Genomic DNA, 72,089 nt, shown 5'->3' on the forward strand with positions numbered 1-72,089 from the left:
GTCCATATTCATTAAAGATATCCACACCTCCAGGCTAGTTGCTCAGCATAATGCATCTGAGATTATCCAAGTGCAACTAACTCTGGTCGAGACCACAATTCAAATTGTAGCTTGCCACAGATCCCCCACATGCCCCAGGATTCCCACTTCCTGATACACTGGAAAATATTAGGGTACAACCTAACAGCCTTATAATGGGCAATTTCAACCACCCCACCATTAACTGGGAAAACTACTCATGTACCAACTCTTGAGCTCAAAGTTTTATGGAATTCATAAATTCCAATGTCTTGGATCAACTTAGCCACACCCCCACCAGGGGCAGCAGTATCCTGAACCTGGACATTACCAACATGGGCAACCAGTGTTCCACACCAGAGGACTATTCCTCGTTGGTAGATTCAACCACAAGCAAATCACCACCCTAGACATCCACATCCCATCCCCAACTCCCATTATGGAAACCACCGTAAAAAATTTCTCCAAAGCCAACTTCACGCTTAAGACAGAAATGGCAAACTTCACGACACCCACACTGATGGACAGTAGAGATACGACTGCTGAATCCTATACAATTCACTTTATAAGCACTTACACAAGTGCATGGATCATGCAATCCCTACAGGAACCAAGATGCCATCCTCCAAAAAAAGGAAGCCAATCTGGTGGTCTCCGGCTAAAAAGAAACTCTACAACAAAAGAAATAAACTGTTGCAAAAAAGAGTAAAATTCCATGACTGAAGAAACTCCATGGTCAGCCTCAGTAAGAAGCTGAGATCCCTCATAAAATCCCCCAAAGCTAGTTGCGAAAACAACATCGCCACTGATTCTAAAGACAACCACAAAACATTCTATAGCTATGTCAAGAATCTCAATGGCAACACACAGATCTGTTCTGAGTTACAGAACAATGGCACTAAATATACAGAACCAACTGATATTGCCAACATCCTGGCAGATAGGTTCAGTGCTAACTTTACCCCTCTCTCATCCCCTAAAGAACCCATCTCTATACCCGACAAATGCAAAGTACCTGTAATCATGGCTGCACAGGTAAAAAACACACTCTCCAAAGCCAAGAACATGGGACCTAACAACATCCCAGGCTGCATTTTACATGAACTACAGAACGAACTGGAACCCAACCTAAGTACCATGTTCAATCATACCCTCACCTCAGGCTTTGTGCCCACTGAATAGCGCACAGCAACAGTTATCCCACTCCACAAAGGGGAGCCACCACAGCCCCCTGGGAACTACCACCCCATTAACCTGATGGACCTGGTCTGCAAGGCTATGGAGCATATCATCATGGAACTTATAAACAATGACATTGGAACTTATAAACAATGACATTGGTAATCTCCATACTCTGGACCCTACCCAGTTCATGTTTTTAAAAGGTAGATCATGTCTCCTAAAACTGGTAGACTTCTTTGAAGCGGTCACCAAAGCCATAGATGAAGGTAAGGTGGTTCACACAGCCTATCTAGATCTTGCCAAGGCTTTCGACACCATCCCCCACTTTGGAATTATAGACAAACTCACTAAACTTGGTATAAATCCCTATGTCAAAAGATGGGTTGCCAACTGGCTCACTGACAGAACCCACACTGTGAAAGTAGCAGACACTAAATCCGACTTGAGACCAGTGACAAGTGGGTGGAGTACCACAGGGTTCAGTCCTAGGTCCTCTCCTGTTTGGTATCTACTTCTTTGAAGTGCAGGCTAACACAGAAGGTCTTTGGCTAATAAAGTTTGCAGATGACTGCAAACTAGGAACCATAATCAAAACTCCTAACGATTTGGACATCCTACAAAAGGGCCTCACTGAGACAGATGCCTGGTGTCAAAACCATGGCCTCAAGCTCAATGCCAAAAAGTGCATTGTCATCCCCTTTGGTAAAAACTCTATACCCATGAACAACCACATAGATGGTAGTCTACATAACACTGAAAGTGTGTTAAGAGACCTTGGGACACAAGTGGACAGTAGTCTCTCCTTAGATAATCACATCACCACAGTAGTCAGGAAATCCTTCTATGTGGCACACCTCATCACAATAGGTTTCTCATCCAGTAAAAAAGAGGGCATTGTTCCCCTCTGCTCATCAGTCATTAGACCCATTATAGAGTACAATGCCCCTTTTGGTATGTACCTCACAAGACATCTACATCAACTGGAAAGGCCACAGAAATACCTCACCAAGAGGATTACCGGCTTCAAACAGATGCCCTACACAGACTGTCTCAAAAAACTTCAGCTTTACTCTGTTGCATATCACCTGCTCAGAGGTGATCTCTGCCTAACATACAAAGCTATGTCAAACACAGAGCTGTTGGACATGCTCCACATAAAGAAATCCCAATCCCTCCAAGCTACACGCTCTAGGGACCTAAACCTTGTCACCACATTAAACAGAACATGCTGGAGGGATAGATTCCTGTCCCAGAGACTTCCCATACTCTGGAACAAACTACCTATCTATATCAAACAAAGCTCCTCATTAGCACTCTTCAAGAAAAATCTTGATGATTGGATGGGAGATAGGAAATTCACCCCAGGGATCACTTCTGTGGCTCTGCTTGACAGGGGCACAGGAAAATAATTTTCTTGGGTGGCAAAAGCCAGGATACCATTTGGCTAGGCTTATATAGGCCTTAGGGCCAATAGCCTAGTACCTACCTATGAACACTTTTTTCTTTTCTTTTAAAGAAATGAGTGTGGGGGTAAGTGGGAATAAGTGGCGGTAAATGAAATTAAAACAGATTAACCATAGCTTGGCATCAGTTACCGTTATGCAAACCTGTTTACAACTGCTTAAAAGTGCCTTAATCACTCTGTATCCATCAGACCTTGTTCTGCCCAAAAACAAAATAGTCAGGGCTGTCAAGTCTCAAAACCGGGATGCTAAGATCTACAATCATAGCAACATACCACTACACTATTTGAATTGTGAGAATCTGCAATGCTTTAACAAACATATACTGAATTCTGGCCTTTTAACATTAAGGAAAAAAACCTTCAGTTCCCACTCTCAAAACCATGACGCTGCACACTATAATCAGAATAATGTACCACTACTACACCATTTGAGCTGTAGAAATGAATGCTGCTTTTTCAAACACATCATGCAATAGAGGTATACAACATTCGGGAGAAAGCTTGGTGGAATCATTCATGTGTTGTATATATATATATATATATATATATATATATATATATATATATATATATATATATATATGTATTTATGGGTCTACTTTCATAGACCGAAGTGCCACGTCACCGACACCCGGAAGACCGAGACGGAACGACCGAACAGGTAGGTTACCGAAAACGCGATATCCCGACGGCTGAGAGACCGACAACGGCAGCGTGTGAGCGATACGGTAAGTGTCGAAGTGAAAGATGTAGTATTGGGGAGCGGACAGGTAAGTGTACGATAGTGAGGGATATTAGGATAGGGTGTGGGAGAGGTGAGTGTGCGGTGGTGTCGGACTACGGGTTCCGTGAGGTAAGTGTGGAAGTGACGAGAGCAGTGTAGGGTAGTGTTAAGTGTGTAAGGGTTAGAATGCGGGTGGAGTGTGTGTGCGTTAGTGACGGGCTGAATGTTTTAGGGTGGGTTAAGTGAGTTAGGGTTATGGTGCAGGTAGGGTAAGTGTGCGGTAGTGACTGTGTTGAGGTTTAGGGGTGGGTTAAGTGAGTTAGGGTTAGGGTGCAGGTAGAGTGAGTGTGCGATGGTGACTGTGTTGAGGTTTAGGGGTGTGTTAAGTGAGTTAGGGTTAGGGTGCGGGTTGGGTAAGTGTGCGGTAGTGTCGGACGTTAGGGTTAGGGTTTAGGTTAAGGTTGTGGATATGTTGTTGTGTGCAATGTGTACTTGGCGTTTTTTGTGTCGGTGTTGTGGTGTTCGGTATGTTGAGTTGTTGGTGTGTTTTCGGTTGTTTGGGGTCGGGAACATGTGTGTCGGCGATTAAACGCTCGGTCTATGAAAGTAGACCCATATATATATATATATATATATATATATATATATATATATATATATATATATATATATATATATATATATATATATATATATATATATATATATATATATATATATATATATAAATGTATCTATATAACATGCAGTGCACTAAGACCTCAGAACCATTCGTCTCAACCTCTTAAGGCAAGAAACCTGTACAAAGGCTGTAAAATGGGGGGTGGGACACATATAGGGACATATTTCAAATATCGCTGTTAGAAACAAAGGCATTTGCTATAGCAACATGGAGCATTTCAGCAGACAATTACTGAAGGATATGAGGATGGAAACTGAAATGTTATGTCATTATTTACTGACATAAATCCTTGGATCACTGTGGTTTACCAGACAGATACAAATAAATTGGGGAAGAGAACAAAAGTATGGGCCAAACATCTGGACATTCTGTGAAAATCTTGGCAGTGGAGAGGTATGCTCAGAGCCCATTATGCAATGAATCTCGACCAAGCCTAACAAAGTGGGTGACAAATTCATGAAAACAGAGACATATCCAAAATACATGAGTAGATAAGCTGAGAAAGTTGATGTATTAACACTGTATGTCCTAACATATATTGACTGAAATATCAGAAGTCTGGGACTCAATTGCTTCTCATTAGTTAGTGACCTCAATCCCCACATCATCCCACTGATGTGTTGGGAATACATAGCATTTACGGAGTCCAGACCAAAGATACTGGCCAGACAACTGGACATCCTATGAATGTCTGAACATACAACATTAGGGAAACTACACTCAGCTAACAAGCAACATCCAAACTACAATCACACTGACATAACACTACACAAATCCAGCTCTGGGGCTATATGCATGCATTTGCAAATATAGCAGGCACTTCAGGGATGTTATACTAGTGGAAAGCAGACACTGGTGTGAAAGTGCATTCCCACAACTAATTGCAACACAGTTACAGCAATATACCAGTAAGCAAACTGAACACTACAGTATAATGATTGTGTGAGCAACAATATCCTGTTTGCCATTCACACATTACCCCTACATATACTGCCCCAAGTCCCAGTGTAGTGGGAATCTTAAGGTGTTACGGGACATGTCAAAGTCTGCCCGTACAAACATATACAGGTGATAGGGAACCAGAAACATCAGCATGCACAGTCAGATAGAAAGGGCCCATGACACTGACATGGACCACCCTCCCTACAGAGCCCAAATAACATGCACACACTACACAATCCTGACAGTCTGTTAACAATGACCAGACATACACATACTTCTCAAATGTACAGTTTCCCACAGAATGTACAGGCACAGGACTCAAATCTATGGTCGCTTCCTTGTTACATGTCTGGGGATCTATGGCATCACTGGGATGGTAGCAGGAATGGAGGCAATAAATAATGATACCAAATACCTCTGAACCTCTTAGTGCATGACATCTGGACAAAGCTTGACATAATTGGAGGATAGAACACAGGGGTATAGTGGACATATTACTGTTATAAATTTAGACAGTTGCTGGTGTTACTGGGTTTGTGGTCACATATTTTTTCTGAGGGATATGAAGTCAGTAACACCAAAAGATGTTAGCATTTACTGACTGCATTCCATATAACATGAAGTGCACTCAGACCTCAGAACCATCCGTCTCAACCTCTTAAGGCAAGAAACCTGTACAAAGGCTCTAAAATGAGGGGGGGGGTGGGACACATATAGGGACATATTTCAAATATCGCTGTTAGAAACAAAGGCATTTGCTATAGCAACATGGAGCATTTCAGCAGACAATTACTGAAGGATATGAGGATGGAAACTGAAATGTTATGTCATTATTTACTGACATAAATCCTTGGATCACTGTGGTTTACCAGACAGATACAAATAAATTGGGGAAGAGAACAAAAGTATGGGCCAAACATCTGGACATTCTGTGAAAATCCTGGCAGTGGAGAAGTATGCTCAGAGCCCATTATGCAATGAATCTCGACCAAGCCTAACAAAGTGGGGGGACAAATTCATGAAAACAGAGACATATCCAAAATACATGAGTAGATAAGCTGAGAAAGTTGATGTATTAACACTGTACGTCCTAACATATATTGACTGAAATATCAGAAGTCTGGGACTCAATTGCTTCTCATTAGTTAGTGACCTCAATCCCCACATCATCCCACTGATGTGTCAGGAATACACAGCAGTTATGGGGTCCAGAACAAAGATACTGGCCAGACAACTGGACATCCTGCGAATGCGTGAACATAACACAACATTAGGGAAACTACACTCAGCTGTCAAGCAACTTCCAAACTACAATCACACTGACATAACACTACACAAATCCAGCTCTGGGGCTGTACACATGCATTTGCAAATATAACAGGCACTTCAGGGATGTAACACTAGTGAAAAGCAAACTCTGGTGTGAAAGTGCATCCCCACAACTAATTGCAACACAGTCACAGCAATATACCAGTAAGCAAACTGAACACTACAGTATAATGATTGTGTGAGCAAAAATATCCTGTTTGCCATTCACACATTACCCCTACATATACTGCCCCAAGTCCCAGTGTAGTTGGAATCTTGAGGTGTTACGGGACATGTCACAGTCTGCCTGTACAGACATATACAGGTGATAGGGAACCAGAAACATCAGCATGCACAGTCAGATAGAAAGGGCCCATGACACTGACATGTGCCACCCTCCCTACACAGCCCAAATAACATGTACACACTACACAATCCTAACAATCTGTTAACAATAACCAGACATACACAGACTTCTCAAATGTGCAGTTTCCCACAGAATGGATAGGCACAGGACTCAAATCAATTGTCGCTTCCTTGTTACATAGGTTCATAGGTTCATAGATTAGTACTAGGCTACCTGCCCTTGTGGGCCATTTTCAGCCTAGCCAATTACCCCATGTGAGAATCAAACCCTGTACCTTATGTTTGTAAGGTAAACACCTTAACCATTATGCCAACATCACTGGGATGGTAGCAGGAATGAAGGCAATAAATACTGATACCACATATCTCTGAACCTCTTAGTGCATGACATCTGGACAAAGCATGACATAACTGGAGGATAGAGGACCAACACAGGGTTATAGTGGACATATTGTTGTTATAAATTTAGACAGTTGCTGGTGTTACTGGGTTTGTTGTCACATATTTTTTCTGAGGGATATGAAGTCAGTAACACCAACAGATGTTAGCATTTACTGACTGCATTCACCAGAGTATCCTACTGATTAGCCAAGGTCAACAACTGTCTGGGGAACAGACCAAAATATGAGACATGCATCTAGACAGTGTCTAGGCCTATGGACAGTGTAGAGGTATGACTGCAGTAATATAACAGAATGGAAATCCCCTGACAGTTGCCAAACATGTCACCCAGCACCATATTAAGCACAGTAGACCAACACAACACTCCCCCACATCAGCTCTGGGCAATGACCCATTTATATTCAAATATAGCATGCACTACAGGGATGGAACTGCAGTGAAAAGCAGATAGTAGTGCAAAAATGTCCACCCAAAAACATTTGTACCACAGTCACACCAGCATACCAGCATCCAAAATAAACTCCAGAGTAGAACGACTGTCTGAACAAACATATCCTGATTGCCAGTCACACACTACACTGACATATAATGGCAAAAATCACAGTGTAGTGGGAATCCTGAGGTGTTACAGGACATTTAACAGTCTGCTCCTACAAGCATGCAGACCTGATAGAACACCAACAGCCGTAGCAGCATGCACAGTCAGATAAGTAAAGGATGTATGGCACTCACATCTGCTACTCTCCCTACCCAACCCAACAAACATCTACACACAACACTGTTACATAGTCTTGGTAATCTGTTCACAATGGCTAGACATACATTAACTGTCATATGTACAAATTTTCACAGAATGTCCGGGGTGTGGAACCATAATCCTGGCCACTACTGCATACCACAGCCAGGAGTCTACTAGGTCACTGGGATGCTAACTGGAGTGGAATCTGTAATTGGTAATATACCATACCTCTGGGATGATAACTGGAGTGGAATCTGTAATTGGTGATATACCATACCTCTGCACTTAGTAGTGCAGGACATCTGGACAACACATGACATACTTGGGGGACAAGAGGCCGGAAAGAGGGACATATCACACATAATGGTGTTACAAACTGAACAGTAGCTGGTGTTACACATGTTGTTGTAAGATAACATCCCTGAAGGATATGATGTCTGGAACAGCAATGGATGTCAACAGTGAATGACTACAATCCTCACATTATCCTACTCACCTGACAAAAACAGACATTGTTCGAGGAACTGACAAAACATAACAGGCAAACCTCTGACCACTCTGTAGACAACATGTCAGTTGAGAGGTATGTCAGAGGCAATTCACTCTCAGATGTCATCACTCATTAAATGCATGTCCAGATGAACCCTGTCAATCTAGCAACTCTCCATGTGTACAACAGCAGTAATGACATACAATCTATTCCCAATTCTGGAGCTTTCTCTCCAATGTATTTGGGCTGTCTCCAAATGTCCTGTTCTGTGAGGTATTCCCACCTACTGTCTATGAAGCTGTAGCTCTCACACCTCCGTAATATCTCCAGCACAGGCAAACAAAAGGAGCAAGGCTCACATAAAGGATGTCCCATATGTTGGAACTAGCAGCAGTATCCAGGCCCTCACCAGAATACTATGTGGGCACCTACATAGCTGTATGGCCTCAGTAATACCTGACAGGACAACATCAACCCCGTCAATGTAGGCTGAATGCCTGTGGTGGATAGCAGGAATACACAACTATCATCATAGGTGGAAATAATCAAAGGATGGGCCAAGAAGGAAATGGTGCCTTATTGGCAGCCATGTCACCTTGTTCTGCACAAGCAAATAAGGTCATAGGTAATGTACACTAAGGCTGTATTTGAGTGCAAACTGGATACATCTACCAAGACCAATCAATGGCCTTCCAGACATGTGTCTGCAATTCCAGAGACATCACACATATCTATTTTGTAGTGGTGGTCAATAACATCACATACACATATGACATGGATATAGGCAACTGACTGCAGACAGTTGAAGTGTAAACTTCACCCCCTGTCCCCTCATAGGCAAATATGTGCATGTACAGCACCTGCATCCATCCCCTCATGATCAGGAAGCAGGTCTGTAATGCCCTCTCAAAGACAACATATAGAGGTCTCCATTAGCCCTGATACCATTCCTGGCTGCATCCTACATGAACACAGGCATGGGCACTCATACCCATTCTGCAGTGTAGTCAACCACAGCCTGAGCACCGGCATCATCTCATCTGCCCAGAGGACAGACAGAAAGTTGATATAAAACAGGTTATGCATTAGCATGAATGTTCTGAAGAATACAAGTCTGAAACTGAAATGTATGCCATTATGTCACGACCGCAGTCCTCAATAACATGGCTGAAAACCTCAATACTCTCCATTAAATATAAAAATATAATATTAATATGCAATCAGAGATAAATAAAAATATTCAGCTCAAATCCCCAAACCAAGGTAGTGTAGTAGTCAGAGTTCTAGCTTTGCATACAGGTGTACATGGTTTGAGTACTACAACAGACAATCCAATTTTACATGAGAAAGCAGTGTTAAAAGTACTATTTTCATATTAAAATATGCATTAAGATATGTTTGCCTAGGGTAGTGTAGCTGGTGTAAAATGGAAGTGTGAGTGCATATAACACGTGAAACCACTCATGTATACACGGTCACATACAGTATAGTTACACCCCCTGCCACTGTAATGAAAGCACATTCATTATTTTATGAGAAATATATACAAAAATATACATGAAAACATAACATAATATAATATAATATAATATAATATAATATAATATAATATAATATAATATAATATAATATAATATAATATGATATAATGTTATAACTATGATAATATTCAAATATACTATAATAATAATAATAATATAATATTATTATAACAATAATATAATATAATATAATATAATATATATAGAAATATATATAAAATATATTTTATAAGAATGAATTGTGAGCAATGGTTAGCAATGAATGCTCAGCTATGCATAGCAGGTTTAAGCATTGCTCATACGTGAATGCTAAGCAGCAAGTAGCTCAGCTAAGTGAATTTGAGCACTGGTAAACGTCAATAAGAGAAGCCTACAAAATTAAGCATCTATATGTTTAACTGTGTGTTGGCATCACTTAGAGTCACAAAAACCCAAACAAACCTGCTTACAATTGCTTAAAATTGCTTTAATCACACTGTTTCCATCAGCCACTGTTCTGCCTAGCAGCAAAATAATCCACCCTGCCAAATCTCAAACCCAGAGCCTTGTACACCACAGTTAGAACAATGTACCAGTACACCGTTTAAGCTGTAAAAATTTCACATGCTTTATCAAGCATATCATGCAGCAGAGTCATTCAACAGTAGGGAAAAGATTCCGTAGAATCAGTCAGGTTTTGTATTTATACATACGCACATGTATATATGTATAGAGATGCATATATATGGAAAAAAGTATACATAATATAAATAGAGCTATACATATAAAATATAAATATATATATATATATATATATATATATATATATATATATATATATATATATATATATATATATATATATATATATATATATATATATAGATATAGATATAGATATGTATGGATTCACATCATAATCTCAAAATTCCGAACATCGAATTTCATATGATCGAGACCATATAATTGATGTTTTGGAATATCAAAATTCCGAAATAAATCCAAAAAAAAAAAAAAACAAGAATTTAAATATTTCTAAAAGAGAGCAAGCCCCCCTGCACACCCCCATTATTTAAATATTCCAACTCCAAGATCGCACTACAGAGAGGAAAAGTGAAATCTCTCATTCCGCACTGTATGGAGGTCTCCATTCAAAATGCCGGGTTTTGCAAAGTTTGATCATATGGTCTCAGCCATATGAAATTCAATCTTTCAGGATTTCGGCATTGTGAAGTGTTCCCATATATATATATATATATAGATATATATATATATATATATATATATATATATATATATATATATATATATATATGTATATATATATATATGTATATATGTGTGTATATATATATATATATATATATATATATATATATATATATATCTATATATATATATATATATATATATATATATATATATATAGCTATATATATATATATATATATATATATATACATATATATATATATATATATATATATATATATGTATATCTATATATATATATATATATATGTGCTCATAACATGTAGTGGAGTCATACCTCACAACCATACCTCTCAACCTCTTAGTGCAAGAAATCTGGCCAAAGGCTGTTCAAATGGGGGGACAATGGGCCCAAACTAGGGACATATTTTAAATATTGCTTTTATAAATGTAGAATGTTGCCAAAGTGACAGGGTTTGTTTTAGCATACATGTTCTGAAGGATGTGGGTTTGGAAACTGAAATGTATGTCATCATTTACTGTCAGAACTCCTCAGATCATAGGTTTATTGGCAGGTACTAAGCTATCAAACCAAGGGCCTAAGAAAGCCTAGACAACAAGGTTCTCTGGATTAAGCCACCCAAGAAAGCTAATTTATTGTGCCCCTGTCAAACAGAGCCACAGAAGTGATCCCAGGGGTGTATTTTCTATTTCTCATCCACTCACCAAGATTTTTCTTGAAGAGTGCTAATGAGGAACTTGGCTTGACATAGATGGGTAGCCTGTTACAGAGAATAAGAAGTCTCTGGGACAGGAATCTATCCCTCCAACATGTCCTGTTTATTGTGGTGACAATGTTTAGGTCCCTATAGTGTGTAGCTTGGACGGATTGCAATTTCTTTAGGTGTAGCATGTCCAACAGCTCTGGGTTTAACATAGCTTTATGTTAGGCAGAAATCTCCTCGGAGTAGACGATATGCTACAGAGTAAAGCTAGAGTTTTTTGAGATGATCAGTGTAGGGCATCTGTTTGAGGCCAGTAATCCTCTTTCTGAGGTCCTTCTGTGGCCTTTCCAGCTGCTGCAGATGTCTTGTGAGGTACATTCCAAAAGGGGCATTTTAGTCTTTAATGGGGTCTAATGAGTGCAGAGTAGAGGGGAACAACAACCTCTTTTTTCCTGGATGAGAACCCTTTTGTGATGAGGTGTGCCACATAGAAGGATTTCCTGACTACTGTGGTGATGTGATTATCAGAGGAGAGACTACTGTCAACCTGGGTCCCAAGGTCTCTTATCACACATTTGGCATTAAGTAGACTGCCGTTTATGTGATAGTTCATGGGTACAAAGTTTTTAACAAAGGGGATGACAATGCACTTTTTGGCACTGAGCTTGAAGCCATGCCTCTGACACCAGGCATCTGTCTCAGTGAGGCCCTTCTGCAGGATGTCCACATCATTTGTGGACTCGACTATGGATCCTAGTTTGCAGTCTTCTGTGAACTTCATTACCCAGAGGCCTTCTGTGTTAGCCTGTACTTCAGAGAAGTAGATACCAAATAGGAGAGGTCCCAGAACTGAACCCTGTGGTACTCCACTTGTTACTATCTCGAAGTACCATGTTCAGTCATAGCTTCACCTCAGGCTTTGTGGCCATTGAGTGGCACACTGTGACAGTTATCCTACTCCACAAAGGGGGGGGGCACAACAGACCCTGGCAACTACCACCCCATTAGCCTGATGAGCCTAGTCTGCAAGGCCATGGAACATATCATCATGGAACTCATAAACAAAGACATTGGAGATCTCCAAACTTTGGACCCCACACAGTTTGGGTTTGTAAAAGGCAGATCATGTCTCCTAAACCTGATACACTTCTTTGAAGTAGTCAACAAAGCCATAGATGAGGGTAAGGTTGTTCACACAGCCTATCTAGATCTCACCAAGGCATTTGACACCACCCCCCACTCTGGAATTATAGATAAACTCACTAAACTAGGTATAAATCCCTATGTCACAAGATGTTTTGCCAACTGGCTTACTGACAGAACCCACACTGTGAAAGTAGCAGACTCCAAATCAGACTTCAGACCAGTGACAAGTGGAGTACCACAGGGTTCAGTCCTGGGTCCTCTCCTGTTTGGTATCTACTTCTCTGAAGTACAGGCTAACACAGAATGTCTTTGGCTAACTAAATTCACAGATGACTGCAAACTAGGAGCCATAATTGAAACTCCTAATGATGTGGACATCCTACAAAAGGGCCTCACTGAGACAGATGCCTGGTGTCAAAGACATGGTCTCAAGCTCAATGCCAAAGAGTGCATTGTCATCCCCTTTTGTAAAAACTCTGTACCCTTGAACTGCCACATAGGCAGTAGTCTACTTAACACCGAAAGTGTGATAAGAGACATTGGGACACAGGTGGACAGTACTCACTCCTTTGATAATCACATTGCCACAGTGGTCAGGAAATCCTTCTATGTGGCACACCTCATCACAAAAGGTTTCTCATGTAGAAAAAAAGAGGTCATTGTTCCCCTCTACTCATCAGTCATTAGACCCATTATAGAGCACAATGCCACTTTTGGTATGTACCTCATACGACATCTACAACAACTGGAAAGGCCACAAAAATACCTCACAAAGAGGATTACTGACCTCAAACAGATGCCTTATGCAGACCGTCTCAAAAAACTCCAGCTTTACTCCATCGCATATCACCTACTCAAAGGTGATCTCTGCCTAACATACAAAGCTATGTCAAACCCAGAGCTGCTGGACATGCTCCACTTAAAGAAATCCCAATCCCTCCGAGCTACACACTCTAGGGATTAAAACCTTGTCACCACAATAAACAGAACATGCTGGAGGGATAGATTCCTTTCCCAGAGACTTCCCATACTCTGGAACAGACTACCTATCTATGTCAAACAAAGCTCCTCATTAGCACTTTTCAAGAAAAATCTTGATGATTGGATGGATAATAAGAAATTCACCCCGGGGATCAATTATGTGGTTCTGCTTAACGGGGACACAGGAAAATAATTTTCTTTGGTGGCTAAAGCCAGGGTACCTTTTTGACAAGGCTTGTACAGGCCCTAGGTCCAATAGCCTAGTACCTACCTATGAACCTACATATGAACCTATGAAGTCAGATTTGTAGTCTGCAACTTTTACTGTGTGGTTTTTGTCAGGAAGCCAGTTGGCAACCCATCTTGTGATTTAATAATTTATACCTAGTTTAGTGAGTTTAGTTGTAATTACAGAATGGGGGATGGTGTCGAAAGCCTTGGCAAGATCAATATAGGCTACGTGAAGCATCTTACTCTCGTCTACGCCTTTGGTGACTGCCTCAAAGAAGTTGATCAGGTTCAGAAGGCACCTGCCTTTCACAAATATGAACTCGGTGGGATCCAGAGTTTGGAGGTTACCAATGTCTTTGTTTATGAGTTCCATGATGATTTGTTCCATGGCCTTGCAGACCAGGCATGTCAGGCTAATAGGGCGATCATTCACAGGATAAGTAATGGCCCCCCTTTGTGGAGTGGGATAACTGTTGCTGTGCACCATTCAGTGGGCAAAAAGCCTGATGTGAAACTATGATTGAACATGGTGCTTAGGTGGGGAGCCAGTAATTTACCAGGGATATAAAAATAATGAATCTGTGGAACAGACCAGAAATATGAGCAATAAACCTGGACATACTGCAACACTCAGGACAGTCAAGTGGTAAGCCCAGAACGTCTTAGTGCAACAAATCTGTACCAAGCCTGACAAAGTGGGGGGAGAAAGCCATGAAAATAGGGACATATGTGAAATACTGGAGAATATAAGCTGACACTGTTGCTGCAGTAACACCCTCATGTCTGTCCTAACATATATTGACTGAAATAGCACAAGTCCAACACTCAATTACTTCTCACTAGTTAGTGACTAAAATCCTCACATCATCCCACTGATGTGTCAGAAATGCACAACACTTATGGGGCCAGGCAACAGTGCATCCTACAAATATCTGGACATAACATCACATTAGGAAAACTACACTCAGCTGCTAAACATGTCACAAGCACTGTCCAAACTACAGTCAGACTGACACAACACTATGCCAAATCCACTATTGGGAATTACACATATATTGGCAAATATATCAGGCACTACAGGGATGTAACAGCACTGAAAAACAGACACCAGTGTGAAAGTGCATACCCACAACCAAATCCACCACAGTCACAGTGACATACTGGTAAGCCAAAGGAACAGTATAATATAAGGACTGTGTGAACAAAAATTGTTTGCCACTCACACACTATCCCTACATATACTGGCACAGTTCACAGTGTAGTGTATGATGTCTGACAGTGGTATTGGACATGTCTCAGTCTGCCTCTAGAAACATATACAGCTGATAGACCATGAGAAACAGGAGCAGCATGAAGAGGCAGATAGAAAAGGAGCCATAACACATATACCCCCTCCCTACACAGGCCAAATAATATTGATGCACTACACTGCTACACGATCCTGACAGTCTGTCAACAATTGTCAGAAATCATACAGCTCTCAACTGTACAGAGTCCCACAGAATGTCTAGGCCTTCTTCTCATATATAAGGCCTCTTCCACATAACATGTCATGGACATTCCAAATGGTCAACGGGAAGCAGAGATAAGTGCATCGAACACTCGACAAGCGTCGCTGGAAATTCTTCCTACGGAGGACAAATTCGTTCTGTCCCCCGATAAGGATTTTACGTTTGACTTCAGCTTGCTGCACAATCGTGCTGATTTGGAAAGCCGAGGAGCTAAACCTAAGACATATCCTATTTTTAAAACATATTCGACAGTGGGCAAAAAGGACATATGCTCAAATAAAGGTATTGTGAAAAACAAAATAATAAGCCCTACAAAGGACACTTGTTTTGTTAAAGATACACAATGTAAACGGAAAAAAGATAGTAAGATAGACTATCATAATAATGATGTATTTAATCAATTTATAAATGATGAATGCAATTTTGATAAAGTATATCAAGTGCCCTTATCTAACTCAAAGAATATGAATAAGAATAGTATAAAAGATATGATATTTAACTTTGGCAAAAAACTTTCTTCTATTAAAAATATTAAAGTGGACAATGCTTATCTATCGAAATGTATTGATATACAAGTAGTACCTAAGGGCCTTAGGTTTTTTAAACTGCCTATGGGCTTAACATACAGTGACAGTGTCAAATTTGAATTTAATAACTTGTTTGATGATTTTGGTTTTCAATATATGAAATTAATAATGAAATATAATGATGAGAAATTGTCTACTCTCATCAATGAAGTGGAAATCATCAATGAAAGTATTTTGTTACATAGTGATTTCCAGGTTTGGAAAGATTTATATGAGAAGCAATTTTTTTCTGCGGACAAACAAGCATTCAACATTCACAATAGAAAGAATGGTAAACTGGATCGTGATGTTGAAGCATACAGAGTACAGAAAGCATATGTTTGGCCTCAAGAAAGGAAGTTGGTATACATGGATAGGAGATTTAGTGAGAGAGAGGGGAGAGAGGGGAACAAAGAAAAAGAAAATTTTCAAGGGGGCAGATATCATCCAGAGTTCAGGAAGAACCATTACGGCAACAATCAAATCTACAGGAAATTCTAAATAGGAAGATACCCCAAACGACCTCTACGTCTACTGAACTACCCTATGTACATACACTGAACACTGAGGAGGGATCCCATAAGGACGTTCACACAGAACATATTTTAAGTACATATAATGGTTTTAAAGTATATAATTATTCGGATTATGTCATACATACTGAATTTTACAGTCTTTTAGCGAAGGGTATGAAGTTTATACCCAATCTTAAATTTTCTTTGGTGGATACCATAAAGCAAATCAAATTATTTTGTCGAAAATTAAATCTAGCGATACAATTTGACAAAACAGAGGACAATTCAGTTACATCTATATGTGAGTTAAAGAAAAAAAGTGCATACATGCCTATTGGTAATCCTATTATTAATAATTATGAAAAGATAGTATGCAAGGAGGTATATTGGCACAACAAATCTCATGTAAGAAATAAAAATCAGAATCATAAGTATGAGGACAACTTGACAGTACAAGAAAGGAAATGTCTTAATGATTTAATTAAAAATAAAGATGTCAGAATAATGAAACCCGATAAAGGGGGTGGAGTTGTTATATACCCCAGTTCTACATATAAGACAGCTATTCTAAATATACTAGTTGAATCAGGGAATTATGATAGCATATCTATGAATGAAGTAGTTACAGGATACAGGTATATTGATTTAGCTATTGAAGAATATTCATTAAATAATAGACTTACACAGGACATTTATGAATTCATTCATGTTGAAAATCCCATCCTAGCCCATATAGTGGGTATACCAAAAATACATAAATCTATACTTAACCCACCATTTAGACCCATTATATCTGGGTCCAAATCTAAAACTTTTAACATAGGGCTAGTTATAGATAGATGGACCAAGCACACATATCAAAATATTTCACATCTTACTATTGATTCATGGGATTTTTTAGGAAAACTTACACCACTTTTATGGAATATGGATTACAAATTTGTTACGATAGATGTTTGTGATTTATTTTCCAGCATCCCTAAGGAAGAAGGTTTAGACAGCTTTTGCAACAGCCTTAGGAATTATTCCATCTTAAGTTGGGACAGGATAGCTTTAATATTAGACATGATGTCCTTAGTCCTGGATTACAATTACATTGTGTTTGATGAAAAAATTTTCAAACAAAGTAAAGGGGTAGCCATGGGTGCATCATGCGCACCCGTATTCGCTAATTTGGTTATGCTGGATTGGGAGATCAAATATGTACTTAATAGTGTATACAGCTCGAACATTATGTTATACACAAGATTTTTAGATGATATTTTTATGTTGTGGAAGGGATCAAATGAAGACATTAATAAGTTTGTGGAATATATTAATGGTACCACCAATTATTTTAAATTCACGTGTAACTATAGTGACAGTGGCATTGCATTTTTAGATACATATATTTATAAAACAGACAACAATGAATTTGCCTCTAAGGTTTTTAGGAAGAGCACTCACTCTAATGATTATGTATATTATACTAGCAATCATCCCAGACATATATTTAAGAACATAATAAAAGGACAATGTATTAGGGGAGCTAGGATGTCATCTACAAGAAAGGAAATGGAAAAAGAGATGCAATTAATTAAAAAACTTTTCCTTGATAGAGGATACCCTACTCATCTTATTGATGATACGACCAACTATGTTTCTAACCAATGGAATGACAAGTATATTCCATTATTAGGGAAGTATGAACACAAGGTGAAGGTAGGGTCCGATATTAGTTTTCAAGCAGGTAGAGTTTGTGTCCTTACATATACACCCTATGTTGATAGCATAAAGGAGATATTAACAAGGCATTGGGATATAGTTACTGTATTGAAGGCAGATAAGGAGAAAATAGGATTGTACCCTAAAATAGTCTACAAGACTGCTCCCAACTTAAAGAAATTACTAGAAAGAGCAGGACATGAGGATGGTGAAAACGAGCTTGTTTATAACCCCACCAAGAAATGTGGGAGATGTAAACAATGCAATTACATCAACACCCAGTCTTACACAAAATTGGAAAACTTGAATGGGACAAAGATCAACAGTATGAATGGTAATTGTTACACAAAGCAGGTGGTATATTTAGTGAAGTGTATAGAATGCTCCGCATTCTATATAGGAAAAACTGAAAGACAATTGAGGCAACGAATTTATGAACATTACTATAAGATCAAATGTAAAGATATGAATAATGCGCTCTACAAACACATTAGTGAGGCAGGGGACCATCATTTTTTCCAGTTTACAATTATAGATAAAGAATATATCAACCCATTGGGGGGGACTGGAAAATTAGACTTGCATGTAGAGAGAGCAATTGGCAAATTCTAACTGATGCCACAACGAAACCTGGCCTCAATGACTATATTAGCATTAAGCCATTCTTATTATTGAGATAACAAATTTGCATTATTCTCATAATTGTTTATTATCAGTATATTTCCCTTATTTTCTATTATTATATGCCACATTGGAGGTAATTATTATTTTTTAATCTGTATCAATGAGTTTTTAAAAGTGAACATTTTATATGTGTATATATTTATGGAACTATATTTATTATTATTATTTATTTATTTATGTGTGTACATATTTCATAATCATATTATATACATTATATTATTATATTATTATATTACATTATATGATATTCATACTGATTTTCTATATGGTAAGCACTATGTCCATAAGTTTTATTATATATATTTTTTAATATATTTTTTAATATATATTTTTTAACATATTTACATAATCATTGATATTTAATGTTAGTAGGAAATATATTGGATATGGGATTTTATACACTACACACTATGCAGAATGCACATAGGAGTAGAAGTGAAATATTTTAGATACAATAAGAAATATATAATACAATACAGTCATCAAATGTATACCATTTACTTAGTTTTTGTAGAGTCACTAACTTTCTCGGACAACATAAGCTTGTCTTCCTCTGTAATAATACATATAACTCTTTTATGACACATGGTAGTAAATAATATACACAAAGTATAAGATAGTAGCCGTCATGACTTATTGTAAGGGGTTTACGCCTTTAAATATTGTTGGCTAGTGATTAGCTATGGAGCTTGGCGCCAAATTTGTTAAAATTTGTTATAAAAGATAGAGCAGCAGTGGATGTAAAGTGTTCTGATGAAGTCTGCCGTAGGGCAGATGAAAGCGCTTAACACATAATTGTATTTGGAGTGGAATACTCTGTTGTCGTGGAATTTTATGTTGTTTTGTTCTCAATAAACTGTTTTTAAGAGGAGCTGCGTACAGCCTTTATTGCCGATATTCAGTCTGGTCGAGTGTTGTTCCTTTTGAGTGGATTCCGCTTGCTACAATAAACAATCATATGCCATACCTATCAACCTCTTACTGCCTGACATCTGGACAAAGCCTGAGATAATTGTGGGACAGAGGCCCAAAAACAGGGGCACATTTGAAATATTGCTGTTAAAAACAGAAAGTTGCTCGTATAACAGGGTTAGTTGAAATATATCTTTTCTGAGGGTTATGAGGTCAGAAACACAAATGGATGTTAGCAGTTAATATCTGCAGTCCCCAGAGTATGCTATAGATTCTCCAAAGATAAAAAATTGTCTGAGGAACACACCAAACATAAGAGTCCAAACTCAGGCCATTCTGTGGATAGCATTACAGTTGAAAGATATGTCAAACACATAACACTGTCAGAGTTAAAGTCACACAGAAACTCCATGTCCACACAAACCCTGTTAGATTAGCATTAATCCAAATGTATAACAGCAATACTTACATTCTGCCCCTATGTCTGGAACATTCTCCTCCATTTTGTTGGCCTGTCTCCACACTTTTAGTTGTAAGAGATATTCCCAAATACCCTCTGTGATGCTGTTGCTCACACACCTCCATGAAGTTCTCCTCACTCGCAAGGAATAGGGCCAAAGCCCACATGAAGTGCTCAATTATAGGAGTGTGTTGCCATGCCATTGTCAATATGAATAACAACACAGCTATCTTGCATGCAATTAGCAAGTGAGGGACATCAGTTGGTGCACAGACCATCAGGTCTATATTATAAACCCGAAAGCTTACTTCAGTGAATGCTCACATGAGCAAAAACGCTGGTAAACAAAAGAGTGTTTGTGGGGTCACGGTACAGTGAGGAGTGGGATTTTTACCCTTTCCTCACTGAAGTGTGATTTTGGAGTTGGAATATATAGTTAGCAGGGGGTGGGGGGCACCGCCCCCCACAATCAGTAGTTTGATTACCAGCGTTTTCGCTCATGTGAGCGTTCACTGAAGTAATCTTTCGGTCTTCTAATATAGACCCCAGACCATCACCTGCTCATGAGCATTACCTACAAGAGGCAAGCTGCTGCATATGCAAAACAGATGTACACCCTACATTCTTGAAAGAGAAAGAGAGAGAGAGAGAGAGAGAGAGAGAGAGAGAGAGAGAGAGAGAGAGAGAGAGACAGAAACAGTGAAAAGAAAAAAAAAACAAAACAAGCAGCATATAACCACCTATACTTGAAAAAAAAAACAAGTTTATCAAACAAGTAAGTATGTAATGGACTGCATATATGTCTCAACAAGACTTGCTGTACTGATATATTGCTGATCAGAACCTCTGGTCATCGCATCTGGGTCTGTCTGCAGTTACATAGATCATAGGTTAGGCCCCTGAGTTACCCCAGGAATGGATGGCTCACATATGACTACTACTGGAGTGTGTGTTGAACAATACTGACTGTAACAATGCTATGCCAGCTACTGGGATGTCATACATATCCATATCTTACTTGTGAATACAACTATGATATACTTGGATGTCTCAGAAATGTGAGAGACCTATACATGGTATTTCAACAGTAAGCTACTATTGCGTGTTGAACTGCATGTGATATACTGAGCTCATACAATTAAACTGTCCAGTGTTATACAGAATGACCATATGTGTGCCTCATATTAGTAGTCATTTACTCATAGAGTTGTGCTATGTCTGTCAAATCATTGGCAAATCTCTGAAGACTCACATAACATCTCCTTCTTTTTCTTCTGGCTGTTCCCGTTAGGGTTTGACACAGTGGATCATCTGTTGCCATGTCTGCCTGTCATCTGCATCTTGCTCTGTCACACCAACTACATGCATGTCCTCTCTCACCACATCCAAAAACCTAATATGAGGCCTTCCCCTTTTCCTCTTAACTGGCAGCTTCATCCTTACCAACCTTTTCCCAATATACTCAGCATCCTTCCTCAGCAAATGTCCAAACCGATGTAATCTTGCCTCTCTGGCTTTGTCTCAAAACCGTCCAATATGGGCTAACCCTCTCATATACACATTACTAATCCTGTCCACCCTCATCAGACCCAATGCAAATCCTAATATCTGTAACTCTGCCATGTCCAGCTCTGACTCCTGCCTTTTTGTCAATGCCACTGTCTCAAACCCATATAACATAGCTGATCTCACTACCCTCTTGTAGACCTTCCCTTTCACTTTACAGGTACTCGTCCATCACAAATCACTCATGACACTCTTCTCTATCCTCTCCATCCTGCCTGTACTCTCTTCTTCTCCTGTCCTACACAATCATCAGTACTCTGAAATGTTGATCCCAGTCATTTAAACTCATCCACCTTTGCCAACTCTACTCCCTACATCCTCAAGATTCTGCTATCCTCCCTCTCATTCTCTCACAGATATTCTGTCTTAGTCCTACTGACCTTGATTCCTCTCCTCTCTAGAGCATATGTCCACCTTTCCAGGTCTCCTAAATCTGTTCCCTACTCTCAATACAGATCACAATGTCATCTGCAAACATAATAGTCAAATGGGAGTCCTGTATGATCTTGTCTGTCAACCTGTCCATCACCATTGCAAATCAGAAAAGGCTCACAGCTGATCCCTGATGTCATCCCACCTCCACCTTAAATGCATCCATCACTCCCACCGCAGACCTCACCGCTGTCAAACCACCCTTGAACATATTCTGTACAACTCTTATATATACCTCTAACACTCATGTCTTCCTCATAAAATACCACAACTCCTCTCTAGGCACCCTGTCATATGCTTTCTCTAAGCCCAGAAACACACAAAGCAACTCCTGACCTTCTCTGTACGTCTCCATCAACACTCTCAGAGCAGACATTGCATCTGTAGTGCTCTTTCCTGGCATGAAACCATACTGCTGACCATGACTCATCAACACTCTACTTAACATAGATTTCACTACTCTTTCTCATAACTTCATGCTGTGGCTGATCAGTGTTATCCCTCTGTAGTTACTACAGCTATGCACATCAAACTTATTCTTAAAATGGTACTCAAACACTTTCTCTCCACTCCTCATGCAACATTGCACTTTCCAAGATATCATTAAACAATCTGGTTAAAAACTCCACTGCCATTTCCCCTAAACACCCCCATGCTTCCACAGTATGTCATGTGGACCAGCAGGCTTTCCAGTATTCATCCTCTTCATAGCTATCCTTACTTTCTCCTTGGTAAGCCATTGCACTTCCTGATTCACCATACCCACATCATCCAGTGTTCTTTCTCTCATTCTCTTCATTCATCAGCCTCTCAAAGTACTCTGTCCATCTGCTCAGCACACCCTCCTCACTTGTGAGTATGTTTCCCTCATTATCTTTTATCACCCTTATCTGCTGCACATCTTTCCTAGCTCAGTCTCTCTGTCTAGCCAATTGTTACATGTCCTTTCATCCCTCCTTAATATACAACCTGTCATACAACTCTTCATATGCCTCATCCTTAACCTTTGCCACCTCTCTCTTTGCCATGCACTTCATCTCCTCATATTCCTGTCTACTTTCCTCATCTCTCTAACAATCCCACTCCTTCTTCCACAACCTCTTTCTCTGTATACTGACCTGCACTTCCTCAGTCCACCACCAGGTCTCCTTGTACACCTTCCTCCATCCACATGTCACTCCAAGCACCTTTCTAGCCATCTCCCTTACTTGCTCTACTGTACTTACCCAGATATTTGGTAAATCTTCACTGCCACCTAGTGCCTGTCTTAACTCTTCCCTGATCTCCACTTCATAATCACCCTTTGCCAGTTACCACCATTTGATCCTTGGTGCTGCCCTCACACTCCTCCTCTTCTTGATCATCAACAACCATCATCTTACAGACCAACATTCTATGCTGCCTAACTACAGTTTCCTCTGTCACCATTTTACAGTCTCCAATCTCCTTCAAACTGGCCCTCCTAAATTTTATATATTCCACATGTGTGCATCTTCCTCCACTCTTGTATGCCACACTATGCTCCTCCCTCTTGTTATAATATGTATTCACCACAGCCATGTTCATCCTTTTTGCAAAATCCACTGCCATCTCACTTTCTGCATTCCTTTGCTTAACACCATACATACCCATCACTTCCTCATCCCCTCTGTTCCCTTCACCAACATGCCCATTGAAATTTGCTGCAATCACCACTCTGTCACCCTTGGGTACAGTCATCACCATGTCATCCAACTGAATTCACATTTCACTTTCTCATCCATCGCTCAACCAACTTGTGTAGCATATGCGCTAACAACATTCATCATTACACCATCAATTTCCAGCTTCATAAACATCACTCTAGCAGACACTCATTTCATCCTCCAAAAATACTCTTGGCATACTGTTTCTTCAGGATAACCCCTACCCCTTTTCACCTCCTATCCACACCATGATAGCACAATTGTGACCTGCCTCCGATACACCTAGCTGTACTCCCATTCCATCTGGTCTCTTGGACACACAATATATCAACCTTCCTCTGGCCATCATATCAGCTAGCTCTGCCTCTATACTAGTCATGCTGTGAACATTAAAAGTTCTTACCGTCACTACTACACTCCTAGCCATTCTTCTCTCTTACTGCCATATGAGTATTGGACATCTTCCATGGTATGTCTGTCAATGTAAAGGCTACTGTTCTATTGTATGACTCCAAGTGTGTTACAGCAATATTAAGACAGTGTCACTAATTTTGTTCCATTGCCCCCATGTATGTGTGGTGTCCTACAGATGTCCTGCTCTAACAGTTTGAGAGAGATGACTGGGCAGCAAGAGTGTGAATCCAGTGTGCCATGCTGACATAGAACAGAAATGTATATCAGGTATTACCTGTGCACATGTCTGTATAAGTAGGTGTATCTATCTGCCTCACAACAACAGACATGGGATGCAAAATGTCAATTAAATAAGCTGTACATGTTGTACACATGTTTAATCTTAGTTACTGTGCATCCAACAGAGTGACATTTTGACAGCTACTGGTTGTTACATTGCCCTGACACAGCGATAGGTACTACAATAAGCATGATTATCAGTTTGAAATTGGAGAGATGTCCAACTATGTTGTGACTTTGTGTCCATGCCTACTACAAACAGCTATATGAACACCTACATAGTAGTATGAACTCAGCAATACCTTAGTTGTAAAACCAGCCTCCACCAAAGTAAAATAATCCCCTTTGCTGGACAGCAGCAATACACAAACTATAGATTTGGTCCCTATATTGGCTGTACAGGGCAAAGAAGGAGCTGGCTCCAACCTGGAATCAAGTCAGCCTTTGTCTGATCAAGCATATAAGGTCAAAGGGGGATTACTGTAAAGCTAACTATGAGTACAAATTGAACACATCCACCAAGGCCAATCACAAGACCATCTCCACATATGTCTGCAATATCAGAGGCACCAAACCAACCCACTCTGTAATGGTGGTCAATCAGACCACATACCCCCACAACATAGCTATAGCCAACCTGCTGCAGATAGGTTTAGGGCAAATATCACCCCCCACCTTAGCATCACTATATGTGGATATGCACAACACCTGCACCCCTCCCTTCATCACCAGTGAACAGGTACATATTGCCTACTGAAAGGCAACAAACGTAAGTATCCATGGGGCCTGATAACATCCCTGCCCGTATCCTACATGAACTCAGGCATGTGCTCCCAGCTCCAATACACACTGTAGTCACACCAAGCCTCACCACCATCCACACCCTATCTGCATGGAAGATGGCCAATGTCATCCATCTACACAGATATGAATGAGGAATAGAGGATTATGCAATTAACTGGCCCTCATTGGGGGGGGGGGTATGACACATCAGGACCAGGAGGGCAAGGCATGCTGATACTGTGTTGATATATTACAGGGGTATGGTGTGGTTGTGAGTGGTGGCTACTGGTCTTCAATGTAGATGTGCAGGTTCTGTACATACTGTTGCCAAATGTATGAGGTCTTGTGATGTATTTTCCTGTTTATGTCTTCCAGGTGCAATGTCACATCAGCAAAGGTCAACTTTCTCAGCGGCTGAGACAAATATAATCATAGAAGCTATACTAAAGAACAATGCCATAATATTTGGCCAGAGCCAGCAACATCTATGGGAGAGGACTGCCCTGTGGAAAGACCTTGTCCACAGGGCAAACAATGTCGGCCTGCACACATGTACCTACAAGCAGGTCTGGCATCATGCAACTGACCTCATACTCCATGCCTGGTAAAGGGCTGCTGCCGTGGCCAGGGACCACACAACCACAGGTGGGGGCCCAGCCATGCAGCCCCCATTGACACCCACTGAGGTGCTCCTCTCCAACCTTGGGGCACCCATCCCAATATAACATCAGGGTACAGACCCCCACATGCTGGAGGTTGGTGGCACCCAGAAAATGGACAAGGAAGGTAAGACCCCAGTGGAGATTACTAGACTAGTGTAGCAGACATACTTGTATATGTAGAGTATCTACATGCATGTGTCAGGTCAGATTGCAATTATTGATGGAGTTTTCTAATGCACAGAAGTACACATCTATGGTGAAGGACAACAAATTGTGCAGTATTTGGGGTTGTACTGTAAATGGGCAGACATGCTCCACCCATCCTGTACCAATGCCACATGTGAGTCTGCTGACAATGCCTCTGTCCCACAACTAACTAGGTCCATCTGGTCTGCATGTGGGACAGTAGCCTGAAGCTGGTGAGTATGGAATTGTTCTGTTGTGGTTTGCCAATACCCCAGGCATGTGAAGGGCATGCAATTTACCATGCACACAAGTGTCACTCATACTCATGCTTTATGTGCATGTTCTCTTGTGGTGCGGTTAACTGCATTGCATCACAGTGGTAACCACATGGATCTATCTGAAGAGAATGTAACATTCCTGTAGCATACCTCACAACCTGTCAGTGCAAGACTTCTGGACAGAGACCAACAAAATAGGGGGAAAAACGGCCTAAGTTAGGGACATGTGAGAAACATTAGTCTTATACAGTGGATATAAAAAGTGCATGTATCCCTGTTAAGATGCCAGGTGTTTGTGATATATACAAATTGAGATTGCAATATGTCATTCCACACTTTTTCCAACATTTAATGTGACCAATAACATGAACAATTCACTTGTAAAACCAACCAATCTGTTTGTCACTAAATATGGAGTCTATAAACCTTACAATAAGTTTGATGCATATAAGTGCAGAACCTTCAAATAATATTTTATTACAGCAGCTTGTGATTTACTGACAGCATTCAGTCTGCTTGTTTACACACCCAAAAGGCACTCTGAGTAACACCAAATAACAGTCTGCTGTCCAAGTAGGATATTCATGACATTTGCTCTGTTCCCTGCAACAGCAACAGTCATGGCTTGCAGACAGCTTACAAAGCAGCAAAGGGATCTCATATTTGAACGGTATAAGTCAGGAGTAGGCTACAATAGGTCTATATTATAACATTGAAGTCTTACAACTTCGAATGTTATAATATTGAACCCATTAGAGCAAAACACCAGAAAACCTAACAGTCAGAATAGCAAATTTTTTTCCAGGTAAAAAATTTGCTGTTCCGACAAACATACATACAACACAAGCACACCAAAATAAATAATCCACACACATACCCATCACAAAACCCTACACTAAACCATATATACACCAGTAGCTATCCACTTACCTTAACCCAACCCTAACCCTAAGGTCCCTAACTATCGCACACTCACCTTACCTGCTCCCTAAACCTAAAGTCCCTATCGCACACTCATCTTACCTGCTCCCTAACTCTAAGGTCCCTATAGCACACTAACCTTTTTTCACACACTTACCTTAACCCAGTCCGTAACCTTCACTCCACAGTCGAGGAAATAGCGAAGCTGCAGAATCGGCCCACTGAATACTTTCCCTAGGAAAGTATTCGCTGTTCTGCAGCTTTGCTATTTCCAGCATTCACTGAATACGGATCGATATTATAACATTCGAAGTTGTAAGACTTTGATATGATAATGCAGACCCGGCTATAACAGCATTACCACAGCATTGCATACACTGTGGAACACAGTGGAGACAGTCATCAAAAGGTGGACTGAATATGGGACAACAGTGCTGTTGAAAAGAACCTGACGTCCCTCCCAAACTGATGAAAAGACATGTCAGAACCTAGTCAAGGAGGCTGCCAGGAGACATACAGCAACACTGAATGTCTTGCAAGTACTGGTGTGTTCTACATGTGACAACAATCTCCCATATTCTGTGTAAGTCTGGCATATTGAGTAGGGTCAGAAATTGGAAACATTTCCCCACACCGAAAAACATCCAGAGGTGGATACAATTTGCAATACAGCACATCAAGTCTCCTAAAGACATGTGTGAAAATGTGTTATGGTGTAATGAGACTATGGATTGACCTCACATCCACAATACCAAAAGGTACGTGTGATGCACAAGCAACACCTCTCTTCAACTGAAGACCACCATTCCCATGGTGAATCACGCTGGTGGCATTGGCCTGCTGTAGGGATGCTGTTTGAAAGCCAGAAATGGGCCTGTAGTCATAGTGGTGGGAATTCTGAAAAATTGCATATAACACCCACATCTGGCTCAAATCCAACAGGCATCTGCAAGAATGCTGAGAATGGGGAGGGGTGTCAACCTTCAACATGACAAAGACCCAAAGCATATATCTAAGGCTACTTAAGAATGGCTCCACCTGAACACACTCATGTTTATGGATTGGACCAGCCAGAGCCTAGACCTAAACCAGATAGAAAAACCCCAGTGTGACCTCACAAGGGCTATGTACATGATCTGCCCTTGCAATGTGACAGAGTTGGGTGACCTTTGCAAGGAAGAGTGGCCAAATAATGCCAAGTGAAGATGTGCCATGCTGATAGTCTCCTCTTCAGTTTTTCCCCTGAAAGCAGTCTAACTTTCAACCTAAGCACTTAAAAAGCATCCTACAGTCTAGCACTTGCTCAGACCTAATAGCAAGCACTAATATATCCCGAAATTTCATTGCCCAGCAGGGCAAGGCTCATTATTCACCCCTCACCAATCAAGTGACTAAGCAGCTCACCCTACTATTCAGGCATGACCAAAGGGCAAATTCAGGTATACTCTCCAGTCCAGCTGGTGAACCTGAGTATCCTGAGGCAATGTTACAACTGCCTCATGTACACAGACAACCCTCTCCTCCTACCACAAAACATTAACATATGTCAGAAATGCAATTATATAGTTAAATTGCAGGCTAAGCTCTCTCCACCCAAGACTGGAACAGGCAGTCTTGTGGAGAAGGTTAACACTTGCACCACACCTCCAGCCTCACATAGACATACTAAACCAGCACTGGCAAAAAATACACATAAATACACAAAATCATACTTGGAGGCTCTAAATAAAAGCCTGCAAAAGCATCAGAGATCTCCAAAGCAGACACCCTAAAAACCTGCACCTCCCGTCACAAACCAGACAACACATAAAACACAAAATCAGTGTGCCACACAATCACAGCCCTTAAGGCGAAATAACATACCTAACACATTAGTAATAGGCAACTCTATAGTCAGGCACATTGATGTCCCACTCACTAGGCTGGACAAGGAGAAGGTTACTGTTACCTCCCTGTCGGGAGCCAGAATCCACCACATAACACAAGCACTCATGTCACTCCAGAACAAGTACAAATATAACTCTGTCATTGTTCATGTTGGTGTGAATGACCTGAGATGTACCTGCCTGGACTACATGAAAAGAGACATGGAAGAGCGCTCTGATCATGTAGCCCAGACAGGTATGACCCTGACCCTGAGTAGTATCCTGCCCTCATCAAGAATGATACCACAGTATAAAGAATAAATGATCATTCAAAAGGGATCCAGTGTCTGTCAGCCTGGGATGACATGATCAAGAAGCCTCATTGCTTCACAAAAGATGGCTTGCACCTGTCACCCATAGGCTTTAGAATACTGGCCAAGGCTATTGCTGCCTGCATAGTGCCTTTTTTAGGCAAGGCTAAAAAGTCAAACCTACCTCCATAAACAGCACAAATAAAAAACTGAGGGTTATGCTACTCAAAGCCAGGAGTTTAAATATAAAAATGCATGCGCTCAACGCACTCCTCGGTATGGAGAACGTCGACATCTGTGCAGTAACTGAAACCTGGTTCAAGGCTCCACAGAGCATCCCAGCACTACCGGGCTACAACTCATACCACACATTTCGGCCACAGAACATAGACCTAAACACAAAAGGAGGGGGTGTATCCATATTTATCAAGGATACCTACGTCTCCAGGTTAGTGGAGCAGCATGATACCTCTGAGATCATCCATGTGCAACTAACATCGAGCAAATCTGCAATGCAAATTGTGGCCTGCTACAGATCACCCTCCATGACCCAGGACCACTACTCTGCCTTTCTGGAGACACTGGAAAACATGAAGGTCCTACCGAACACCCTAATATTGGGCAATTTCAATTACCCTATCATTAACTGGGAAAACTACTCAAGTACAAACTCCCAGGTCCAGCACTTCCTGGAATTTATCAACTCAAATGCCTTGGATCATCTGGTAAACTCCCCTACCTGAAGTGAAAACATATTGGACCTGGTCATCACCAACATGGGTAACAGGTGTTCTGCACCGGAGGTCAACCCATCTCTGGTTAAATCAGACCATACACTTATCACTCTGGATGTCCACACCACACCGCCACACCACCCCCAACCAAGGAAACCACAGTGAAAAACTTTTCTATAGCAAACTTCACATTACTTAAGACAGAGGTGGTAAGTTTCACAGCCCCCACGCTAATGGATAACAGTGTCCAAGATGCAGGAACCTTTACAAATGCACTCTATGAGCACCTACAAGGATGCATGATAATGCCATCCCTAGCAAAACCAAGACTCACTCCCCTAAGAGAAGGAATCCAGCCTGGTGGACCCCTTCCATAAACAGGCTATACAATAGAAGGAAGAAACTAGTTCAGAAAAAAAGCAAATCCCAATAAGGAAAGACATCCCTGATCAGTATCAGTAAGAAACTAAGGTCCCTCATAAAATCATCCAAAGCTAACTTTGAAAGAAAAATAGCCAAGGATTTGAAAGATAACCACTAAGCCTTCTTTAGCTATGTCAAGTATCTAAGTGTCAACTCGCAAATATGCTCTGAGCTAGTGCAAAATAGCACAAAATATACTGAACCTACTGATATTGCCAACATCCAGTCAGAAAGATTCAGTGCAAACTTCACCCCCCTCTCACCCCCAAAAGGGCCCACAACAATACTGGGAAAGTGTAGTGTTCCAGAAATCACAGACACACAGGTGAAAAGAGCCCATTCAAAATCCAAAAGCACAACATCAATGGGGTCATATGGTGTCCCAGGCTGTGTCTTGCACAAACTACAGAATGAACTAACTCCCCACCTAAACACACTGTTCAACCTCAGCCTCTCCACAGGCTATGTGCCCATAAAATGGCGCACAGCAATGGTTATTCCGCTCCACAAAGGAGGGGCCACAACTTACCCTGGTAACTATCGCCCCATAAGCCTGACTAGCCTGGTCTGCAAGGCTATGGAGTGCATCATCATGGAACCCATTAACAAAGACATTGGGAAACTTCAAACACTTGACCTGACCCAGTTTGGCTTTATTAAGGGCAGATCATTCCTAATAAACCTGGTTGACTTCTTTGAGACAGTCACCAAGGACATAGATGAGGGGAAGGTGGTTTACACAGCCTACCTTGACCTTGCCAAGGCTTTTGACACCATTCCCCACTCGGGAATTATAGAAAAACTCACCAGCCTGAACATAAATCCCTACAGAACGAGATGGGTTGCCAACTAGCTTACAGACAGAACTCACACAGTAAGAATAGCGGGCTCCAGGTCTGACTCTAAACCATTCACAAGTGGTGTCCCACAAGGCTCAGTCCTGGGACCCATACTGTTCAGCATATACTTCTCAGAAGTACAGGCAAACACAGGGGGACTATGGCTAACCAAGTTCGCCAATGACTGAAAACTGGGAGCCATAATTGACTCCCCAGCTGACACAAACATTCTCCAAAAGCGACTTACTGAGACGGACACCTGGTGTCAAAGTCATGGTCTCAAGCTAAATGTCAAAAAATGCATAGTCATCCCATTTGGGAAAAACAAAACACCCATGAATTACCACATAGGTGGCAGCCCCCTTAATACAGAAGAGGTAATAAGAGATCAGGTGACCCAGGTAGATTGTAATTTCTCCTTTGACAATCATATTGCCAAAGTAGTAAGGAAATCCTTCTATGCAGCCCATCTAATTACTAAAGGGTTCACATCTAGAAATAAAGAGGTTATAGTGCCCCTCTACTCATCATTCATCAGACCCATCATAGAGTACAATACCCCATTTGGGATGTACTTCACAAGACACTTCCAACAGCTGGAAAGACCACAAAAGTACCTCACCAAGAGGATTACTGGCCTCAAACATATGTCCTATGTAGCCCAACTGGAAAAACTCCGGCTGTACTCAGTGGCATATCACTTACTCAGAGGGGATCTCTGCCTGACTTACAAAGCCATGTCCAACTCAGAATTGATGGACATTCTCCACCTAAACAAATCCAAGTCACTGTGAGCCACTCGCTCTAGTGAGCTAAATCTTGCCACAACAATAAATAGAACATGCTGGAGAGATAGATTCCTGTCACATATACTCCCCATGCTTTGGAACAAAATTCCTCACTACATTAGGCAGAGCCCCTCACTAACACTCTTCAAGAGAAGCCTTGGCGAGTGGCTGGATAACAAAAAATACACCCCTGGGATCACTTCATTGGCTCTTCTTAACAGAGGCTCAATTAATTAATCAATGGGGTGGCAAAAGCTGACACACTCTGACTAGGCTTATAAATGCCCTTGGGCAGATAGCCTAGTACCTACCTATGAACCTATAAACCTATGATAGACACCTTTCCAAGAAGAGTAAATGCTGTAAGTCATTTACAAGGTGCTTCAACAAAATATAATTTTAAGTGTGTGCACACTTATGCAACATATTTTGGTCATTATATTTTACATGTAACACATTTGTTTGTTTATCGATTGAATTGCACAGGTCATATGTCACATGAAAGGTGGGTAATATTTTTGAATGCATTATTGCTGTCTCATTTTATATATTACAAGAAAATGGCATGTTAACATGGGTGTGTACAGTTATCATATCCACTGTAAGCTTAGAAGGTTGGTGGTGTAACAGGATTTGTGGCCATACATTTACTGCTGGTTTGGAGGTCTGAAACTCAAAATGTATCTCATTAATTAGTGGTGTCACTCCTCAGATCATCCCAGTTATGTATCAGACAAACACAGGTGTTATAAGAAACAGAGCAAACATATGAGTCAGACATCTACACATTTTCTAGGATCTGTACAGTTGTGAGGTGTATTCTGCAGTAGTTGCCACTGTGCTATACAGGTGAACAGCAATGATGTGTACATGGGTGCAGTCTATGCTGGGGAAGGGCCATCACCTACTAACACTACATATGTATCCCAGAGCTACGTAATGTTAGTTACATGGAGTAAAAGTGGCTGCAATGCATGATGTTGACAGCCATGTGTCATGGATGTCACCATTTGGGTAATGTGACGTCTGTGTAACAGATTTGTGCCACCTCACCTGTAAGTGTGTGTGTGTGTGTGTGTGTGTGTGTGTGTGTGTGTGTGTGTGTGTGTGTGTGTGTGAGTGTGTACACATGTGTGCATGTGTGTGCCAGCCAACCTTAAAGTGCAGGTATTAATGTACATATGGTGTCTTCCCCTCACAGGTGGTGATGGGGTTTAGGGTTCCTCCCATTTGAAAACTGATGTCAGTGTTTCTGCATATTCTGACAATGATGATAGGAATACTGAGGTAAAGTGTGGTTTGTCAGGGGCTGAATCTCTGCAATTGTTTGGATCACCACTGTTGTGCACACCATCCCTGCACACAGTGACAATGCCCACACATACCTCATCACCAGTGGCCACAGATGATGGACAGCTGGCAGGTGGTGGCATTGAACAGGCTAATGTGGTGACTAACACAGTTGTGAGTGTAGACACCAGCCATAGCCAGAGTGCAGGCGAGGTCCCACAAAGGCGGATGGACAGGGATGCTTGCAAGAGGACTGTTCCTCATCAGGCCGCTGTCGCAAGTTCCACAGCAGGTGCCACGAGATGCATGTTTTGCGCTGTCATGGATGCACAGACATGTAGTGAATGCAACATTAGACAAATACTCAGGGTGGTGGATGCAACTCTTCCTGATTTACGTGGCATCATACATGACCTTGTTGAGGCCACATGTCAAAATAGTGAGGTCATGGATAGATGGTGGGGTGAGACCTTGGCAATCCTTGACCATGGCATGTCTGTGGTAGAGCATGTGGTGGGAGATGGACATTAGCCACATGGACGTAGGTCATAACCAAGAACAGCTGAGAGTCTACAGGGCCATGCACCTTCACAATCCCATAGTGGCAGTGACACTAGCACTACTGAAGGAGGGTTGCTGTCCACATCACACCGTAGCAGGCCATGGGCACATGGTCCTGGCCAGTCCCGTCAGGCACATGGATGCACCAAACATCAGTCACCATCAGGAAGCAGTACTGCATCTGGCCTTTGGGCTGCTGGTGCCAGTAAGTCCCCTGGCAGGACCAGTTCCCATGACCGTGGCCTGAGATGGTGAACTGGACACCCTGCCATGTACAGTCCACAGCTGTCCAACATACCCCTGTTTAGAGCAGCCACATGGCAAGACTGTGTGCATACATACACACACACACACACATCTGTATCACAGGTATGTCACCTCCAGACACACACAGCACCACTGCATAGCCCATCTAATAGATACCCCTCCAAATGTACACACATGATGTCGACCATATAGCCCAGCCTAGGCCTTGGCAAACCCACACCACACCCTGTGCATATGATGATACCTGTGCCACATCCCTGTCATCCATACCATCAATGCAGGGACATGCTAATAGGGGTCTGATGCACAGGGTGAATATAGTACAGTGTAGCTATGTAATACTGTGTAATGCATTGTCTGCTTACATTTGTTATAGGTACACATACAGGTGTATATACCTTATTAGCCATGATGCATTATTGTTGTTAATACCACTGCCTGAATGTAGTCTGACATGCTTTATTCTGTTTGTTTTCCAGGTGTCTGTGTGTCTGCAGGTTGTGGCCCTGCAGACATTACCAAGAGGGAGTATGGCAGAGTGGGAATACACCAACCGTGTCACAGACAAGGTACAGCTTTATATCTACATGTACCAGGTGTGTATGCATGCAATAGTGTGTGGGAGATGATGTTGTCAGACAGTGTGACCTTGCATACATAACCCTTGTCACAGACAGTGAGCTTTTAGACATGTCTCCTCAGTGTTGTGTCGTACCACAGGCTCATATATACAGAACAGGTTACTGCAGTTCTGTCAGCAGGTCCCTCAAAGCATAGCCATTACATTAACTACAACAGATTCACCTGTCAACATATGTTGGCCCTTCCATTTCTTTCCATACACTCAACCCTGATGCAGTTGGTGAGGCCATGCATGATACTGTGCATGACAGGTTTGTGGTATGTATTCCATTCCGGAGCTCACAGGGTGGAACAGGGAGACAATATAGTATATCCTTTGCATACACACAGTAAGGACTGACACAGGGGATGTGCATACAGTGACACAAACACAGTTGGCAATAAACAGGTCAGTAATCCTACATATCCACTTTGATGTACTGTAGTACTATATACACATGACATGGCCCACATAGATTATATGCATGGGACATAACCCACTACATCTTACAACACGTAATGTTATGAATGCCTTCATGGATGGTGAGATAACCCACCAGAAATAGCATCTGCAGTCATGTATTGCACCTACATGCCTGGACAAGTGATTGGGTAGCAGATGTTGTATCAGCATGAAGTTTCAGTCAGTTATGATACCTGATGCTGGCATGTGTGTCTCTACACTCACTATGTCACATACATGGGCATTGTTAAGGGACACAGACCACATATAGGTTGGAAACATCTGGATATTCCATACACATCTGTATAGAGGATGGTATGGCCTGTACAATGGTTTAACATGCTGTATGTGAGTCAGATGCCATTACGATGCTATACAAAGTAATGCCATCTGGAGGTGGTAAACAGGTGCGGATGGTACACACATCAAAATGGTATAAGTCAAAAGGATATGATCCTCACCAAAACACACACACACACACACACACACACACACACACACACACACACACACACACACACACACACACACACAGAGTTGCCAGTATTAACCCCCTACCTATCTAGTTATTATTATTATTATTATTATTACAGTGTTACACAATTATTAGGCATGCCACTGAGCTTATACGATTTCACCTACTCCCAAGGTACTTTTATGGTGAATGACATAACCAACACAGTATATGTTTCTCACACACATAGTTGCCAATATTGAGATTAGAACCCCTACCTGTCTAGTTATTTCTACTAGTGTGTTATACAGTTATCAGATGTGCCATGGAGGTTATATGATTTTGCCTAGTCCCAAGGACTTGGAAGACCAAGTACTTGTAATCCGCCATTGACAAACACACTTCAGGTATTCCAAAGGATTTGTGAAATGGAATTCAAGAGCATTTCTAAAATTAATGTACAAGACAATTTGACTGAAACAGAGCGTACTGCTTTAGAACAATTGTCTCAATCTCCTGAAGTTAGGATCATGAAAGCAGATAAGGGGGGAAAAATCATTGTAATGAATACTACTGATTATGACAATGCTATAACCTCACTGCTTAATGACGCTAGTAATTATTCTAAGGTGAGCACGGATTATGTGTTGAGTAGTTATAGAAAAATCAACACTCTTTTGTTTGACATGTTTTGTCAGGATGAGATTGGTAAAAATGATTATGATTTTTTATTTGTCGAGCAACCTAAGATGGCTAATTTTTTCGGAATTTGGAAATTACAACATGACAGTGAAGGGTTAACATTTAGACCTATTGTATCAGCCAGATATTCAAAAACTGAAAATATATCAATATGGCTTGATAGCATTTTGAATCCTATAGCTCAAAAAGTGGAATACTTCTTAAGAGACTCTTGGCACTTATTAGAAATTTTAGGTAAAACTAAATTGACAAGTAAGGATATATGTTTTGCTACTCTTGATGTCAAGAGTCTCTATACCTCTATCCATCAGGAAGAAGGATTAGAATTTATGAGGGAATTCCTCACACACAACACAGATTTAGGTGGTTCCAAAATTAATACTTTGTGTTCTCTGATGGAAATTGTACTTGATAATTTCTTTGTTTTCAACAAAGTTTTGTACAAACAAATATCTGGTGTGGCTAACGGTGCTAGAGTAGCACCAGCTTTTGCTAATATAGTAATGGCTAATTGGGAACAGGAACATCTTAAGATCCACCCAAGTTTCAACAAAGCTATGTTTTATATTAGATACATAGATGATTTGTTTTTTTTTTTTTTGTGGACAGGGAGTAAAAGGGAGTTTGATAGTATGGTACAAGATCTAAACAGTTCAACAAATTTTCTGCACTTTAAACAAAGTGGATTTGGAAAAGACATTAGTTTTCTTGATTTGAATTTATATATTGATCAGGTAAATGGAACCATACAGAGTAAAATATATAGGAAACCCTGTTTTGCTAACCAATATCTCCACAAGGACAGTCTTCATCCACAACACATGAAGAAAAAACGTGATAAAAGGTCAGATGATCAGGTTAAGTAGATTAAAATCTGAGGATAAGATTTATCATGAAGAGTTGGTTACATTGAGAAGAATGTTTGTTGAAAGGGGTTATAAAGTCAGTTGGATAAAGGGATTAGAGAAGGAAGTAAAAAGGTTGAGAAGTGGGCTTGCTAAGCCCATTTTGTCAACAATTGACATTGGGGTCAGTGCTCCGAAGAGTTTTTTAAAAACTGTCAAAGAAGACATGCATGATTTTCACACAGCATTTCCACTTCCAATAACTAATGAATTGTGGTATGTTAAAGACATCATTGAAAAAAACTGGAGGATTATCTTGGGTAATAAAGATTTGGTCTCCTGTCTAAGAATTAGACCAAGGTTCACATATAAAAATGTGACCAATGTCAAACATATTTTGGAACATACAAACTCTGTGGCAAACAGTAAAGCTAGGGAAGTTAGTAATAAAAAAGGCACTTTTGCCTGCAAGGATTGTAGACAATGCCGTTACATGAGTAACACTTCGTTTGTGACATTAAAACACATAAATAGAACTTTTGGGGCAAAAATATATTATAATTGTCACAGTGATTATGTTGTTTACTTAGCATCTTGCATGACCTGTAATAGTTACTATATAGGTAAGACAACAAGAGTCCTAAAACGGAGGATTTACGAACATGGGTTGGCCATAAAAAATAAAGATAAAAACAACTCCTTAGCTAAACATGCCCAGAGTTGTAATGATTTTAAAAAGTTTGAATTCTTTATTTTAGATCATGTGGAGAAGGGTTTGTTATCGGGAAATGTTAACAACAAATTGGAACAGAAGGAGACCTTATGGCAGTTAATTTTAGGGGCAGACCAACCTCCGGGTTTAAATGAGGTCATAAACATTAAATGTTTTTTGCTCTATAGATAATAAGTGCCCTTTTTCCATCTTTATATGTTTCGAATGCTACAATCCAGTTATGTAGGGGATCAATGGAGAGAAAGTGGTTTTACCATTGACTCACCCCAAGTTTTGTTTTTATGTATTCTTGTGTAAAGTTTTGTATTCGCAAGCAAGAGGTTGGTGGTATATTTTATCCTTGGGGGTTGGATATTGAATTATAGATAAAGCTTTGTAGTCATTGGTCCTCGAGGAGTGTTGTTGTGGGAGTCGGTAGGTTCGGGGCACGTACGTAAGTGAGGGTGTTGGAATTTCAGTAAAGATAAGTCCGTCAAGGGTTACTGAACACTACGGATGCTTAATGATGTCCTTCGGGGCATACTATAATAATATCATCATTTACAGTTATTATTTTTCATTAAACAGGCGGTTGACATTTGATAAGGTATGAGCTGTTATTCATCATCACTAGCCACAAACCAACAATTGTTGTAAAATACAGTCCACACACACTCAGTGGTTGCGTTTACATAATTTGTGATTCACAAGTACTTGGTCATTAAATAAATGGCGATTTGGTGCCGTTGTTTTTAAAACAAAATTTCAGTATATACAGATTTAATTTCATCAGTGTTCTTATACACTGATGGGTGAGTAGTCTACCAGTATACATTTTTGTAGATTGGCACTTAGAAGCTGATGATGTTGAGAAAACGTTCTCATATTTTAACATTTGTAGGTCACAAATTCAATGTTTTTTTATAGAAAAATGTTTTGTGTTTTTATAGAATAGAAATATAGATGCATACTTATATGAAATATATAATCAATCTAATTATTGTACAATTGGATTCGTTCCATCATTTCCTGTAATTTTGCATAAAAACGGGAGCAGGGGAGAGCTCCCGTTTTTTCTGAAGAAGTTCACGTTTCAATTAAAAGTGAAAGAAAGCACTAATTTTCATTGTGGTTTCCCATGCTGTTCACTATCCATTTGTTCATTTGTTTATTGAGAAGTTTTTTTGGCTTAGTCCGTTATTTCGTTTTTAGCATCTGGAGTCATGTATTACACCTACATGCCTGGACAACTGATTGGGTAGCAGATGTTGTATCAGCATGAAGTTTCTGTCAGTTATGATACCTGATGCTGGCTTGTGTGTCTCTACACTCACTATGTCACATACATGGGCATTGTTAAGGGACACAGACCACATATAGGTTGGAAACATCTGGATATTCCATACACATCTGTATAGAGGATGGTATGGCCTGTACAATGGTTTAACATGCTGTATGTGAGGCAGATGCCATTATGATGCTATACAAAGTAATGCCATCTAGAGGTGGTAAACAGGCGTGGATGGTACACACATCAAAATGGTATAAGCCAAAAAGGATATGATCCTCACCAAAACACACACACACAGAGTTGCCAGTATTGAAATTATAACCCCCTACCTATCTAGTTATTATTATTATTATTATTATTACAGTGTTACACAGTTATTAGGCATGCCACTGAGCTTATACGATTTCACCTACTCCCAAGGTACTTTTATGGTGAATGACATAACCAACACAGTATATGTTTCTCACACACATAGTTGCCAGTATTGAGATTAGAACCCCTACCTGTCTAGTTATTTCTACTAGTGTGTTATACAGTTATCAGATGTGCCATGGAGGTTATATGATTTTGCCTAGTCCCAAGGTACTGCTAAGGTGAATGACATCAGCAGGCATAGTAAAGTAGGGCGATGGGAAGTGTACAGAGTGGTACACAACTCAAAATGGTATAACCCATACAGTATATGATTCTCACAAAAACACACACACACACGGAAACAGTTGCCAGTGTTGAGATTAGAACCCCTGCCTATCTAGTTATTTCTACTACAGTGTTACATAGTTATCAGATGCACCATGGAGTTTATATGATTTCACTTAGACCCAAGCTACTTCTAAGGTGAATGACATCAACTGGCCTAGTAAAGTAGGGTGATGTGAAGTGCACAGGGTGGTAGACAACTCAAAATGGTATAACCCACACAGTATATGATTCACACCCAAACACACACACACACACACACACACACACACACACACACACACACACACACACACACACACACCCACACACGCACACACACACACTTACTTGCCAGTATTGAGATTAGAACCCCTACTTCTCTAGTTATTTCTACTACAGTGTTACACAGTTAGATGCACCACAGAGCTTATAGGCTTTTGCCTAGTCCCAAGGTACTTCTCAGGTGAATGACATCAACAGGCCTAGTATAACCCACACAGTATATGATTCTCATACAAACACACACACACACACACAAACAGGTGCCAGTATTGAGATTAGATCCCCTACCTATCTAGTTATTTCTACTACAGTGTTATCAGACACACCACAGAGCTTATATGACTTCACTTATTCCCAAGCTACTTCTAAGGTGAATGACATCAACAGGCCTAGTAGGATGATGGGAAGTGCACAGGGTGGTACACAACTCAAAATGTTATAATCCACACAGTATATGATTCTCACCCAAACACACACATACTTGCCAATATTGAGATTAGAACCCCTGGGTATCTAGTTATTTAAACTATAGTGTTATGCAGTTATCACATGTGCTACAGAGCTTACTGGGCTGACAACTGGCCAAAGATGCTGATAAGAGGAATTACATCAGCAGGACTGATAAAGTAGGGGAATAGTTGGGAAATGTATCAAAGTACTTCTTCCTACAAACGTACACAATTACACATACACTTACAAAGGCACACACACACATATGCCGGGTCTGAGAATAGAACCCCTGCCTACCTAGTTATTTGTACTATAGTGTTAGACATTTACAGCATGCACTACAGAGCTTACTAGACTGACAAATGGCCAAAGGTGCTGATAATTGCACAACTGAAGTAAATTATTACAGGTGCCAGAAAGTCTGCCTTCAGTTTTTCCCTTAGATATTGCTAGTTCTTTCTCTCTTGCACTTCAAATAGCCCAATAGCTTTGCACTTCAACAGGTTTTTTATCAATTATTCTAGCACACCTGAGAGCTATCAGCAGTAGTCGTTCCTTATGGAATTAGCTCATGTACTTCGTAGTTATGACCACCCCTCCTGGCATGATTAAAGTGCAGCTTTCTGTGCTTTCGCCCATTAACCTGGTGCACTTGGGCATTCTGAGGCACTTTTGCAACTGCCTAATGTACACAGACACCTGTCTCCTCTAAACTCCCAACACTCGGACTTGTGAGAGATACCCCTATATCACCAAATTGGAAGATATCCACTCTCCAGGGAAGACTGGACTAGCTGGTCAAGAGGAGAAAGTTAACACCCGCACCACACCACATGGGACACATAGCCCTCCAGAACACCCACTATCACAGCTTTGACATAAAAACAAAAAACATGCACCCACCTTCACAGAGACCCTCAATAGTCATTTACCCAAACAGCAGAGACCATGAAGACAGACACCAACTCAACCACCACAACACAGCAGAAACCACAGGACACATATCTCACCTACACAGTGTGCCCCTCAAACTAAATCCCTAAGGCTATCCACCTTGCCCAATACAGTTATCATAGGTGACTCAATGGTGAGGCACACAGATGTCCCACTCACTAGTTTGAATATGGAGAAGATATTAGTAAGATGTCTATCAAGTGCTAGAATTCAACACATAACACACCCAGTCAGGTCACTCCACAACAACTACAAGTATCACTCTGTCATTGTCCATGTAGGTGTGAATGACCTGAGATGCACCTCCCTGGACTACATGAAGAGAGACATGGTGGAACTCTCAGATTATGTGGGGCAGGCAGGTATGACAGTAGCCCCTAGCAGTATACTACTGTCAACCAGAATTATACTGCAATACAAATCACAAATTGATTTAAGTGTCTGGTGTTATTCTCAGGGGATCCAGTATCTGTCTGCTTGGGATGACATCACTGACAGACCCTGATACCTTGCCAGAGATGGCCTGCATCTGTCACCCCTGGGTTTCCAGGTATTGGCAAAGTCTCATGCCACCCCTATAGTGGCTTTTTAGGTGGTGTTCTAAATCAAATTACCACTGTAACAGCTATAAATAAATGCAATCTGAGGGCCATGCTGCTCAACAGTAGATGTCTAAATCTCAAGACACAGTCACTTAAAGCACTCCTCAAAATGAAGAACATTGACATTTGTGATGTAACGGAGACATGGTTTACAGCAGCAGACAGCACCTCTGCACTACCAGGCTATAACTCATTCCACATCTGTCAGCCCCAAAACATGGACCACAGCTCCAAAGGCGGTGGTGTCTCCATATTCATAAAGGATATGGACACCTCCAGACTAGTATCCCAACATAATGCATCTGAAATACTTCAGGTACAACTGACATTGGGTAATAGTGAAATCCAAATAACCAAACAAATGTTCGCTTGGAGAACCAAATAAGGGCGCCAAGACCACTGTGTAAATCCAAACAGTTTATTGCAAACAACCTGAAAATTTTATTTGGTCTTTTTTTGTTCGCTTTCATCTCCTTGTTGGTTAATAGTGAAATCCAGGTCATAGCCTGCTATCAGTCTCCATCCATGTCCCTAGACTCTCAATAAACATTCCTCAACACCCTGGAATCTATCAAGGTCCAACCCAACATTTTCATACTAGGAGAATTCAACTACTCCACCATAAACTGGGAAAAGTATTCAAGCACCAATACACTGGCCCAAAGGCTCCTGGAATTCATCAGTTCCAATGTCCTCGACCAGATCATTCTGACTCCCAGTAGAGGAAGCAACATCCTTGACCTGTGTTGATTACTAACATATGAGACCGTTGCTCGACAACAGTAGTCAATTCCTACCTGGCAGATCAAACCATAAAGTAATCACCATGAAAATCCACATCTCACCCACACCCCCTGCAAAAGTAACCACCTTGAAAAACTTCTCCAAAGCTGACTTTGGACTTCTAATAATAGAGCTGGCTAACTTCACAGCACTGATGCCGATGGAAAATAGCTGCATGACTACTGAATCATGCACAAATACACTGCACAAACATGTACATAAATGCATGGAACTAGCCATACCCAACAGAACCAAGACACTCTCCTCCAAACACTGGAAGCCAATCTGGTGGTCCTCTGCCATTAATAAACTGTACAACAGAAGGAAGAAACTGTTGCAGTAAAAGGTGGAGTCCCAACACTGGGACTCCATGCAGTCCCTGTGTCTCTCTCTATCACTCAAAAAAAATCTGTTATTAGCCTCAATAACAACTTGAGATCGCTCATGAAATCATCTAAAGCCAGCTATGACAGCAGAATTGCAGGACACACTGACAACAATCACAAAGCCATGGATAGTTATATCAAGAATGTCCTTGGCAATACGCAGAAGTGCTTTGAGTTACTGCACAAAATGCTACCTCCTATATTGAGCCAAAAGATATTGCCAACATTCTTGTCAACACATTCATTGCCAGCCTTACTCCTCTCTCCCCCCAAGGGAACAATCACAATGTCAGAAAAATACCAGGCACCCAGCATTACTGCAGCCCAGGTCAAAACTGCATTGTCCATGAGCAAAAATACAGCTTTCATGGGACCCAAAAAATCCCTGGCTGTGACCTACATGAACTACAAAAAGACCTGACACCACATCTGTGTGCCCTGTTCAGTCACAGTCTCACCTCAGGCTTTGTCCCTCCCAAATGGTGCACTGCTACAGTCATCCCTCTCCATACAGGGGTAGCGACATCAGACCCTGGGAATTATTGGCCCATTAGCCTGATGAGTCTGATATGTACAGCTATGGAGGGCATCACCAGGGACCTGATCAACAAAGATATAGGTAATTTCCTAACTGTGGACCCAACACAATTTGACTTTGTGAAAGGGAGATCATGCCTACTCAACCTGGTTGACTTCTTTGATTCAATCTCTAGGGCTGTGCATGATGGTAAGGCACTGCATACAACCTACATCCATCTGGCCAAGGCTTTTGATACCATTCCTCAGTCAGGAATTATTGATGAACCCATCAAACTAGGCATCAACCACTATCTCACTAGGTTGTTTTAAAATTGGCTCACAGATAGAACACACATTGTGAAAGTAGTGAACTTCAAGTCAGACTGCCAACCAGTCATGAGTGGAGTCTCACAGGGATCACTCCTAGGTACTCTCCTGCTCAGAATCTACTTCTTAGGAGTCCAGGGCAACACAAAATAACTCTGGCTGACCAAGTTCACAGATGACTGCAAGCTAGGAGCCATCATTAACTCCACAAGAGATGCAGATGTCCTACAAAAAGGCCTCACTGAGACCAATGATTGGTGTGGAAATCATGGCCTGAAGCTTAACATCACAAAATACATCATCATCCCCTTTGGTAAAAACTCAGTTAACACTAAGTAACACATTGTTGGGGCATTATAAGAGATCTGTGGGCACAGGTTGAAAGCAACCTCTACTTTAACCACCACATTGCCACTGTGGTCAGGAAGTCCTTCTATGTGGCACATCTCATTACCAAGTGTTTTGCATCCAGGAAGAAAGAGGTCATTGTCTGTGTCTTCTCTTCCCTCATTAAACCAATAATCAAGTATAATGGCCCATTTGGCATGTACCTCACTAGACACCTGCAACAGCTGGAGATGTCACAGAAGTACCTCACAAAGAGGATCCTAGGCACTAAACACATGTCCTATACAGACAGACTCAAAAGACTCCTGCTATTCTCTGTCTCATATCACCTAGTAAGAGGCAATTTCTGCCTGACTAATAAAGACATGTCTGACCTAGCTCTTTTAGAAATGCTACATCTAAAAACATCCCAGTCACTCGGCACCTCACCCTGCAGAGACCTTAACCACATTACCACAATCAGCACAACATGCTGGAGGGACAGGTTCCTCACCCAGAGACTGCACATGTCCTGTAATATACTTCCCATACATGTCAAGCAGAGCACCTAGCTGACCCTGTTCCAGAGAAATCTTGATGAGTGGATGGGTAATAGAAAGTTCACTCCTGAGATTACTCCAGTGTCTCTACTTGATAAAGGCACTGGAAACTAATGTTGGGTGGCACAATGGCAGGGCACTTCTATGGGCTAGGCTTGTAAAGGCTCTGGTGCCATAAGTCTAGCACACACCTATGAACCTATAAGGGGAATGACATCAGCATAAATGATAAGGTAGGGCAGTGGGTGGGAAACATATCAAACTGCTTCTTCTTACAAACACACACACAGACACACACATTTGCCAGATCTGAAAGTAGAACCCCTACCTATCTAGTTATTTGTACTATAGTGTTACACAGTTATCACATATGCTACAGAGCTTACTGGGCTGACAACTGGCCAAAGATGCTGATAAGGGGAAAGACATTAGGAGGAGTGATAAAGTAGGGCAGTGGGTGTGAAACGTATCAAAATTCTTCTTCCTACAAACATACACATTTACACACCCACACACACATTTACCATATTCGAGGGTCAAACCACTGCCTATGTGGTTACTTGTACTATAGTGTTACGCAATTATTGCATGTGCTACAGAGCTTACTGGGCTGGCAACTGGTCAAAGGTGCTGATAAGGGGAATGACATCAACAGGACTGATAAAGTAGGGCACTGGGTGGGAGATTTATCAAAATACTTCTTCTTACAAACATACACACACTTATACTCCCACACACATATTTGCCAGAACTAAGAGTACAACCCCTGCATAGCTAGTGAGTTGTACTATAGTGTTACACAGTTATCACATGTGTTATGGAGCTTACTGGGCTGATAGCTGGCCAAAGGTGCTGACAAGGAGAATGACATCAGCATGACTGATAAAGTGGGTCACTGGGAAGTGTTTTGGGTGGGAATGGCCTAAAACTGTTTCACCTACAAACCAACAAACACACACTTCCTCACTGTCACATACACAACTGTATCTCTCTCTCACACACACACACACACACACACACACACACACACACACACACACACACACACACACACACACACACACACACACACACACACACACACACACACACACACACACACACACACACACACACACACACACACACACACACCCACACCCCCCCCACACACACACACACAGTTGCCAGTATTGAGATTAGAAACACTACCTATCTAGTTATTTGTACTATAGTGTTACACAGTTATTGCATGTGCTACAAAGCTTATAGGGGTGATTGATGTCCAATGGTACTTCTAAGTTGAATGGCAGGCTTACCTTTTATGCTGGCATGTGCAACTGTTTACAGCTGGTATGCCACTGTCCATAGCAGGATATCACTGTATGCCATTCAGGGTATCCATGTGTATGACTCACTCTGTATGTGCCCCCCTGTGTCTCTCTGTATCACTGTCTGTCTCTCACTTCCCCACATCTATGTGTGTATATGCTTGACATATGTCGTTATATGTTGTCCATATATATGTGTGTGTATCTCATGCAACACATGCAGATATATCACATATGGGCCACCTACAGCTAGCTGAGTGTAATACTGTCTGGTGTGTGTGTGTGTGTGTGTGTGTGTGGGGGGGGGCAGTTAAGGTGTACATAGCTGTCTGTATGCACAGACATATATACACAATACAGTCATATAGTCCAATGTAAGTTCCAACATGTCCTGTGATTCTCTATGTGTAGGAGAATGCCCAGTGTGACATTCTATAGTTAGAGTGTGTCTGGGACTGCATACCAGAGATAGGTGTACTGCAGTCCAGGGTTTTGTGTGCTACAGCCATACCTCTCAGGAGTACACAGGACTTTCCTCAGGGTACTTGGTTTGTTTAGTAGACATTTTCTGACATATCTGTACTGTGACATTGCAATATATTGTGTCATTACCTAGTGCCAAACATCCTCAGATCATCACAGTGCTTTACCAGGGGAATACTTGTATGATGCATAGACGAATATTATGAGGGCAGCTATGTACATTCTTGCCCAACAAGGCCATTTGTGAGGTGTGGCTACAGCCAGTTTAGTAATGATATAAACAGTCCAGCAACATGGTGATATACTGGCTGGGGATCTCCTGTTTGTGTGGTATCTTTCTATCCTGAAATGTCATATCTTTGTGTGGGCATACCTCCCACCTGTACATTTTTTGGAATGTTGTCCAGGTGTTTGGCTAAAGATTTCATCCTTTCTATGTAAACTTGTGTTTTTATGGCAAGTTAGTTACATAAAATTGAAGAGTGATGCAACAAAATAATACAGACATTACTGTTTCAGACTGCATAACCTTCAGTTAATTCCTGCTACTGCAAGCCCCTCACCCTACCAACTTTCATAGTATGTAAGGGTGATATTTGTAATGCATGCTTACTATTGTGCCTCTGTACCACTTTTATTTCTGCCCTTGTCCAGACATCTTGCTGTCAGAAGTTGGGAGTTATGGGTGTGGATACAGAGTGCATTCTATTGTGCAGGCATGTCCATTATATGTAAAAGCAAACATAATACAAAAGGATTATTTAGAATAACCACTTGCAACAGTACAAAAAGCACGTATATTCACAAAAGTCTTGGCACCTCAGCTACACATCCTTCAAGATGCCAATTATATTTGTAGTATATTCCACATACCACTGTGACTTCCAGGTATGTCAGTGGCAGAGCAGTGGGTGTCACTGACATGCATAACAGTTGGCACTGCAGTTATATGCACAAGGCCCTGTCAAAGACAGTACTGTGCCTAGGGCACTACAAGACAACTGGCAGGAAAACGTGCTGGCCAGATCCCGACAATATTAACCACACATACACATAGCTCATTGATCCCTGCATATTGTGGACAGGCAACATGTTTTCATGTGTATTGGTACAGGCCTGTCAACTTGTGCTATGCTGCTATTTCCCTGCAAGCATACATGTTACTGCATTTGTGTGGGTATATGGGTGAGCATACCTGTCAACGATACACATTTGCACAGACTGTGCTGATATTTGCTTTACATTTTGGTTCCATTTACCATACTATCATGCCCTGTCTTGGGGACTAGAGACATATCAGTAAAGAGCACCAGTCAGATTAGACTGGCATACATTTGAGTTTCAGACTTCTTACCCTTCATAGCCTTACTGCAACTGCAGTCCTGCTGTGCTGTCACTGTGTGAGTCTGTAGGGGGGTAGTTCAACATTGCCACCATCTGTGTGCCTTTACCAGACATTCCTCTGTGGTTTTCTACAGCTGACTTGCTGTGTGCATGTGAGGGGTGGGTATGGGACAACCACACTGACATCCATGCCTGTGACCTATGACCCCCCATTAGATATCCCCACACATATACTGCAGTGAGATTTGCCACCTTGGGTACTACTGCATAGCGTGTGGGGGCCAGTTTTGGCCAGACATTTTCTGGTGTCCCATGCAGCTGTCAGTTGTGTGATGCTATTCCAGTACGCCACCCCATTTCCTTGCATGCATGAAGCATTACCATACATATGCTAGAAAAACATACAAATCCATTCATTTATTGTTAAGACGACTGACTTATCTTGTGCTTGCGGCAGTTGTGAGGATGGTGCTTGAGGGCCAACTATTCTGGATGTACACAGTACACAGGTAATGTGATGTGTTTGTCATCCATTTTACTGTGTGTGCAAGTCAGAGAGGGGTGTCAGTCCCTGGGGTCCCCATAGTGTCAGTGTGTGTGCTATGCATTGCCTCTTTGCCATGGCCTGAGCATACTGGGCACATCTCCATCTGCCTACAGCAGCAGGCTCAGGTGCCTCCTCCTCTGAGTCCCTCTGTGCCTGTGGGGACCTTGGCAATGGTGTTGGGCTGTGTGGCCCTTCCCCATGCTGTTCCTGCTGCAGTTGTTTCTGCAGGATCATATTGTGTAGCATGGCATATACTATGAACATGTGTGCACATGTGGCTAGAAAGTACTGCAAGGCTTCACCAGATATGTCAAGGCAGTGGAACCATGACTTGAGCATCCCAAACACACACTCTATAATGATCCTGGTTTGTGTGTGTGCCTCATTATGCCATTCTTGTGTGGGTGTGTGTGCATTTCTGATGGGTGTCATCATCCATGGCTCCAGTGCATAGCCAGCATCCCCCACCAAATGGCCATATGGAATGCCCCCACTGGGAAATACCTGGTACAGCTGTGATGAATGCCAGATGTGGGAGATGTGATAGCTTCCAGGGCTGCCAGTACACATATTCATGATAATGCCCTGGGCATTGCAAACAACCTGGCAGTTGATGGAAGGGAATCCCTTGCAATTTATGTAGACCCTACTCTGTTCTCTGGGTGGTGCTTTGATGTGGATATGCATGCAGTCTATGGCACTCAGTACCTCTGGGTATTCTCTTACATGGTGGAAGAGATGCATATTGCTGGTCCTCTCCTTACGGGTGTTAGTGAAGTAAATATGCTCACTGGTATGTGGTAGCATGGCATCTAGAAAATGGTGGAGTACCCTGGATGCAGATGCCTGTGAGACCCCCCCCCCATGATGTCCCCAGTAGGTCTTTGGAAAGTACCTGTAGCTAGAATTCCTAAGGCTACACATACCTTAGTAGCCGATGGGATGGGTTCCCCTCTGTTGGTTTTATGTCTGAGTTGAGGCTGGCACAGCTCGGTGATTTGCTGAAGTATGTCTCTGTCCACCCTGTAGCACTCTACTATCACCAGATCATGTAGCCCCTGGTAAGTTACCCTGGGTCTGAACACTCTTCTCCTCCTCCTCGGTCTGTGGCGGTTATCAGCATTATCCTCCTCTCCACCCTTAGCCTCTAGCACATGCTGATGGATCAAAGCAATAGCAGCCCCTAATGTTTTTCCAATTAAAATTCCCCTGCATGTGTACACCAATGGTGCAGAGTTTTTGCATAGTTTATACTGTTGTGCTGCAGATGCTGCCTTATGATTGGCTGACTATGATGCATTCCAGCTGCTGGCTATGTAATTTGTTCTTGATTGCTTTTATTCTGCTATTTTCCTTTTTTTTCTTTTTTCCCCTTCCCATTTCCTCCCCTTTTAATTCCCGAGGCACAGTGAGCAAACCAGGTGCCCAAATGTAAACAGTCCTGCTATTTCTGTTTTTTTTTTTTTTTTGTTTTGTTTTGTTTTAGACACGGTGCATGCCATTTAAATCTGTTTTCATGGAATAAGTCAATACTGCCTCAGACACATCCCCTTGCTTAGCTGTGCTTAGCTAAGCTTATCTCTTCACCATAGGGCTCCAGTGTGCTTACAACATGCCTGACACACACCATTTTCATGTCTGTTGCTCCTCCTAGTTACACCATCATGGTTAGGTGCAGTTTAGGACTTAGAAGATTTTTGTGATTCAGTAAATTTCCCCTCATTTGCATACCCCACTGCCTTAGTCCAAGTTACTGCACTAACACAGAGACTTTCTCCTTGACAGCAACTGTTCCCTGGTATTGTTTTCATTCTGCATGATATAGACTATAATGGCAAAAAGCAAATTTCCCTTAAAATTGAGTTTTCACATTTTTTTAAATTTTTGGCACAACCCCATTTGCGTGCTGCTGCCCTATGCTTAAACAGCCAAGATCGGCCAAAAAAAAACTTTGATTTTTATAAAAATGAAGCAATTTTACATGCCAATGGCCATATATTTGGCCACTGGCATGCCTACAGACTATAATACATGCTTTTTTTTGTGAGCTGTCGTGCCTCTATTTTGTTATTTGCAGAAATGTATTTGGTTAGTAACCAAATACATTTCTGCAAATAACACTGTTCTTGCATGGATACCTGCCTGCTTTCTGAATCACTAATTTACCTCATTTGTATGGTTTTTACCAGCGAATGAGGTAATTAGCATTCTGCAGTTGTGTCCATGCAGAGGAACAGTGTAGGCACACTCATGCACGTCAGATCAGCTGTTTGCTGAATCGCTCAGCGGACATATTCTGTGCATGAATGGCTACACTGTTCCTGTATGGAATTCTCAGCTTCATGAATCCCAGGGTGGGTGATTACAATAACATAAAAAATGCAGAGATAAGTAAAACACAACAATTTAATATCAAGCATTTCTAATACACATTGATCTAGAAAAAAGACAAGCACATTTTATAGTCTTTGCCTACAAAAGTTAAAAATTAATTACAAAATGTACATGGTAGTTGCAAATACAGTTGAATCTAAAAGGTTTTGTATTCATCTCATACAGGAAAGGGGATTAGACTGCATAAGCTGCAATAAGATGGATATGATGTTGTTAAATGAAAGTATGAGAGGGATAATTGCGGTTATGGGTGGCCTGAAGCATTAAAACTGGGGTTGCTGGAGGAGATGTGTATTGAGCAATGGTCTAAATCTGGAGTAAGAGGAGTATTTTTTTTTTTTTTTTTTTTAGTGAAGAGGAAGATATTCCCATGGTTTAGTAATTAGAACTAAAAAAATGTATGTAATGTAGCTCGTTTTATGGTGTGGTGAAGCAGATATTACACGGGCAACACACTCACTTCCTCTGTGGAAAGAAGTGGACTTATTTTGTGCAGTGGATTTTTGTTTGAGAAATGAGGAGTGTTAAATTTTTCTTAGCATGAAGGAATACTAGTTTCTGAAGAGTCATCTGAATATAAGAATAGCTGAATTAAACAGTTGGAAGCATTTTTGATTCTAGTATGTCATCTGCCTGAGTGGAAAGCTGGCAAATGTTCACACAGTGTTAGCAATAAAAATATTTCCTACAAAATGTAGGGCTAAACTGTTTAAGATCATGTTTGAGTTTTACACTGGGTATGTTACAAGAACAGCATTTCTCCTTATGACTAATTATGCTATGAGCCATACTTTCCTTGCATTAGATTGAGAAAGCTCTGAAACAAACTTTTGTAACTGATTTTGAAAATTCATTTCTTTTGGCACTTGCTGGTATTTCATGGAAAGGAAATTACAGTTGTGTAAGTTAATTTTACCATAACAGCAGATGCTGTAGCTATAAGGGTTACATTCTGCCAAGGATATAATAGCAAGCCAGCTTCCAAAGCTTCAGGGAACCATCCACATGCTCAAACTGTCAATCGGCTCAACCTGAGTTGACTAAAAGACAAGTTTGGGCACAAAGTCCTTCAGAGCTTTCCCACCAGCAGAGAGAAGGAATCTTAGCCCTAAGAGGAAAAGGCTAGGAATAACAAAATATAAATGTCTACTCTGTGCCGTTGCATAAATAACCCACCAAAAAACAAGGGGGATGAAGGGGGGGGGGTAGTGGCTGCTGCAGCAGTGATAATTTAAACATATACTGTAAAGGTAAGTTCATCTTACACAATTGTACTCTGTTCTTCATTTTGCACAATGCTGCAGTAGCCTTAGCTATATGGGTAGATTATCATATTTAACTATATTTGAGAAGTGGAAGGAGATGGGTCTTGAGCCCCTGGAGAATGGTCCTAGCAAAGTATGATCTAGACCTAGAAAAGGAATCCAGCTTCTAGTGCTTTGTAAAAGTATGTGAAGTGGACTAAGTAGCAGCTTCTAGAATACTTCTAGAATCCATCTCTTTCCAAAAAGCCATAGATGAAGCCATGGTGCTAGTAGAGTAGGCCTTGACCCTGCCTGGAATAGATTTACCATAGTGAATATAACAAAATGTAATAGTCTTAGACAACATTTTGGAAATAGTCCATTTTCACATTGTTTGTCCCTTCTTCTTACCTTCACAAGAAATGAACAAATGATCTGATGAAAGATTTAGTTTTGTCAAGATAGTACTTGAGTAGTCTGTGGACTTCCAAGGTATGGAGTATCCTTTCTTCCTTACTGCTAGGTTCAGGAAAGAAAATGGTGAGATAGATGGCTTGACTTAAAGTGGAGTTTACTAGTTAAATGCTTTTTTTTGCAAACGCCAACTTCCACATGTAAGTGTTATCTTCCCACATGCTTAGCGAGACGCTGTTGTAGGGCACATTGCTGCGACATTGCCCTGCCTATTTTAGTAGTACCTATTTGTAAATCTAATAGTTTAATAGGTTTTCGTACTGATTTAAATGTGCGCTGCCTAAATGGTAATGCCTATTGGTAAAACTGAGTGTTGTGAGGCTTTTAGCTGCTTAAATGCATTCTGCTAATGTCAACTTCCTTACATTACAACTGTATATTAGTATCTTTGTTTAACAATCTGCCTGCATTAGTAGTATGGTCGCTTAACCTGGTTATAAATCACAAATCTATAAATTAAGCGACCCTGGTCTAACAATTTGCCTTCATTAGTAGGTTTGTTAAACAAATGCAATACCTATTCTTTGCTAATGTATGTTTAGATAAGCGTGTAGATGCTTATATTTGTCCTGATACAGTCCCAACTGATACTTCTAATTGACAGAAACCATCAGCCAAGGGGATTCATTTTTACCTCATTGTTACTTGATAATTGTTGATTTTTGATAGTAACACAGGCTTGATACCTGCCTATTACCACTACTAGGAGATAAGGTGTTTTTTTTATATTACTAACACACTATTTCTCTTTCAACTTTTTCCCCTGTTCTCCAGCTTTCTTGCCCTGAATTCCCCACTATGATTTCAACTGGGTGGATACCTTGACCCAACTAAAGTAATATATGCTCATCCAAGTGCTCAAGCAATAATTACAACTCTGCTGCCTCAACCCCCTTTTGTGGAAAGTGAATCCAAGAGTCTCCCAGAAGAATATAAGGAAGTACGTGCATCTGCTGCTAAATCATAAACTACTGTACTTCTTAAACCCTGCTAGCTAATTTAGTACACTCCCTGCCAGGAAAGCCAGCAGCTTAAACTCCCCTTATTTCTATCTCTCTGTTCTTCACCCCTCATATAGTTCCCTGATTTACACTAGCTCCCTTCTCCCTTCAGTCTACTTTAGCCCAGAGTTTGCCCTGCTGGGTTAAGTGCACTTCTGCATTTGTCCACTAGATGGCACCCTCTGTCCACTAATATAGACTTCAATTCACTCACTTCTTGTACTCTCTATAGTTCTAACATTTGTTTTTCTCACTCTCTCTCCTAAAACCTTATAGTCCACTCTGCCTACTATATCCAGGTCCCCTCTACTTACCCTTTTGCTACTTACGCTTCTACAAACAACGCTCCACTGATAGGTTCTCAATCTTCACCTGCCCTCCTGGGTTCTACCCACTCCGTTCGCCCTTCGGGCTCACTCTGCTCCCCATACCCTGCCCCCAAATCTCACCTGCCCCCAGCACCTCTACCTTTATCCCTCCTTAAAGCACACCCACTGCCATTCTACACTAATCATTCTCCTACACTCTGGAAACACCCATTCATTTTTCCCGCCCAAATTAAAACATCATTCACCTCTCCAAGAACATCCCACCTAGCCAATAGGTTTCCATTTCTCCCTCTGACACCCACTCCCAAACCACACCCCCTCCAATCCCAACACAACTCTCCACTCCCACACTACTATTTAGGTACATACCAGCTCCTCTATACATAATTGTCTCTTTTATACATATGTAATTCAACAACAACATTACTCCTCTAAGTAACCCTATTTCAACATGCTCACAAAACCCTCTTCCATCTCCCTTTTACTACTACGACTACTACTACTACTTAATTTATCCTATCTTCACTACCTCTCCCAACCCATTATTTCCTACCATTCACAATCCTTCCATGTACCGAACCATATTAACTCCCCTCTCTCACACTCACACTCTCCTATTTCTCCCCATCTGTACCCTACAAAAAAACCTCCTTCTTTTCCCATAAAAACTTATCACCTCTCAAACATATTCTACCCCCATAACTACTAGTAAATCCTTCAGAATTACAATAGAACCCAATCTTTTTACTAAACTGTCTAGTTACCTTAATGACTCTTTCCTTCATCTGATTACCACTCTATTATCAGGTGATATCCATCCAAACCCAGGCCCCCCACCACAACCACTATAGACAAGTCTGTATTACTTACCTCTTTAAACTCCCAAAGTATAGTAAACAAAGTCCCAAACCTCCATGCCTGGCTCATACACAATAAACCTGACATCCTATCCATCTCTGAAACCTGGTTAAAACCCCATATAAAATACTCTGAAATAATTCCACCAAACCATTCTATCATAAGAAAAGACAGGCCTCACAAAAAAGGTGGAGGAGTAGCTCTCCTTTACTCATCCTCCTCATTAGTTGCTCCCTATATCAAACTGAACTACTCCTCACTCTACTACAAGTCAACGAACACAAACACATATGTCTAGCTTCCCTCTATATCCCTCCAGGGGATAATATTTCTACACTCAAAGATATCCTTTCCTGGCTCTCCAATAACATTAGTAATGAAACCATAATCTTAGGAGACATGAATATTAACTGGGCCTCCATTCAGTCTCCGACAAACTCTCTTAACATCAACCTCTACAATTTTTCACAGCTAATGAACTCTGTAACTCACCCCTCAAAAAACCTCTCTAGCAGGAGTATTCTGGACTGGATCCTAGTCTCCCATCCTCACTATTTCTCCAACAGTGGCACTCTTCCTGATCCCCTTAGTGACCACATACCCATCTTCACTCACCGACTTTCCACAATCCTACATCGCACCCATAATTATATTACTATCCGTAACCAAAAAAACTTTAACCCAACAACCTTTTCAAACTCTCTAAAAGCAATAAACTGGAATTGTCTAAAAACATTATCTCTAGACAATGCAGTTGCCCATTTCAACTCAAAATTCTTAAAACTACTAGACTCCCATGCTCCCTTAAGGACAAAGAGAATAAAAGTTAAATCCGCCCCTTGGCTTACCAAAAATACACTACCAACCATGAGGCATAGAAATAAAGTCTAGGCACACTACCAGAAAAACAAGACCCCCCCTGCTCCATAATGAATGTAAAATGCTTAGAAATAAAGTAAAAAAGCTCATCATCTCAGATCGGCAAAATTACTTTTCTATACTCCAAAACAATAATAAAACTAACCCTCAGAAATTCTGGAAAGGTATCTCTACTCTCCTTAACCCCAGCAAACTAGACACCCCCACACCAGACCCTAATGCTCCTGAATTAGACTTAGCTACACAATTTAACTCTTTTTCTATCAAATCTATTTCCAAATTAACCTCTTCATTCTCCAACACCACCACACTCCCCAATATCCCCCACCATTCCCTACCAACACTTTACTCTGCACTGCCACTACTCCCTCTTTCCCATCTACCAATTCTCTATCCTCTACCTCTTCTTCTACTCTAACTTTATCATCATCTTCAACACTCCCTACCTCCCCCTCTTCCAACTCCCCTCTATTCTCATTAAAACCTATGCCCACTTCTACTATAAAGAAACTCTTTCTGAAATTGAAGCCATGTACCAACGCTCCTGATAACATCCCTTCTTACTTTCTTAGTATAGCTGCTGAAGCAATTGCCTACCCCATTAGCATTTTAATCAACCGCTCTATCCAAGAATGTATAGTACCCCAAATCTGGAAACAGGCCTTTATCATACCCTTACATAAAGGCGGCAACAATAATAATGTTACTAATTTCCGTCCCATAGCTATCCTGTCCCCCATTTCTAAACTCCTAGAAAAGTGTGTCCAACTTCAACTCCTACCACATGTCTTAGATAATCACCTTCGAACTCCCACACAACATGGATTCAGACCAAATCATAGCACTATGACAGCCCTCCTCTCCTTCCTTGAAACTGTAAATAAAGCCCATGACTCTGGCCTAATTGTTTCTACCCTACTACTTGACCTCTCTAAGGCCTGTGACACTATCTCACACAGCCTGCTTTTAACTAAACTCTCAGAACTTAACCTATCTCCCTCCTCTTTGAATTGGTTCTCCAGCTACTTGTCCAATAGAAATCAAGCAGTAAAATGGAAAAAAGCCACGTCCTCATTTCTTAGTATCCCCACCGGAGTTCCCCAAGGCTCCATACTGGTTCCCCTTCTCTTCAATATATTTATAAATGATTTCCGTACATCCATCCCATTCTCAAACATCATCCAGTATGCAGATGATTCAACTATTATCTGTTCTGCCACATCTATCCCCACACTCCTAAAACTTACACAAGATGCCTTTTCTACCATAGAGCAATGGATGAAAAGAAATCTTCTAGCACTCAATGCGTATAAAACCAAATTAATGATATTCACCCCTTCTAAAGTCACTCCTTTCGATATAAACACATTTTCGATTACTAGTCAAAATAACTCACCTCTGGAACGGGTTACTTGGGGTCCAAATTGACAGCCAGCTCAAATTCAACTCCCACCTACAACTAAATATCAAAAAAAATCCATCAAAAACTAGGTATGCTTTACCGACAAAATCACTACCTTACGCCTGCCACTAAACTCATTCTCTCTACTTCCTTTCTTATCTTCTCCCTTCTCTATGGAGCCCCACTCCTAACTAATCTTCAGTCCTCTTTAAAAATCACCTTTCCTCTTGCTATAACAAAATCGCCAGATTCGTTACCAGCCATAAGTCTTCCACCCACCACTGCTCCTCTCTCCAAAAACTAAACTGGCTAGAACTACCCAATCATCTCACTTACACTCATCTAACTCTTGCCCATAAGCTCATTCTCAACCCCTCCCTCTGTCCCTCCCTTTCTTCTGCTTTTAAAATGCACCTACCTGATAGAGTATTAAGGTCAAATAATCAAAATCTATTAGAAGTGCACAAACCTACTCATCCCCCAGGCAAAAACCTTCTGTCCTTTGGCCTAGCTCGCCTCTGGAACTCCCTACCACCGTCCATTCGCACCACCTCTAACCATTTTACTTTCAAAAGATCTCTTCACTCATATCTAGCATCCAAGTGGGAATGCTATTGCTCCCACCCCACATAACTAACTCTGCCTATTTTCATTTTCCTTCTCTTTACTCCAGCAAATTTACTTATTATTTTCCCCCCAACACACACATTACTATTCCTATGGTATTTATTTCCTTATTATTTTCCCCTAGAACACACATTACTATTCCTATGGTATTTGTTTCCTTATTATTTTCCCCTAGCACACATATTATTATTCCTATGGTATTTGTTTCCTTATTATTTCCCCTAGCACACACATTACTATTCCTATGGTATTTGTTTCCTTATTATTTCCCCAGCACACACATCATTATTCATATGGTATTTGTTTCCTTATTATTTTCCCCAGCACACACATTATTATTCCTATGGTATTTGTTTCCTTATTATTTTCCCCAGCACACACATCATTATTCCTATGGTATTTGTTTCCTTATTATTTTCCCCTAGCACACACATTACTATTCCTATGGTATTTGTTTCCTTATTATTTTCCCCTAGCACACACATTACTATTCCTATGGTATTTGTTTCCTTATTATTTTCCCCTAGCACACACATTACTATTCCTATGGTATTTGTTTCCTTATTATTTTCCCCTAGCACACACATTACTATTCCTATGGTATTTGTTTCCTTATTATTTTCCCCTAGCACACACATTACTATTCCTATGGTATTTGTTTCCTTATTATTTCCCCAACACACACATTACTATTCCTATGGTATTTGTTTCCTTATTATTTCCCCAGCACACACATCATTATTCCTATGGTATTTGTTTCCTTATTATTTTCCCCTAGCACACACATTACTATTCCTATGGTATTTGTTTCCTTATTATTTTCCCCTAGCACACACATTACTATTCCTATGGTATTTGTTTCCTTATTATTTTCACCTATCACACACATTATTATTCCTATGGTATTTGTTTCCTTATTATTTTCACCTAGCACACACATTATTATTCCTATGGTATTTGTTTCCTTATTATTTTCCCCAGCACACACATCATTATTCCTATGGTATTTGTTTCCTTATTATTTTCCCCAGCACACATCATTATTCCTATGGTATTTGTTTCCTTATTATTTTCACCTAGCACACACATTACTATTCCTATGGTATTTGTTTCCTTATTATTTTCCCCTAGCACACACATTACTATTCCTATGGAATTTGTTTCCTTATTATTTCCCCCAGCACACACATTACTATTCCTATGGTATTTGTTTCCTTATTATTTCCCCCAGCACACACATTACTATTTCTATGGTATTTGTTTCCTTATTATTTCCCCCAGCACACACATCATTATTCCTATGGTATTTGTTTCCTTATTATTTTCCCCTAGCACACACATTACTATTCCTATGGTATTTGTTTCCTTATTATTTTCCCCTAGCACACACATTACTATTCCTATGGTATTTGTTTCCTTATTATTTTCACCTAGCACACACATTATTATTCCTATGGTATTTGTTTCCTTATTATTTTCACCTAGGACACACATTACTATTCCTATGGTATTTGTTTCCTTATTATTTTCCCCTAGCACACACATTATTATTCCTATGGTATTTGTTTCCTTATTATTTTCCCCCAGCACACACATTACTATTCCTATGGAATTTGTTTCCTTATTATTTTCCCCAGCACACACATTATTATTCCTATGGTATTTGTTTCCTTATTATTTCCCCCAGCACACACATTATTATTTCTATGGTATTTGTTTCCTTATTATTTTCCCTAGCACACACATTATTATTCCTATGGTATTTGTTTCCTTATTATTTTCCCCTAGCACACACATTACTATTCCTATGGTATTTGTTTCCTTATTATTTTCCCCTAGCACACACATTACTATTCCTATGGTATTTGTTTCCTTATTATTTTCCCCTAGCACACACATTACTATTCCTATGGTATTTGTTTCCTTATTATTTTCCCCAGCACACACATCATTATTCCTATGGTATTTGTTTCCTTATTATTTTCCCCTAGCACACACATTACTATTCCTATGGTATTTGTTTCCTTATTATTTTCCCCTAGCACACACATTATTATTCCTATGGTATTTGTTTCCTTATTATTTTCTCCTAGCACACATTACTATTGCTATGGTATTTGTTTCCTTATTATTTTCCCCTAGCACACACATCATTATTCCTATGGTATTTGTTTCCTTATTATTTTCCCCTAGCACACACATTATTATTCCTATGGTATTTGTTTCCTTATTATTTTCCCCAGCACACACATTATTATTCCTATGGTATTTGTTTCCTTATTATTTTCCCCAGCACACACATTATTATTCCTATGGTATTTGTTTCCTTATTATTTTCCCCAGCACACACATCATTATTCCTATGGTATTTGTTTCCTTATTATTTTCCCCTAGCACACACATTACTATTCCTATGGTATTTGTTTCCTTATTATTTTCCCCAGCACACACATCATTATTCCTATGGTATTTGTTTCCTTATTATTTTCCCCTACCACACACATCATTATTCCTATGGTATTTGTTTCCTTATTATTTTCCCCAGCACACACATCATTATTCATATGGTATTTGTTTCCTTATTATTTTCCCCAGCACACACATCATTATTCCTATGGTATTTGTTTCCTTATTATTTTCCCCTAGCACACACATCATTATTCCTATGGTATTTGTTTCCTTATTATTTTCCACAGCACACACATCATTATTCCTATGGTATTTGTTTCCTTATTATTTTCCACAGCACACACATTACTATTCCTATGGTATTTGTTTCCTTATTATTTTCCCCAGCACACACATTATTATTCCTATGGTATTTGTTTCCTTATTATTTTCCCCTAGCACACACATTACTATTCCTATGGTATTTGTTTCCTTATTATTTTCCCCTAGCACACACATTATTATTCCTATGGTATTTGTTTCCTTATTATTTTCCCCTAGCACACACATTACTATTCCTATGGTATTTGTTTCCTTATTATTTTCCCCTAGCACACACATTACTATTCCTATGGTATTTGTTTCCTTATTATTTTCCCCTAGCACACACATTACTATTCCTATGGTATTTGTTTCCTTATTATTTTCCCCTAGCACACACATTACTATTCCTATGGTATTTGTTTCCTTATTATTTTCCCCCTAGCACACACATTACTATTCCTATGGTATTTGTTTCCTTATTATTTTCCCCTAGCACACACATTACTATTGCTATGGTATTTGTTTCCTTATTATTTTCCCCAGCACACACATTACTATTCCTGTGGTATTTGTTTCCTTATTATTTCCCCAACACACACATTACTATTCCTATGGTATTTGTTTCCTTATTATTTTCCCCAGCACACACATTACTATTCCTATGGTATTTGTTTCCTTATTATTTTCCCATAGCACACACATTACTATTCCTATGGTATTTGTTTCCTTATTATTTTCACCTAGCACACACATTATTATTCCTATGGTATTTGTTTCCTTATTATGTTCCCCTAGCACACACATTACTATTCCTATGGTATTTGTTTCCTTATTATTTTCCCTAGCACACACATTATTATTCCTATGGTATTTGTTTCCTTATTATTTTCCCCTAGCACACACATTATTATTCCTATGGTATTTGTTTCCTTATTATTTTCCCCTAGCACACACATTACTATTCCTATGGTATTTGTTTCCTTATTATTTTCCCCTAGCACACACATTACTATTCCTATGGTATTTGTTTCCTTATTATTTTCCCCAGCACACACATTATTATTCCTATGGTATTTGTTTCCTTATTATTTTCACCTAGCACACACATTACTATTCCTATGGTATTTGTTTCCTTATTATTTTCCCCTAGCACACACATCATTATTCCTATGGTATTTGTTTCCTTATTATTTTCCCCTAGCACACACATCATTATTCCTATGGTATTTGTTTCCTTATTATTTTCCCCTACCACACACATCATTATTCCTATGGTATTTGTTTCCTTATTATTTTCCCCAGCACACACATCATTATTCCTATGGTATTTGTTTCCTTATTATTTTCCCCAGCACACACATCATTATTCCTATGGTATTTGTTTCCTTATTATTTTCCCCTAGCACACACATCATTATTCCTATGGTATTTGTTTCCTTATTATTTTCCCATAGCACACACATCATTATTCCTATGGTATTTGTTTCCTTATTATTTCCCCAGCACACACATCATTATTCCTATGGTATTTGTTTCCTTATTATTTTCACCTAGCACACACATTACTATTCCTATGGTATTTGTTTCCTTATTATTTTCCCCTAGCACACACATTACTATTCCTATGGTATTTGTTTCCTTATTATTTTCCCTAGCACACACATTACTATTCCTATGGTATTTGTTTCCTTATTATTTCCCCAACACACACATTATTATTCCTATGGTATTTGTTTCCTTATTATTTTCCCCTAGCACACACATTATTATTCCTATGGTATTTGTTTCCTTATTATTTTCCCCTAGCACACACATTACTATTCCTATGGTATTTGTTTCCTTATTATTTTCCCCGTAGCACACACATTATTATTCCTATGGTATTTGTTTCCTTATTATGTTCCCCGTAGCACACACATTATTATTCCTATGGTATTTGTTTCCTTATTATTTTCCCCTAGCACACACATTATTATTCCTATGGTATTTGTTTCCTTATTATTTTCCCATAGCACACACATCATTATTCCTATGGTATTTGTTTCCTTATTATGTTCCCCTAGCACACACATCATTATTCCTATGGTATTTGTTTCCTTATTATTTTCCCCAGCACACACATCATTATTCCTATGGCATTTGTTTCCTTATTATTTTCCCCTACCACAGACATCATTATTCCTAAGGTATTTGTTTCCTTATTATTTTCCCCTAGCACACACATCATTATTCCTATGGTATTTGCAAAGAATGTACTAGACTGCGCTTCTTAAGTCTATGCTTCCTAATATGCAATGACTTTCAGTATTACTTTGTAATATTCCTTCTGTTAGTCTGTATCATCAGTATATCTCATCACAAGTCTGTATTATTTCTAATGTTTGCTGTACTATTTGAAATTATTTGCTTGAATCTTTTACATTTGTATAATTATCATTAATAACCTGCTGTACCTAGATTGTTGATAGACAGATAGATAGATAGATAGATAGATAGATAGATAGATAGATAGATAGATAACCTAGACAGATTGATTCTGTATCTACATTTTTTAAGCTTTTCTCCCCAGGACTCCATTGAAAACGGGTTCATTTTGGCCCAATGGACTATCCTGGTAAACCAACTGCAATAAATAAATAAATAAGTAAACTTTTATACCACTTTAGGCATAAAAGACTGATTAGCTCTCAAAGAAACCCTGTCCTTATGGAAAAAGAGATTGCAACTCACATAACATTTTTGCACAGGTCAGAGTAATCCATAAAAATGTTTCCCATGTTAAGAACCTCAAGTCAGGCAGATTAATCGGTTGAAATGGAGCAAGTGTTAGCTTCTCTAACACAAAATTAAGATACCAAAGAGGAGCCACCAGCTTACTTGGTGGCTTCTTATGCAAAACCCCTTTCAAGAATGTTTTGACATGTGACTGTCTTAAAAGATGAGGATCCATGGATAGTCATGCTGAAATGGCTAAAAGTTAACCTTGATAGAGTAATAAGAAATTCCATATGATAATAACTCACACAAATTTTGTAAAACCAGAGAACAACTAACCCTGAATTTTTGTTGGTTATTTTGTTGGCACCAACAACAAAAAACTTTTCTATTTGCTAATGTATGATTTTCTAGTAGCAGGTTTTCTTGTCTCTATTAGTACCTGCTGTATGCCCTCAGGAAACAAGTGTCTAATAGGAATTAAGGCCCTATCATCCAGGGAGTCAACTGAAGATGATTGATGTTGTGGTGTATCAAACACCCATGTTCTTGTGTGATTAGATCCATTTTGTGGGGAAGCTTGTGGTAATTACCTCAGGCCATTTCCAAAAGAAGGGGGATCCACAGCTGCCTGGGCCAGAAGGTAGTCACCACAATGATCTTGGGAGATCCTTTATGAATCTTCAGAAGTACCCCGGGTATTAGTGAAAAGGTACTCGGGAACATTCCTACCCAAAGAAAAGAAAAGAAAAGGCATTTTTCTTCCATGCCTTCTTGAAATGAGTACTATCACATAATTTTTGCAGTTAATTCTTCAGAGATGGATCAAATCTTTGAAGACCCCTGGATCTATTTTCCATTTGAGAGGGTCTGGCGTGGTCCTTTTCAGTTTGTCTTCCACACGCGTTTGTTCTTATTGAATGTAGGATGCCTGCAGAATGAGATTGTGCTGTGAAGCTATAGCCCAAGCTAACATGGCTAGTCTGTAAAGAGGGTACAGCCTGGCTCCCCCTTTTTCTTGATGTACCACATCACTATGGTATTGTTTGCAACCACTTGAAGAGTTCTTGAAGACCAAAGATGGTTTAGAGAACTGTATGCCTTGGCCAGGGAAAGCATCTCCTTGATATTTATGGCTTGTACCTGTCCTTAGTATCCCACACTCTATGTACTTTTTTCTCTCCTGAAATTGTTCATCAAGCAAGGTCTGAATCATCTGTAGTGACTGGTTTTGAGCAGGAAGGGAGGAGGAGAGACGTTGATTTCAGGATATCTGTTTTCCCCACCAAGAGATTTCTCTTCTGACAAACTCCAGAACTCAAGTATCTGAAAAGGTGAAGGGTGTCGATGCTGGGACCAAAAACATTTCAGACACCATGTATTTTTCTCAAGTGGAATCTTGCCATTGGGTATCATGATAACCATCAATGCCATCAGACTCAAAATCCTGAGGTATTTCTTTGTGTTGACTGAAGTCTGACTGGAAAAACTAAGATGTAGATCTAAATAATTATTTATTTTTCCTATGGGAGAAAAGCGCTTTGAGCAGAGGTATCTAGCTGACATTCTAGAAACACAATCCTGTGTGAGGGAGTCATGAAAGACTTTTGAAAGTACTCTTGAATTTCCAGCTTGTGCTAGAGATCTCTCACCCAAGATAGAGTGATTCCTGACATTCTTGCAATGATAAGCAAGTCGTCTAAATACAGAAAAAAATGTGTATACTCTGTAGCCTGCAATTGGATATAACTGTAACTACATACTTTTTGAACACTATTGCTGCAGTGAATAGTCCAAAGGCTAAGGCAGAGAACTGACAATGTGATCCAGACACATAAAACTTTAAGAAACACCCAAAGTTAATAGGAATATAATGATAAACATCATTCAAGTCAGGTGTTACTAGAAAATATGAAAGAGAAAGAAGTGACAACAGGTTGTAAAGTGACATAATTTTGAATTTGGGCACCATCACAAACAGGTTTAGGAAATAAATCTCCAGAACTGGTTTCTAAGCATTTTCTTTCTTTTGAACTAGGAACATCCTTAAATAAACTCCCTTCCTCATCCGGGAAGAATGAACCAGTTCTATTACTTTTTGAGTCCGCATGTGATGACAAACAGGTTTGAAATAAAAGAGTCCGATTTGCAGGATGAGGATTGATCCCCTGGAAATGAGGAATTTCTTCTCACTACCACCTGTAACCCTTATTTATGATTTTCAGAACCCATTTGTCTATAACAGTCTGATGCCAGTGAGAAAAACTGAGATTCAGACTTTCTGGTCTTTTGAATAGTCATTCATTCCTGTTAGAGTGTCCTTGGTTGTCGAAGGTTTGAGACCTCTTTTTGAACTTCCTTGCCACTTCTTCTTAAACATTTGTTTACCTGAATTTGTTTGAGACTGTTTATTCCATTTTTTGCTGAAACTGGAAGAGGAGAAAGAGAATCCCTTGGATAATTTGGAAAAGGAGTGCTGAAACATCCTAGAGATTCCCTAGATCAGCATGCCACTTTCATAACACTTTTGATCACCTCTGCAGCAGAGGTGCCAAACACTAAATATCTATCCAAGGGAGAATTTGAAATCTCATTTTGACATAATCTGGAAGGTTCTGAAATGCAGCCAAGCAATCCTCCTTAAAACCATACCAGTGGCCATATTCCTGGAAGAAGTATCAACAGAGTCATACACACACTGCAAACAATGAGTAGTGACCTATGCAGTAGAATAAGCTAAGTTATTTAAAGGACAATTTTCTTCCGAAGTATAAAGTGTTGATAAAACATTTCTTATACTTTCACAATATACCAAAATAAAATGTAACATACGAGTCTGACAATGTAAAATTCTGAAATTAAAAGTTGCAGAAATATATACTTTATTTCCATACCTATCGATAATTTTCCCATACTTATAAAGAGTAGGATTGGAATTAACTAAGTGCTTAGCAACAGAGGAATAAACTAAGGCTATAGCTGCTGGATTAGGTTTGGGAACAGGGCATACAAATTTAAAAGACTGAGGAATTTTATACATCCTTTCTGCCCTTTTAGTGCCAGCTAGCTGGCTATCAGGAAAATTGCAGGCAGAAAGACACACATCCTCTAAAGCAGATAGGACAGGAAGAACAAATGTAGGCTCTGGAAAATCCTTCTGCAACAACTCCTGACATATTTTCAGGGACTGAGAAACCTCAGTGTTCTCCCACTGAAAACAATGGGTCATTCTAGCAATAGTCTCAGAAAAAGGGAAGCCCCCACAGGGAGAATCAGAAAGAGAGTTTTCCTCTGAGTCTAAATCAGAAATCTGAGGACAAAACATTGAATCCATCCCTGCATCTTTCTGTTCAGATTCAGAATCTAGAGTCTCCTTTGTAAACTTGTATAGCCTGTCTTTTTGTGGAAATATTTTACACAACTACTTCTGAACATGAGTTATTTTTCTGCTATTGCAATCTGATTATTTCATGGTACCTAAAGGAGACCAGTTTTAACATCTCTCTTAAAGATTCATACCTACATTTATAAATCTAATCCTTTTTGATTCTGCAATGGTATATTCAGTCACTTTAAGGTAAACATAAATTAAGATATTAGAAAGCAAAATTAGATAATTCTTTTGTCACCAGATAATTTTTCACTATCAAAAAATGTTTTTTCAGAAATATCTAATGAGGTATGTAGGAAATCTATTTATTCATCAGCAGCCATTTTGGAGGCAATGTATTCTTCTCTTATTGCTTTTCTGCCACTTACTCAGACCGTCTTTTACATTAAGTATTCCATCTCCAATCCATCCACACAGTTTGCTTGTTTTCTCAATTTCCACAGTCCCCTAACTCATCTTTGCCCATCTATTTTGGCTCATAAGAAAGAACTCCTTTAAATCTTCCATCAATACTAACCTCTTACACATTGTTGTGATAATTGACAGCTAACAATGGCTTTGCCTAGATCTTACCTATTCCTATCACATTGATTTACGCCCATCCAGAACTCTACCCTATCTTGTCCAGAGTCTTTTCCTTACACAAAACTATTTATGGTCAAAAACAATAAGCAATGCCTGCTATATCTTTTCTTGAGCTTGGAATCTTCTACTCATCTTCTGATAGATTCACAATCCATTAGACTATTAGCATCTTCTCTTGCCTCACTCTGCTGTTCTATCTCTGGTCTCTCATGTTCATCCATTTAGATTGATGCAGTCTACTGATTCAGCTACGTATTTTGACATTCAAGGCACTTATCTTAGGTTTTGAGCCCATCTTGTCTTATTGCGTTCAAGGGGCAATGTTGATGCTTTTCTATAACCTCAACTATTATGGCCTCCTGCAGTTTGCTACAGCACCACCATGTCTTTCTTTTCTTTCATTTCCTAACATTGGATCAACAAGTACCTACATACTGTTCCTGGTATCATGACCTGCCAATGTTTCTGTGATACTTGCAATGTACTTTGTATGAGCTGCCTGCCTTCTTATCATGAATGTGTATCTTATCTAGAAATACTGCACGGCCCTAGTCCCTGTAATACTTTTTTCTCTCTTTTATGTGCTGTTGATTTTTTTCATTTTATAAGTACTAATCTCCCCATTTACTTCTAAGATGACTTTGTATTGCAGTTCCAGAATCTAGTATTCCTACTTCATGTTTGTTTGTTTGTGTCTTTCGGCTTTTCCCGGTTAGGGGTCGCCACAGCGGAGCTCCGGTCCATTAATGATTGGCAGTAGATTTTTACATACTGGCTTGCCGGGCCTAATGCACAAACTTCAATGAAGGAACGTCCATTCACGCATGTCGCTACACAGAAGACGCTCTAACTGAGAATCGAAAGGGCAACGTTTAACTGTGAGGGGACAACACTACCGCAGCACCACCACTGCAGTATTGCTACTTCATGTACTATTGCTACTTCATGTACTACAAAAATAAAAACCCTTTGTCTCTGTTGCAGATACCTTTGCAACCCAAGTCATTTATCACCATCTCGTCTAAGTTAATATGAAACCTATATAAAAAAGTAAAGAACAATTCTTGTATAGTTTATATTCATTCATTAGTGTATCAGCATTTATATCGTCAAAAGAATGTCAAGAACAATAAATAAACCACTGTGTTTTCTATACTTGTCACCCAAGCATTTTCAATAATTAACAGACCAAACACTTAATTCTTATACACAATACTCATTTATCTAATTAAGTATTGCCATCCTAGGTAAACATTCATTCTCTGTGAGTACAAAGTATTATTTTTAAACATAACATTAGCTTCGAAGGTCTTCCTATAATGAAGTAAGGAAGGAAAATAAAACTGCTGTCTCAATATTCTCTTCTGTAAACATGAACAGAATCTTTTGGAACAAATTATGGAAATTATTTTAACTAACTAGCATATTTTGATGGTGGATATAGCTTTGTCATATATCCTGCCTATTAGGCTTATTTTCTCAGCTATAAGACTTCATAGTTTGCACTAGATGCTTTTTTGTGAGATACAACCTCAGCAGCCAAAGATTTCATTTGGTTTCCAGTTTGTGTATGAATTATTGTGTATATCATAAGGTGTACAGAAGGCAAAATGTTTGTATAGATAATACATGCTTCTTAGTTAAAAAAACATTTTAGGAGCTATAGTACTTTTGTTGTATATTGAATGTATTTCACTTGTAGTGATAATAAGTGGTATATTAAACATAAAACTAGGAAAAGAAAAATGTGGAATACAGGAGCATGTTTGAAAAATCTGAATATGAGGAGTCCTTTAACACTGTACCAAGTGAAATTTCATTGTGTCAATCCTATTACTAACTGTGTTTTGGGTTACCCTTCCTTATTTTGTGGTGGGGAAAAAATGAATGCACTGGATATGATGACAATGTGTTTAATAATTATTTTAACACACTGTACAAGCATGGAATGTGTACTGCCTTAGGACAGCAATACTTAATCAGGTAATGAGACTTGAATTAAGAAGCAAATGGATGGTTTGTTAATTAATCAAAATGCTTGAATGATTTGATTGTATCATAAGTCTATAAAGCAATAGATCAGCCATTATTCTTGGCACATCCTTTTGAGATATTCTTGGCAAAGCTCTACTGGTTTATAAGGTAAATAAAGAATTGCTCATTCAGATTTTGTTACCCGATAGTTGTCATTAACTGTATATTTGTCATTAAAGTTTTGTGATATATCATGGAACGTGTCCCTGACACAAAAGGGTGCTTTGTCTGACTAGTCTCCAATCTTCCTAAAATTCTCAAAACATTTTCCTTTTGCCATTTCTGTGGTCAGTTTCTATACTGAGTGTTCTCATCTCCTGCGTTTATGCATTGCTGGTACAAGTAATCACTTCAGAGCGCATTACTTCAAACCTCTAACTGGAACAAGAATTTTCTATCACACACGGTCTGCTTTATGCAAATAAACTGCCTTCTCTGAAGGCTCATAGGATCATAAGAAAATACTAGGCAATCAATCTGCTGACTATTACAAGCCTATCTATTAACCCAAAGTCAGAATCAAAACCTGTCGCCATCAATGGCTGCATACACAATAAGATTTATTGATCATTTTTCTGTTGTTGAACTCTGTGGTCAACTCCTCCCATGCCTTGCTTTTCTAGTCTAATCTCCCCTGTATCCTCTCTTAAGTCTTTGAAATCTTTATTGACTTGGTCTCATAAGTCCAAAACCATTTGGTATGTCCAAATTGAATGTCACCTCCTGTACATGTTGCTCGATTCACCTGTCACCCCCACACACAGTATGTGTAACACTTCCTATCTCAGTTCTATTACAGCCCTATTTAGTGTCTGTGTTGGTTGTCTAACTTCTAATGGCTGCAGCTGACTTTTTCATAACCGTACTCTTCTTACAACTGATTTGTTCTGTTCTGTTCCCCCTCCACCTCTGGCCTTCTCATTTTAGTGAGTGCAATTACCTGCCCACCATTTTCTTTAAGTGTTATCACTGACACTTTATAAATACTTATTCTATCACATAATTTACTATTTCACTTGCTGTGTGCTGAAACCTAGGTACAAAAATAACGGTCCTCCAGAGGTTACAATAAGAACTAACAAAAGATATGGGAAGCAGTCCTTTGAGAACCTACAGAACTGCTAACTCATATTTGTTATAGTTTACCTATCGTTGATGGAATATAACACACCGGGGTTGAAAATTAACAATATCTTCTAAAATAAAATGTATGTTACTGCTATGTGAGAAATTTTAAGCTGTGTGTTATACAAGGAATTGTGTCAAAAAGGCAAAGGCTAGAGCAGTAACATAAAATAGCATGAGGTATAAAAAAAAAAAAACAGTTTATTGTGACATTTACGAAGTGCAGAGTATCAAGTGACACATGGTTGAATCAATGTTTTCAAAACAGTAGTGGATCGAACCAAAAGTGATTGCTTTTGAATGATCGAGTGAAATGTTACACTCGATCATTCCTGATTTGATGTGCTGGGAGATCACAGTTCAATGGAGAACAGCAAATTAACCCATTTTCTCATCTAGTGTGATCTCAGAGTTGGTACATTTAATGTGCAGGGGGTGTGGGGGGTGCAGGGGGGTGTAGACACCCTGCAAAATAGTAGCATTAACGTACAGTTGATTTTAGAGTGTAATAGTACATTAATGTGCATAACATGGGTGACTGACGTCACCCCCTGCTATGTTGAATACATCAAACTATGGTTGTTGATGTATTCATTTTCACCTGGGTTTACTTTTTGGCATTCTCAATTTAGCATTTCAGGTTGACATTCTAAACATTCGACCGAAGTGGATTCAGAATGCCAGTAGTGAAACAAAAAACCTATGCAAACACTTCCAAGAAAAATTCCTAAATCTTCTCGACTTTGTTGCATATTTTGGAATCATGTATATATGTTGCCATTGTTTCTCCAAAGAATTTTTCCTCAGGTAGATTGCAAATGTTGGAAGTGTGATGGAGAAGAAAGAGATAATTGGAAACATATTTTCTGAAGTGTAATATGTTGGCAGACTTTAAAAATCGCATCCA

This window comes from Protopterus annectens, chromosome 2.part2 (genome assembly GCF_019279795.1).
Source record: "Protopterus annectens isolate FY-2018-M chromosome 2.part2, PAN1.0, whole genome shotgun sequence".
Lineage (NCBI taxonomy): Eukaryota > Metazoa > Chordata > Ceratodontiformes > Protopteridae > Protopterus > Protopterus annectens.